At 39.6% G+C, this 63,155-nt stretch overlaps 1 protein-coding gene and 1 long non-coding RNA gene across 2 annotated transcripts; both read right to left on the bottom strand.

Annotated features, from left to right (window-relative positions):
• Positions 1–5,737: 5,737 nt before the first annotated feature.
• On the bottom strand, positions 5,738–37,838 carry LOC133530322 (uncharacterized). The gene is made up of 2 exons (XR_009801295.1): positions 37,109–37,838; positions 5,738–5,957 (listed from the first exon to the last, which is right to left on the bottom strand). It is a non-coding gene; the product is annotated as an uncharacterized LOC133530322 (long non-coding RNA).
• On the bottom strand, positions 15,321–19,334 carry LOC133530393 (uncharacterized). The gene is made up of 3 exons (XM_061868305.1): positions 16,082–19,334; positions 15,418–15,628; positions 15,321–15,332 (listed from the first exon to the last, which is right to left on the bottom strand). Exons 1-3 carry the CDS (start codon positions 16,984–16,986, stop codon positions 15,321–15,323), a joined length of 1,128 nt encoding a protein of 375 aa, XP_061724289.1. The 5' UTR covers positions 16,987–19,334.
• Positions 37,839–63,155: the final 25,317 nt, after the last annotated feature.

Genomic DNA, 63,155 nt, shown 5'->3' on the forward strand with positions numbered 1-63,155 from the left:
TTCAAAAGTTAGAGGGGGGGGACACATTTTTTTTTCTTTCGGGGCGATTATCTCCGATTATATTCACTTTAACAAAAAATGTTTCTTGAAAACCCCTATTAGTTTTGAAAGACCTTTCCAACAATACCTGACACTCTAGGGTTGAAGCGAAAAAAAAAATTCACCCCCACTTTACGTGTAGGGGAGGTACCCTAAAAAAAATTAAATTTTTAGATTTTATTGTACGACTTTGTCGGCTTTATTGATTTATATATCCATGCCAAATTTCAGCTTTCTAGCACTAACGACCACGGAGCAAAGCCTCGGACAGACAGACAGACAGACAGACAGACGGACATGGCGAAACTATAAGGGTTCCGTTTTATGCCATTTGGCTACGGAACCCTAAAAACGAAATAGGATAGAAATATAAAAATGAGCCTTGAAAACCTAACTGCTTGGCAAAGAGAACAAGTTGCCAAACGTGAACTATGCATCATTGAAGAGTTTCGTTCTGTTCATCATCAGCAGTTCCACTTCATCAAATGTCACTTCTACAAATGTAAATACTTGATTTGTTAATGAAAATACTAAGATCACTATATATATATGCCTTTAACATTTGAGGAGTTCCCTCGAGTCCTCATGGACCCCATCGTCAGAATTCGAACTTGACAAAAAATTGTCTTGAAAATCTAATTTGCTTAACAAACACAACGAAGAGAACAAGTTGCCAAACGTGAACTATGCATCATTGAAGAGTTCCATTCTGATCATCATCAGCAGTTCCACTTCATCACTTGTCACTTTTTTAAATGTAATTGCTTGATTTGTCAAAGAAAATACAAAAATCACTATATGTGTGCCTTTCATATTTGAAGAGTTCTCTCGATTCCTCATGGACCCCATCGTCAGAACTCGAACTTGACATAAAATTGTTTTGAAAATTTCATTTACTTAACAAACACAACGAAGAGGAGAAATCGCCAAACGTGTACTATGCGTCGTTGAAGAGTTCCACTCTGATCATTATCAGCAGTTCCACTTCATCAAATGTCACTTTTTAGGGTTCCGTAGTCAACTAGGAACCCTTATAGTTTCGCCATGTCCGTCTGTCTGTCTGTCTGTCTGTCTGTCCGAGGCTTTGCTCCGTGGTCGTTAGTGCTAGAAAGCTGAAATTTGGCATGGATATATAAATCAATAAAGCCGACAAAGTCGTACAATAAAATCTAAAAATTTTTTTTTTAGGGTACCTCCCCTACACGTAAAGTGGGGGTGAATTTTTTTTTTTTTGCTTTAACCCTAGAATGTGGCGTATCGTTGGAAAGGTCTTTCAAAATGAATAGGGGTTTTCAAGAAACATTTTTTGATAAAGTGAATATATTCGGAGATAATCGCTCCGAAAGAAAAAAAAATGTGTCCCCCCCCCTCTAACTTTTGAACCATGGGTCCAAAAAATATGAAAAAAATCGTGGAAGTAGAGCTTAACAAATACATTAAATGAAAACTATAGCGGACATGATCAGTTTAGGTGTTTTTGAGTTATCGCAAAAAAAAAATCCCTTCATAGTAAAAAGACTTACTTTAATTATAGTTACTGATTATGCAAATTTGCCTATTTGTTTAACTCGGGTGAAAGGTACCGTTTCATCCCTTGATTAACAATTTACTATACTTTAAGCTCCAGTTTAGCTTATTGTGACGGAAGAGTAACTACGGAACCCTACACTGAGCGGGGCCCGACATGCTCTTGGCCGGTTTTTTTAAATGTAAATGCTTGATTTGTTACAGAAAATATAAAAATCACTATATGTATGCCTTTCACATTTGAAGAGTTCCCTCGATTCCTCATGGATCGCATCATCAGAACTTATTTTTGACAAAAACGGGACCAATCTGTATATATATTAATTCAAACAAAAAAATAATTTTCGAAATCGGTTCAGAAATGACGGAGTTATGGAGTAACAAACATTAAAAAAAAAAACACAACCGAATTGATGACCTCCTCTTTTGAAATCTTGAAGTCGTTTAAAAATAAAAGAAAACATTGAAAAAAAAAACAAAAACTAATGACTTAATCAACTTACATTGACAGATAAGCCAGGTATGCAAGTTATGAAGTTATGGGTTACAAACATATTTAAAACTAATTAGAATAAATTTATCACTGAATTTTCATACATACATACATATACTAAATAAACACATTACCCTCGTTTGCGTTGTCTGTCGGCTAAATAACTATCTCTCACCATTCAATTGTTGAAGTTAAGACCTACTTCTACGGATAGATGGCACTATGGGTTTAAATTAGTTACGTAATAATATGCATATATTATACAATTTTTAAATACCATCAATGAGACATATTATTCATAATATAATTTTAGTTATTTTACTTATTCAAATTTGACTTTTACCACTAAAATCAATAGCAAAATTGATTAAGTGACAATGAATATATTAAATAAGATTAAAAAATATATATCTCGGCTAAACGTGAAGAATGACGAGTCCTTATGAGAAACAAAATAAGTATCTGTCTGCTCACAATCAACGAGTAAAATTAGAATTCATCATAAAATATTGATATTTAAAACGTGTACTACTGCTACTAATACTACGTGTTATACTGGTACTTCTACTACTTTTCTTCGTCAATAGATGGCGTTAGAGGTATATATTTGATCTAAATGTAACTTGAACTTTGCTTCATATTGAAAACTATCGAAAACGTAGCAGCTATATTTTTCTTGAATGTTCCATAATTTTGCGGAATCCTTCTAGAATCTACCCTTTTGCTACTTATTGAACTGAAAGGGCCAATATACCTAAATGTGTATAAGCCGAATTGCAAGATTTATCGATTTTAATGGTTTTATAGTTTCGATATTAATAAGAATAAGCTTATCACTGAATGTATACACATACATATACTGATAAACACATTTCCCATTGGCGTCGCTTGTCGGGTAAATAATCTCTTTCAGCATTTAATTGTTGCAGTTTTCTGCTAGTTCTACGGATAGATGGCGCTACGGGTTCAAACTGGTTACATGCATATTAATAATTTTTAAAATGTTATTTTTTTCAGTTTTGTTATATGGGTAAATGTTAGCAATGAGATATTTATTATACGAGTAATTTTAGTCATGTCCGTCTGTCTGTCCGATTATGTCACAGCCACTTTTTCCGAAACTATAAGAGCTATACTGTTCAAACTTGGTATGTAGATGTATTATATAAACCGCATTAAGATTTTTACACAAAAATTGAAAAAATAACAATAAATTTTGGGAGTTCCCCATACTTAGAACTGAAACTCAAAAAAACTTTTTTCATCAAACCCATACGTGTGGGGTATCCATGGATAGGTCTTGATAAATGATATTGAGGTTTCTAACATCATTTTTTTAAACTGAATAGTTTGCGTGAGAGACACTTCCAAAGTGGTAAAATGTGTGTCCCCCCCCCCCCCCTGTAACTTCTAAAATAAGAGAATGATAAACCTAAAAAAAATATATGATATACATTACCATGCAAACTTCCACCGAAAATTGGTTTGAACGAGAACTAGTAAGTATTTTTTTTTAATACGTCTTAAATGGTACGGAACCGTTCATGGGCGAGTCCGACTCGCACTTGGCTGCTTTTATTACTTTTTTTTTCTTTCGGAGCGATTATCTCCGAATATCTTCACTTTATCAAAAAATGCTTGTTGAAGACCCCTATTAGTTTTGGAAGACCTTTCCAATGATATGCCACACTGTAGGGTTAAAGCAAAAAAAAATAGATTTTATTGTACGACTTTGTCGGCTTTATTGATTTGTATGCCGAATTTCAGCTTTCTAGCACTAACGACCACGGACCAAAGCCTCGGACAGACGGACATGGCAAAACTATAAGGGTTCCTAGTTGACCACTGAACCCTAAAAAGACGTTTTAACATTTCTAACAACATAGCAAAACAACCAACGTAATTTGGCCGGGTTAGACGTGTGCGCCGCGCCGGCGCGCCGCCGCCGCCGGGCTTTTTTGGCACGCCGCCTCCGCCGATTAATGATCGGCGTGAAATCGGCGTGACCTTGAGTGTTGTTAATTAGCTATTCCAAGTTGGTATTTGGATTACAATATGTTTTTTTGTATTATGTATGTTACACTTGTCAATTATACATCGATTATTAATTAATGCCAGCTGCACAAACTATTTGACACACCGATTAAAGTAACTGAGTAATCCTCAGTATTCAGCGTCAAGAAAGATGAGGGAGCGATATATGAAGTAGGATTTTATACTGTTGTATTGCGAATTCACATTCCGAAGCGCTGGTGGCCTAGCGGTAAGAGCGTGCGGCTTGCAATCCGGAGGTCGCGGGTTCAAACCCCGGCTCATACCAATGAGTTTTTCGGAACTTATGTACGAAATATCATTTGATATTTACCAGTCGCTTTTCGGTGAAGGAAAACATCGTGAGGAAACCGGACTAATCCCAACAAGGCCTAGTTTACCCTCCGGGTTGGAAGGTCAGATGGCAGTCGCTTTCTTAAAAACTAGTGCCTACGCCAAATCTTGGGATTAGTTGTCAAGCGGACCCCAGGCTCCCATGAGCAGTGGCAAATGCCGGGACAACGTGAGGAAGAAGGGAATTGAGAATTCACATTGCCTCACAATTTATACGAAGGCAGAATGCTCCGTCATTAAATGACTTACAATAAATTACAACAAAACAAAGGGCTCTTGTACCATGGGACCTCAAGGTGGAACAGAAAAGGAAAATTAACTGCCTAATGTTGCGAACTTGCGACCATCATCCTTGATTATTTGCTTGCGTCTTAAACGGTAGTGGAGTCCAGCAAAAATCTGAGTACATTGATGCGCGAACACTCTCGAGACCTTGGGTTTCCTAAAAATGTCGTGTGTCAAAAATGTCGAGAAATAGAAAGAGAGACGACTGTAGATTCACTGTTTATCTGACGTACCGCGTAAACGCTTGCCCTACGGAAATGTGGAATGGGTGAAAAAACATTTTCATGTCACTCGTTGCTATGGTTACAGTCACCTGGGTCACTGGGGTTTTCAATTAACAACATCTTTTGTAGTCGTTATAAGCCCTTTCCCTAATGAGCCATCTAACAAGAATCATAATATGACTTTCTTGTAACAAACTGTGCCAGTATTGTCGCCTGCCTGTTTGAATAACAACAAGAAATACATAAATGGCAGCTTTTTTAGCTTTTTTTATAGCTCTAAATATAAAATACTAGTACATTACTATAGAGGCCGGGAAACGTAGGGTTGCAGGCCAAGTAGATATATACGGCTGAAGCCGGATAGAGATACGCGGCCGGCAACCCCGTTTCTCGCCAAGATATGTATAGTGCTTTTCTCAAACTTGCAATTAAAACAAAAAATTATAGTCAATTTGTTTTGTGGCGACCTACTCGGCTCGCCACTCTACCAGCGGTGTACAATAACCTTACGCGCGTAAGTCCACGCGCCAGCGCGATGCGCCAACGTCGTTGCTTAGCAACGAATATGCACAACAAATCACCGTACCAAGCTAACTGAAGCTAGTTGATGGTTGGATGCCAAGACGTTGTGTCACAATTTGACCTTAAAAACAAAAGAAGGTTGCTTTGCTTGCTTTTGGTGGGATTTCACTTCTTTTTGTAGAAACGTGGGCTTATTGATTTATTTTACTAGATTTTCTTATTTGACACAGTTTTTTTCTTTTTAGAAGTAGTTTTTTTATTATTATTTTGGTTTCTAATCAGGGTCACCAGGTACTCCAGATCTTCGATTATCCTAGTTTTTATAGTTTTCCCTTTATGTGGCCATTAAATCCTAACTCTGTACCAAATTTCAGCTCTCTGAGTTTATGGGAAGCACTAGTTCTATTTTGATGATCATGAGTGAGTGAGTGAGTGTCATAAAAGCGAAACTTTGCTTTCGCTTAACTTCGGAACTAAATGACCTACAGACTTGAAATTTTGGATTTTAAGTATGTGATTATAGCTTACTGGATGACGAATTGGAATTTCTGCGTTCTGGTTTTATCCAGAGGTTCTCAAATAGGGGCCTGAAAATGCGGCGAAATGGTTCCAGTAAAGCATGGTACGGCAGTGTTTGGTTCGCGCTTGACTTGGCGGGGGCACTGCCGTGCCCCCAGATTAATTGCATTAAAATAGTTATTTTTACAACACTAGCATGCTCTCTTTATTGTTCAAAAACTGGTGAGAAAGTTGCATTTTATACACTTGTGGTGCAAATCAAATGCAAATTTTGAGTTATGTCCTTATGTTGGCTGGTAGAATTGACTTTTTAGGGTTCCGTAGCCAAATGGCAAAAAACGGAACCCTTATAGATTCGTCATGTCCGTCTGTCTGTCCGATTCTGTCACAGCCACTTTTTTCCGAAACTATAAGAGCTATACTGTTCAAACTTAGTAAGTGGATGTATTCTATGAACCGCATTAAGATGTTCACACAAAAATAGAAAAAAAAACAATAAATTTTGGGGGTTCCCCATACTTAGAACTGAAACTTAAAAAATCTTTTTTCATCAAACCCATACGTGTGGGGTATTTATGGATAGGTCTTTAAAAATGATATTGAGGTTTCTAATATCATTTTTTTCTAAAATGTATAGTTTGCGCGAGAGACACTTCCAAAGTGGTAAAATGTTGAACAAGATCTAATAAGATTTTTTTTTAATACATCTTAAATTGTACGGAACCCTTCATGCGCGAGTCCGACTCGCACTTGGCCGCTTTTTAATGATGATTTGAATGATAAATACCTATATTAAATAACAGACTTCTGAATTGATTTGCTTTGATATAGTTTGATAATTTACAGTTAGTATTTTCTTTGTTGGTGTGGTGAAAAAAGTTGTTTCACCTTGTGCCTTGAACCCTCGCAACACTCAAGATTCCATTTTTCGAACCACTCGCTGCACTCGTGGTTCAGTTTAATAATCTTTTGCTGGCACGGGTATCAATATTAGCACGAGAGGTTAAACAACAAATTAGCCCCTTGTATGACAAACCATAAGTAGTAAGTTTTTCAAATCAAAACATGCCTACATAATCTTATACCTTTAAACGAGCAATTCTTGTATATATATATATATATATATGTATATATGTTTCCGGGATCTCGGAAACGGCTCTAACGATTTTGCAGAAATTTGGTACATGGGGGTTTTTGGGGGTAAACAATCAATCTAGATTAGTCTTATGTTTGGGAAAACGCGTGTTTTCGAGTTTTCATGCGTTTTTCTTTCTACGCAGAATATGGTCGCTAATTTCGTGTTGTCGGCCACTGTCCGTATGGACCAGCGGGTTAAGACGCGGACTGCTAAGCGAGTGTTACGGGTTCGAATCTCGCCCGGCGACTAACTTTTTTTGTTATATGATCAAGCTTTATATAATTTTTTTATTTTTATTGTTTTAGACAATATTTAAAATAGTAAAAAAATGTAGATAAGATTATCACCTATACACCACCATATTACAATAAATAGTTATAACCGAGCAATGCTCGGTCGCCCAGGTACTACAGTGTTATAATACTTATAATAACAAAATAAGTACTGCACGTAACAAAACAAAAGGCAAAGAAAGAGACCCATTAACGTTTAGGTCAAACTGAGCAACTCTTACTATGGGACCAACCCCGAAGTCACGAAAAAAAATTGACTCTCCCATAGGAAATTTCAACATCAGACCAGCAAAATGTATGAAACAGCCAAATTATTTTCGTGATCTCAGGTTTTGTCCCATAGTAAAAGTTGCTCACTATGACCAAAACATTATTGGGTGTATTTTTTTGCCTTCCGTTCTGTTACATACTGTATACTGCAATTAGGTTTATTTTATGTCACGAGATGGCGCTAGAGGTAGATTTAGAACCATCATGATTCATTTTGAAAACTATCCAAAACGCCAGTACGCGGCTATGTTTGATTGAATGTACGATAATATGGACGTGTCGTTCTAGAATCTACCTCCATCACCATCTATTGACATAATATTGAGCTTAAAATAACAATACAATGGTGTAAAAATCGAGTTGCCAGATTTGTAAAGTTTTAATTGTTTTACAAGTGTGATATGACAGCATAACTTTAAAATATAGAATAGTTCATATTGTTGCAACAAAAAATTAAATTTAGTTCTTAAAAGCATACACAATATAGTGTAAACGGATATATATTGCAATTAGGTTTTTTTTCTCTCACAAGATGGCGCTAGGAGTAGAGTTAGGTGGCTAGTCAATGTCAAAATGAACTGAATTGCATCCGAAACGGAAATACCGCAGGCGACAGTTCCTTCCACAGTTTAGCTGTGCCAGGCAGCAAGCTTCTGGAGAAACGAACAGTTGCTTTCTTAAGAAAACGAAGTGTTGGGAGCCTACGCCCGGACCCGGACCGTTCTAACGTGAGTCATTCTGTATTCGATGTAGCTGAAACTTCACATAGGTATATATGTGAGTTAAGTGACAATGCAATATTATGGTACCATCTGATGATGGACACAGGAGGTGGACATAGGAATTCCGCGACAAAACATTTTTTTTTGACGACCGGTCTGGCCTCGTGGGTATGAAGCCGATGGTCCCGGGTTCAAATCCTGGTAAGGGCATTTATTCGTGTGATGAGCATGGATATTTGTTCCTGAGTCATGGGTGTTTTCTATGTATTTAAGTATTTATAAATATTTATATATTATATATATCGTTGTCTAAGTACCCTCAACACAAGCCTTATTGAGCTTACTGTGGGAGTTAGTCAATTTGTGTAATAATGTTCTATAATATTTATTTATTTATTTATTTTTATTTATTTATTTATTTATTTTGAACCTGAGTTGGGCTATACCTCCAAGTATTCTATGATTCTTCTAGGCTACAATTAGTGCAATAGGTTAGGAAACTGTACCCCTAGTGTAAATAAATTCGATTTTGAAACGTGACGTACGCGTTTGCGTTTAGTCTCATTTTGTATTGGATTTAGAAAGAGCGCGCCAAGCGGGACGTTTTGGAAACTCAAAATCCTATACAAAATGAAACTTTACGCAAACGCGTTCGTCACGTTATGATGTCAATAAAATTTACATTTACACTAGGGGTACTGATCGAAGTAAGTTAGGTGATATGCCGTAGACGTCCGTACTGTTTTTTAGGGTTCCGTAGCCAAATGGCAAAAAACGGAACCCTTATAGATTCGTCATGTCCGTCTGTCTGTCCGATTCTGTCACAGCCACTTTTTTCCGAAACTATAAGAGCTGTACTGTTCAAACTTAGTAAGTGGATGTATTCTATGAACCGCATTAAGATTTTCACACAAAAATAGAAAAAAAACAATAAATTTTGGGGGTTCCCCATACTTAGAACTGAAACTCAAAAAATCTTTTTTCATCAAACCCATACGTGTGGGGTATCTATGGATAGGTCTTCAAAAATGATATTTAGGTTCCTAGGTAATATCATTTTTTTCTAAACTGAATAGTTTGCGCGAGAGACACTTCCAAAGTGGTAAAATGTGTGTCCAAAGTGGTAAAATGTTGAACAAGATCTAGTAAGAAGATTTTTTTATAATACGTCTTAAATTGTACGGAACCCTTCATGCGCGAGTCCGACTCGCACTTGGCCGCTTTTTTTCTCTTTATTAGGGTAAACAAACAGCCACTACAATAATAATTACTATATTGTTTACAATATGTGTGGCCCACAGCGATTACCACTAATTAATATAAATAATATTAATTCAGAGCGAAAGCTAAACACCGACAGTCTTAAGGACTCTTGGTGTCAACAAAAACATAGAATGGTTGGTTATGTATTTGGTAGGTACATGAAATACAGTACAAGAAACTAGAAGAAGTACTTAGTTTATAGGGTGTGTTAAAACATCAATAATACGGTTTTTATAAACATTTAAACTACAACCAAAAATATCTACGTGATTAAATTTTTTATTGTAAGTGCTGACAAGTCTGCGCAGAGGAGCGCGCTCACCAGCGTGCGTGCGGCAGCGGCCGGTGACGAACAGTTGGTGCGGGCGCGCCTCTCGCTGTCTACTGCGGCTGGGTACTCTATAACTAAGTTTATTGTTAAGAGCAATACAGTCAAACTGATTATTACAAATGCCGTGTAATACTAATGCTTCAAGTAATGAGCGCCTAGAGCTAAGATCTAACATACAATATTTCTTTAATAACTCTGGACAAGATAATCTACTGCGATGACAACGAAAATACATTGTATTAAGAAATTTTTTCTGAACGGTCTCGAGGGCCTCGTTATATTTATTGTAATAAGGGTTCCAAACAGATACATTATGTTCTAGTTGAGAGCGAATTAGTGATTTGAATAGGTGCAGATATGTGCTCGGATGACGAAATTCGGTACTGGAGCGCATCACAAAACCATACATCTTGAACGTTTACACAGGCGTTTTATCTTTTAAATGCAAACGTAACTCGGACTTAAATGTCCCTAACCCGTCTGCAAAAACCTCCGGGAACTCATCTATCAAGGATCTCGCCATTGAGTCGTCATCTGCAATATTATGACAATCGAATAACAATTTTGACTTTCCGATCCATGTTTGACCCATCAATGGCGGTCCCCCGTTTTTAATTACATGCAGTTTAAGTGTTTCCATATTATAGCCACAATTATAACCTATTGGTCGAATGGGGTGACCAATATATGAACGAAATATTAACTGTTGATTTTGAATCGGTAATCGGCCAAAATTCTACTTCCCGTGTCTACTTCAAAGTTACATGTCAAGTTTGCCACTTTTAGACACGTGAAACGGGTCGTCACACTCATTGCTCGCTACTAAATTATAGAAAGGACAATCGTTGCTGGCATCGCTATCGCTGTCTACGGGGTCTTTAAAATGTAACTGATCTCTTGTCTTTCCACTCCCACTACCGACTGCACTTTTAACTTTGCACATTACCTTTAAGTGACCCTTTAGTCCACAACTGTCACACGAATAATGCTTGAATCGACACCTGCCATCGACGTACCTCGCCTTGCTGCAGTGGCCGCCGACGCGTTGCTTGGTTTTGGCGCGCGCGGCGGCAGCGCCGGCGCCCTGGCCCGAGCTGAACCGATGGACCTCATATCTTCATTAAACAGCCCCGACACGAACTGATCACGAAGGCAAACCTCAAAGCAGCCGCTAAAATTGCACGGTTTTGCTAAACATTTTAATGCTTGAAGGTAGTCTCGAACACTTTCACCTTGCCGCTGTGTTCTCTGTCGAAACAAATGGCTTTCCGCTATCTCGGACCTTAGAGGCTCGAGGTGTTTTTTTACAAATCTTACGAGCTCTTCAAATGTTCTAGTTTCGGGGTTAACCGGTGCACACAGGTGCACATTAACTCGTAACATTCTGGTCCGACAACCGTCACTAACGTGGCTACTTTCAAGGTGTTAGGCAGTGTCTTACCTGAGCGCATAACTCGCGAACGCGAAGCGGCGCGGCGCGGTACGGGTGAATTAAATCCTTTGATTGAGTTTGATACCTACGGAAGTGTCCTACGTGGGCGATTTCCGAATGCCGTTGGGCCGCCGCGCCGCGCCGCGTCGCATTCGCGAGTCATCGTCCACGTTAGCCGCTGCGTTAGAAATTGAATTAACTTGTATATACTGTTCAACACGTCTCACATATGCGTCCCAATTACCGCTAGTGATATTAAAACACTCAATATGTCCAAAAGGCATATTTACCAGTAGCGGCGCGTGAAAATTCTGGCTAGGTAACTCGGAACAAAAAAAAATCTAATTTATCATTAGGTATGTACTTTTTTTCATGATAAAAGTGAAGCGTGCGCTAGGTGTATCCTTGGGCGCAACATTTTGCAGTTAATGAATAATCACCTTTGCCATACTATTATACACCAAAACATACAAAATTTCACGGGCTTAGTAACTGCACAAAAATTTGTTCACAAAACTAAATAAAATCACATAAAAATATTTAAAACTCTAATAATAACAACAAGCCTTGGTATCAACCGCGACGGGAGTGTTATCATAACATAATTCCATTTTCACCCACGATTTCTAAAACCTATTAATACTACAAACCTACAAACAGTACTTTCTTTGAAGAAACGTTCGTTATCAAATAATTAAACTTGAGATGAGACTACATAAGATACTTGGATTTTGTATTAAAATTTATCTTTTTTTAAAAGGTTTTTACAAAAATTGGTATTAATGATAGTAAAATACAATAAAATTTTACCCATATTCAATTCAATGTTTTTGTATGGCAATATTAAGCATACGCGCGGCAAACGCACCCGATTCAAAATTGTGAAACATTACACTCCAATATAAATTCAAATGAAGAAGCATGGTAATATAACTGAAGTTATCGCGGCCGTGTACAGAGGGCCTACCACGTACCACGAAGTTCGCAAATAGCGAGCATCTTTCTCTGTCACCCTAATTACGCTATTGGAGTAAAAGAGAAAGTTGCCCGCAATTTGCGTACTGCGGTATTCGCGGTAGGCCCCTCAGTACTCGCGGACTTTATGAATATGTGCGTGCATTTTTCCAATATAAACCTTATACTCATACGTTTAAGGTTTTTATTCAAATGAATAACTCGATACAAGACCGAGTTCCTTTTGTTAGATATGCCTTCTGGCCAGGGTAGGGGCTGATGAGGAGGCACCAAGGAAACACGTCCGTTCAACATAGAATGTATTCGAGAACGAAGAATTAAGCCTACCCACATTCAGTCGGCGCCTGATTACTAAATCTACCCACATATGTCACACCCCCCCACTTAGCCTATAGATACACTTATGCATTAGGTTAATAAGAATAAAATCATAATACTAATTGAAGTCGAACCCGTATCTTTTAACGGGTTTCCTAGTGCGGATCGGTCTGGGGCCCTCCCCGGAGGCCGGCAATGTAGGGGGCGCGGCCGGTGCACCCGGCAACGGTAAACCACTCACGACCCTTAACTCAGAATTGCTTGTTACCGGTTCTGGCACCCCTCCCGTCGTCGTATCAGTAGAAAATTCGTTTGGTGGTTATACCGAAATCGGAGAGTTTGGTACGGACACATCAATCGTGCTTGACCATTTATTTTTAAGCTGATCGATATGTCGTTTGATGGGTGGACCATTTTCCCTACCAACTATATAGTTGCGAGATCCTACTTTTTGTTCAATTTTCCCTCCTATCCATCTTTCCCCTCCTGTGTAATTACGTGCCCACACTTCCTCCCCGATATCCAACTGTCTAGACGTACCTCCCGCATACTCGACCTGTTTACGTTGACTCTGAATAACTTTATCTTCTACTTGCCTTCTACATTTCAATAGATCTAGACGAGACCTTAATGTCCTACGCTGTAAAAGAACCGCTGGTGACGTCCCGGTTGTACTGTGGTCTACATTTCGGTACGACAATAAATATGACTGTAACGCTGCGTCTACATCGACGCCATCGCGCAGAGCTTTCCGAACTACTCGCTTGCACAGTTTAACTGCCCCCTCTGCGGCCCCATTCGAGGAAGGATGGTATACCGGCGCAAATGTTATCTTAATACCATTAAAAGTCATAAAACGCTCATACTCTTTACTAGAAAACGGAGGCCCATTATCCGATACTATCTCTTTCGGTAGTCCAAAACGCGCAAATGTTTCCCGTAATACGCGAATTACGTCAGCGGCCGTAGTTTTATTCATTTTAAAGACTTCAATCCATTTCGAGGTTGAATCAATTAACACCAAAAATGAGGCACCTTGAATAGGGCCCATGAAATCGACATGTAACCGTGACCAAACCTCTGACTCGTATGGCCAGGGTTGAGGTACCGCCCTAGCCGGAGCCGTACTCTCTGCTGTACACGCGGTACACGCTTTACAGACGCTTTCAATTGCCGCACCGATGCCCGGCCACCACACAATGCTTCGTGCGATACTCTTCATCTTAACTATCCCCATGTGTCCGCTGTGCACCTCTTTCAACAAAGAATCCTGCAATTTCTTTGGAATGACTAATCTATAACCCCATACTATACACCCTGCATCGATATATAACTCGTTACGTCGTGAAAAATAAGGTTTAATCTGCTCATCGGTACAAAATGTTGGCCAGCCGGATTGTATAAACAACATTACTTTCCTAAGAACGTCGTCCTTACTAACTTCTTGACACAAAGTCTTCCTTGTAATTGGCATGAAATTTTGAACAAAATTCAAATAAGTGATTTCGCGTATATTATTTTTACCGTTTTCCTGTTCGGAACGTAATCCTACTGGTAACCGAGATAGCGCGTCCGCCGCGTTTTTCTCGCTACGCACGTATTCGATGTCATAATCATAACCCGCGAGGATAACCGCCCAACGCTGCATCCTACTCGCTGCCATTACCGGTATGCCGGACTTATCGCCAAAAATTGAGACTAAAGGTTTATGGTCAGTTCTTAATGTGAATTTTCTACCATAGAGATATTGATGGAATTTTTTAATACCATATATTATTGACAAAGCTTCGCGTTCAATCTGGGAGTACGCCTTTTCCGCCGAATTCAATACCCGTGATGCATACGCAATTGGCCGCTCGCCCTCTGGCGTCAAATGGGAAATGACCGCCCCCACCCCCACACTGCTAGCATCCGTGGTAAGAACCAGATCCAAATGTGGCGAGTAATGAGCTAAGATGGTACTAGAAATTAACATTTTGTTTGATTTTGTTGAACGCTGACCTACAATGTTCGTCCCATACAAAATTAACATTTTTTTGTAAAAGCCTGTATAGTGGTGCCAAAATAGTGCTCACGTTAGGTACAAATTTGGCGTAATACATAATGAGACCCAAAAATGAGCGACGCTCCGACACATTACTTGGTTCTCCTACTTCTTTAATGGCCTTAATTTTCTCAGGACACGTGTGCACACCCTTTTTGCTAATGACAAAACCCAAATACGTTACCGACGGTGCAAAAAAGGTGCATTTCTCTTTTTTTACCTTTAACCCATACTTCCGCAACCTCTCAAATACCTCCGTGAGAGTTTCTAAATGCGCCCGATCGTCAGAACCAGTTATAATAATGTCGTCCAAGAAAACCCCTACCGTTGGTAAGTCCGCAAACAACTGCTCTAGCTTCCTTTGAAATATGCCAGGACTAGAAGCTAAGCCATAAATTAAGCGATTGTACATAAACAAGCCTTTGTGGGTATTTATTACGGTGTATTGTTTTGAATCGTCTAATTCGAATTGCGCGTACGCTTGCGATAAGTCAATTTTCGAAAATTTATCCCCCTTATGCAATTTTGTCAACAAATCATCTACTCGAGGTACTGGAAAATGATCCACTTGCAAACATTTATTCAGTGTCAATTTGAAATCCCCACACAAACGAATAGTCCCATCTTTTTTCATTACCGGTACGACGGGAGTGGCCCAGTCCGAGGTGGGCACGGGCGTGATGATGCCGTCGCGCACTAGCTGATCCAGCGCACGCTCCACCGGCTCGCGCAGCGCGTACGGCAGCGGGCGCGCGCGCAGGAACACCGCCCGCGCCCTCTCGCGCAGCGCGAACCCGACCTTGCCGCCCGTGAACCGCCCCAAACCGTCTTCAAAAACTTCTTTAAACCTGGAACTGAACACATTTTCATCAAAGTTTTGACTAATATTTTCCCTTTCCAATTTGTTACATGGCACGGAAGTGGGCAAAGTTACCCCGAGTTCATGAATCCATTGTCGACCTAACAAACTTGTCATGCCCCTTTTAATTACATACAGATCTAATTGTTTGTTTACTTTGCCATATTGTACACTCACGCATAATTTACCTACGGGTATTACCCTTTCCCCGGTGTAATATCGCATTGAGACATCACTCGGATTTAATTTAAAATTCCCTAAAGTTTTTAAGTAACAATCATAACTAATGCAAGAAATACAGCTACCCGTATCAATTTCCATATCTATGTATCTCTTGTTAACTTTCATTGATAATACATATGGCGGATAAGCACTAAAGTCCTTTAAAGCCATTGAATAGTTATAGGTAACTACCTCGTCACTTCCCTCGCTGTCGTCATACGCCACCTGCCCATCCGCGTCTCCGTCATACAACGCGAACAGCTGTTCCTCGCGTAGTCTCGGGCACATCCTCTTCAGATGTCCATCTCGGTTGCACACCCGACACACGTAAGCCTTAAACTTGCACGTGTTGGAGTCATGACTGCCGCCGCACACCTTGCAGCCAGCTGCGCCGCCGTGCGCGCCGCGCTCGCGGCCGGCGCCCGCGACGCCCGGCCCGCGCCGTCCGCCCCGGCCGCTCGCGCCGCGCCCGGCGCCCGCCCAACCTCGCGTAGCCCCCGTGACCTTCCGTCCCCCGGCGGCTTCTCCGTGACCGTAGCTCCCCCGCCCCCGGCTCGATGCCACCTGGTAGACACCCGTACTTCCTCCATGGTTGTCTACTCGCTTCTCCATAACCGCCGATTCCGTCTCGGCCGAATCTATCGTTACGGCTAATTTAAAAGCTTTCTCGAACGTGATTCCCTCCTCTGCGAATAGCCGCTGTCGCATAACATCCTTCGATAGACCGCAAACAAATTGGTCCCTTAAATTTTCTTGCAATGAGTCCGCGCCAAAATTGCAAGTCATTGACATTTTCTTCAAGGCTGCGACATACTCAGCTATGCTCTCATCACTCGCTTGACGTCGTTGTCGAAATTTGAACCTTTCTGCTAATACACTCGGTTTAGGTTGCAAGTGCGATTTCATAATGGCCTTCAACTGATCAAAAGTCTTTGTTGCCGGGCGCGCCGGCGTACACAAATTAACCATAAGTTCATACGCGTCACTGCCTATCACAGTAATTAAAGTAGCCACTTTAACCGTGTCACTCACTGAATTCGCTATAAAATACTGTTCTAAACGCTCCACGAATAAGTCCCAACAATCTTTGTTCATATCGAACGGGGCTATCTTTCCGACTGCCATTGTAACTGTTTATTAACACGATTAACTAAACCACAACACTAAAAAGTTCGACACGTAGATCACAGTCCCGTCGCCACTGTTAGATATGCCTTCTGGCCAGGGTAGGGGCTGATGAGGAGGCACCAAGGAAACACGTCCGTTCAACATAGAATGTATTCGAGAACGAAGAATTAAGCCTACCCACATTCAGTCGGCGCCTGATTACTAAATCTACCCACATATGTCACACCTTTGAAGCTCATTCGCGCGCACTCTCTATAACAAAATTTATGAGCGTGTGCGTGAGTTTTCGTATCTGTGTAGGGGCGCATGAATGAATAGTCAAGCTGAGCTTCTCTTCGCGCGCTCGCTATGATTAGTTGAAATTTAGTCAATAGTGAAGCTTTAGTAAATCGTGTTAACAAGGTAATGTATTACGTAGTGTTTTCATTATGGATATAATATTTTTAATTTTAATGATGATTTATAAGTTTGGTTTATGTAGCAATAAATTTTAGGCAAGCCGGTGGGAATCGAGTTGTATGGAGCCGCCGCCCCTGATATTTACATCGAAAAATCACGCACGCGGCGATTTAAATTTAATATACTCGTTTGCCACTGTTAGGTAGATAGGCGCGTCAATGAAACAAGACGATCCGGTATAGACTGACGTGTAATGCACAGATAGTAAACAAACATATATATATATATATATATATATAACGATTACGTAACTGCTTCCCCATGCCACGCATGATTTCTACACTTCGTACAGCGCCCTCATAGCTCTTCCCTTTGCACATCCGCAACTTAGACTACACTCTGCGAAATGCCTCCTGTAATAGCCTCCGCTCACGCTTGCATGGAACTGGTCACTAAAATCTTACCAAGAAACGGTGACAGTGGCCGAGTACCTTTTTTGGAAGACGCGTTTTACCTATGAGTGGAAGGCTAGGCGCCCAAATGACGCAAAATGACCCTCTGATGAAGAGAATTAGAAATGAAAATAGTATTTTCCTGTACTGGCGCGGATCGATCGAACAACATGCGATAAAAAAATAATTGAATCCACAACAGATTATACCGTTTCTATATCCTCGCAAAACAGAAAGCTAGATCGCCAGTTTCGATCGTGGTTAGTTCAGCGGCGGACAAGCATTGAGCTTTGAATATATACCGATAGCAGCGTCACCTACCGGGTCCAATTGATTCTTCAAAATATCCATGTATAATAAAACCTTCCCTAGAATGTAACAACCAATTTTCTGAAAACCGCATCAAAATAGGTTCAGCTAAACGCGATATAATAGCGAACAAAGATAGATACATAAAAACATACGGGTCAAACTGAGAGCCTCCTTGGTTTTGAAGGCGGTTAATAAAATATAAATAATTGATTATTTAACCCTTTACTGCATACCGTCAGAAATTTGTCACACTTGATATTTCCGGCTACCACACTTTATTAACGCCATCTCTGTGTGCCGTTTTATATCTTTTTATTTATTAGCTAGAGAAGTGCTTCACACAACAGGGTAGTTGTGGCATACTGGATCTTTCGTGATACTACAAATAATGTGAGTAGAAAACCGGTTGCGGTGATTTAGTGACAGAGCACGGCGGAGGTATTTCGGCTCGCGATTTTATTCCATCAAATCAAAGTTTTGGTGAAGTTGCTATTGTTATGTGTAGTTAAATGAATCCTCAACAAGGAAGTCTACGTAAGTAAACACATTTGTATTACAATTATTTATTTGTATAACTTTGTGACATATTCGGAACACTGTGCATTAATGGCTTTTTTAACTAAGACAAATGTGGCACATCATGCAGTTTGGTTATTTAATACTTGTATTTATATTTCGAATTTATGATGCATTTGAAGTAGATTAGGGTTTCATAGTTATAAATAATATTGCATCGATTGAAATATAGATAGATAGATAGAATACTCTTTATTGGCACACCTCAGTAAAAATATACAAGAAAAATAAACCATTGATTAAATTTAGAGGCAGACAACAGGCGGTCTTATCGCTAAAAAGCGATCTCTTCCAGACAACCTTTGGGTAGCGGAAATAGAGAAGTTAATCGAAAAAGTAGGTGTTGCCAAACCGTTATGGAGCCTAGATTCACACACACAATTACAGTGAATAAACATACACATATAAGGAATACAAATAGACATACATAAACATACATATAAATATATTTAAAATTAACCGAAACATAGCTAAATATGACAGCAGCATGTCAGCCACAGAGTAAAAATAACTATGTACTATATAAACATTAAGGGAGAGATAAATAATGTTCTTCACAGCAAGAGATTGAGCGCATCTAATGCCAACGGGTAAGGAGTTCCAGAGTCGGACAGCTTGAAAAGTAAATGAAGTGTTGTAAAATTTTGTAGAAGAAGATGGGACGGAGAGAAGCAGGCTGCGCGACAGCCTCAGAATTTAGATAGTTAAAACGCTCCTTAAGATAGCGGGGAGTTGCTGGAAGGAAAAGAATAGAATATAGGAGAGACAGAATATGAAAGTTACGACGAAAACGAATAGGCAACCACTTGAGCTGTGAGCGGAAAAGAGAAACATGGTCATACTTGCGTAACCCAAATATGAACCGGATGCAGATATTTTGGATGCGCTCAAGTTTATTAAGTTGCTCCTCCGTTAGATCAGGATATGAAACGTCAGCGTAGTCCAAAATGGGGAGAAGGAGGGTTTGGGCAAGCGCAATTTTGGTCGGTATTGGTAAAAGATTTCGTAGCCTTTTAAGAGAGCTCACTGCTGCAAACATTCTCCTGCTTACTTCGCCAACTTGAGGCACCCATGATAGGGTACTACCTATCCATGAGAAGTCCCAAATTCTTTACTTGCTTCGAATACGGGATCAGAACGCCATCAAAATAAATTGGAGATAGTGTATTGAAGTCTATCTTCGATAATAATTTTGGACTTCCGAAAATAATACTCTGCGTTTTTGAAGGATTTACTTTGAGGCCAAAAGCAACACTCCAGTCCAAGATTTTCACTAAATCATTATTTATGGTGTTAATGACAGTCTGAAGATCATCAGTTTTACCCTGTGAGTAAATTTGAAGGTCGTCGGCATACAGGTGATAATGCGAAGAAAGATTGAAGGTTATGGAATTTATGAAAATTGAAAATAATAAGAGGGACAACACGCTGCCTTGCGGTACGCCGGCCAGCGTGTTGCACCAAGAAGAGCAGAGATCGTTCACCTTAATGCATTGCCGACGACCAATTAAGTAACTGCGAATCCAGCCAATTGCTGCAGGAGATATGTTAAGGGACCGCAGCATACCGCGCCTGCCCAACCGATGGCTGCGTTCGAATTCCGCAACAGAAAAGTCAGCCTGCAACTGGCTAACAGCAAGCTTCGCTGTGTCTACGCCATGAACCAGCAGCATCTTCCGGCGTGCGCGTGTCTCCATGTGGTCCACCTGACGCGTTAGAAGTTCGACATGCTTCTGGAGAGTCTGGAGGGACTTCATCACAAAGTCCTTAAACGCAATGAAGCTCGCTGACACGGAGGCAACTGTAGGGTTTGTCGGATCTGCATTTTCGAGGCTTCTTTGGAAAGCGGACATTTGGTTTTGGAACATATTGGTCAATTCTGAGATAGAATTTTTTATTGAAGCTGCTTGTGACATTTGTGCTATTATGTGAAAGTGAAATGCAGGAGTTCAGTGTAACTTTTTAGAAATTACTTAGGATAATGCTGGTAGGTGAAAAGCGTTACTATCGCATAAATTTAATATATATAACAAGTCCAGGAAGTAAATATTTCTAATTTAGAAGATTAAATATTGAGCACAAGATGTTACTTGGTTTTATTCACCTACCCACTATCACCACCACCTACCCAGTCAGAAACCACCCAGAAATATATACATACAACGAAGTAGCTGAAGATGGTTTTAACCATTGGCGAGAATGGATGTCAGATCGCCAATGATGCAAGTTAGCGGGCTGCATACAAAAAACCCATGTCATGTGCCAAAAGGTGTCTAAACAAAAATCGTAATTGCTTCAAGGAATTTAATTTTAGCAATAAATGTTTGCAAAAAGTATTATACTATATCAACTAAAAAAGGATTTATTTATTTTGGTTAAAAGTGTTGATTAAATATGCGCAGCTGTACTGCATATTGTTCCAAATTTGGCAACTACAAAACTCTACACTGCAGTGCAGTTGTTCCAGATTTGTACGTAATTGTTTTCTCCAAAATATAGTAATTAAAAACAATTAAAATTTTATTTTTTATTTTTCCTATGCTATATTACTTGTTTAGAATGACATATATTTTTACAAGGTGATTATTAATACCATGCGGTAAAGAAATAAAATACTAAATTATTTCTCCGTTTCCGCTTGCACGGGCGAAATGTAAAATGATGAAGTAAGCTGTATCGAGCGATCTCGCTAATAGGGGAAGCGCGCGGGAGGGGGGGCAATCATCACACAGTATTGAAACACTGCGCGCGCCGCGCGAGGGTTGTTGCAATTGTTATTTGTGCGACACTGCGCGCGCCGCGCGAGGTTTGCTATTGTTACTCGTGTTGTGCATGGCGCATTGTTTGTTCTCACGCCGCGAAATATTCGTTCTGTTATAGTAATTTACGTAAGTAAAATCTGGCTTAAGATACTTTTGTGTACCGTGTGTTGAAAGTGTGATAACATCTAACACTGTTATTATACAATATGCAGTTAGCTTGGCCCATCTTCAATTTATATTTGCACTTTATTCCTCGTATACACGTTGCAAACGTGACAGACAGGAAATGTTAAGCAGCACTTCGTCTGCACAAAGCTTCTTTAATAACAGCACGCGTCATAAAACTCTATGTAAATTTCACCCGAGGCCCGGTACCATGATACATGTGATTCTGTAGCGAGTCAACGGGTCAGGTGATGAACTTCTAACCCAGAGGGCCACATCAAACGGCGGCGTGGCTATGGGCATGGCGCACCCAGGTTATATCTCGAGCTTGGATTTCCTTTGTACTGTATATACTCTGTAATATATCATCATGCACCTGGTGCTCTATGTTCGCCTACCGCTCTATTATATCATTGCGATTGCAGAGAATGAATAGGTGTACGTGATTGTTCAAGAACTGTACAACAAGGAAATCCTATTTTTATTTTATCATTTACATTGTGAAGAGGTACTCTTATTTGTGGTATAAAATGCTACCTGAAATACTTACTCATTAAATTCATTTGATACACATTGGCGACAATTGTATGCTCATGGCATGAAACAAAGAGCAAAACTGTTGAGTTACTGCAAACTGATGTAATAAATTGGCAAAATGAACAGAACGAGACAAAAGTTTACACAGTAAACAAAAACAAGATATAAAAGATGTTAATGAAATTCATAAATATAATTCAGTGAAGTTTGTGTTTACCTTCTGATGGCTGGCTTGCGATAGTAAAAGCTTGGTGATGCAAAAGGTGAGTTATTATTACAAGACTTTGTTTTGTAACATATTGATAAAACGATTTCAGTAATGTCGCAGAAATATTAAAACGCGAGACGAAAGAGTTTACCCAGTAAACAAATGGATGGACACTACGTTAAAAACGTCTTAAGTATTGATTGCTGTTTGTAAGAAGGAGCGAGGAAGACTGCAGAGTTAAAGCGAAATCATACTAACAACTAACTGAATCTGGCAAGACATAATAAATAATTAAAGTTTTTTTTCCTTCGGGTTTTTTTTCTTTTAAATAATATATATACGAGAACCGGTGCGTAAGTGGAACGTATGCATGTTTTGTATTTTTTGTTATTTAACCGATTTAATTAATTGGCAGAAAGAACACAACGAGACAAAAGTTGTTTACACAGTAAACAAACTTACTAAATGTTAATGAAATGTCAAGTATAATTTCGCTTTAACTCTGCAGTCCTCCTCCCTCCTTCTTACAAACAGCAATCGATACTTTAAGACGTTTTTAACGTAGTGTCCATCCATTTGATTACTGGGTAAACTCTTTCGTCTCGCGTTTTAATATTTCTGCGACATTACTGAAATCGTTTTATCAGTATGTTACAAAACCAAGTCTTGTAATAACTCACCTTTTGCATCACCAGGCTTTTACTATCGCAAGCCAGCCATCGGAAGGTAAACAAACTTCACTGAATTATATTTATGACATTTCATTAACATCTTGTATATCTTGTTTTTGTTTACTGTGTAAACTTTTGTCTCGTTCTGTTCATTTTGCCAACTTATTACATCATAATCATTACATCATATAATTGTCGTCAATGTGTGTCAAATGAATTTCATGAGTATTTCAGGTAGCATTTTATACCACAAATAAGAGTACATCTTCACAATGTAAAAGATAAAATAAAAATATGATTTCCTTGTTGTACGGTTCTTGAACAATCACCTACACTTATTCATTATCTGCAATCGCAATGATATAATAGAGCGGTAGGCGAACATAGAGCACCAGGTGCATGATGATATATTACAGAGTATATAACAGTACAAAGGAAATCCAAGCTCGAGATATAACCTGGGTGCGCCATGCCCATAGCCACGCCCCTCGATAACTTGCATAATCCAAAGAAAGCTGGTTTGACGTGGCCCTCTGGGTTAGAAGTTCACCTGACCCGTTGACTCACTCTACAGAATCACATCTACGATGATACCGTGCCTCGGGTGACATTTACATTATTGAGTCATGACGCTTGCTGTTATTAAAACAGTGAACGCTTCTTCGTCTCTGCACAAAGTGCTGCTTATCATTTCCTGTCTGTCACGTGTGCAACGTGTATGTACGAGGAACAAAGTGCAAATAGAAATTGAAGATGGGCCAAGCTAACTGCATATTGTACTAGATTCTTTATGCTAAGTATACATGTTTTTGTTTTCGTTGTACTATGCTGCATCCTTGCAATTAAAGACATGCATGATGTTCTTACTTGATCACTATACATACTCGTATATCTAATTGATATTACATGATGTATGAAACTGCATTAATCATTGTACATTTTATATAATTCAAGAAAGATTAATGCTATGTATCAAATAAGGGTAGGTTAAGATTACGCGCCTACCTACGGCAGAACAATAAATCAGTCTTGAATATACTCGCGTGCTGTGTTATTTGACTCCCATATATTAATTCCCAGTACATAACATTGGCTAATGAGGATGTCGAAAACACTACCTTTTAACATTAGAGAATTTAATTTACGTCCGGGAAAGTGGAATACATACATTAGTCAGTTAACGGCATGGTTTGATATAACCAACGTAAAATCGGACGCTCGGGCGCAGTACCTTATCGCGGTGGTCGGGACTGAAACTGGATTTAATAATAGATTTGTGCTATCCATCGGAGCGGGATAAATTGAGTTATGACGATATAGTGTCAAAAGTGCGCGAACATTTATCACCGAAACGATCCGAGTTGGCAGAGCGTATGAAATTTCGGGCATGTAAGCAAACGACTGACCAGTCAATTAATGAGTACGTGGCGCAACTCAAGCAGAGCTTGCTCAAAAATGCAATTTCTCCGGTTCTGCGTACTTAGAAGAGAACCTACGTGATCACTGGCATACGGATTGAGAAGTGATGCGATACGTTTCAAGCTGTTAACTGAGGATAAATTAACATTCAGCCGCGCAGTGGAAATAGCGACGTCGTTAGAGATCGTCGAGGATCGAGACTCGAAAGCGAGCGGACCCAGCAGTGGCGCTGGGAGGGCGACATCGGCGTCGATGTCGACGCGAGAAGAGGACGTGCACGCGGTGCGCGCGGCGGCGGCGGCGCGCGCGCGCCCCCGCGTCGCAGGCAGCCGGCGGCGGCGCCGCGCGCGCGCTGTCCGCGGTGCTTGGGCACGCACCATCCGAGGAGCTGCTCATTCATGAACACGGAGTGCTACGTGTGTGGCAAGAAGGGACATATTGCGAAAGCGTGTAAAAACCGGAAACATCATAGCGTCAACGTGTGTACGGAGTCTAGGGACACGAGCGACGACGGCGGGTCGGAGGACGCCGATGACGAGTACGACGTGCCGTTGTACTCTATAGACGACAACACCGGCGGTGATCAACCATGGTGGCGCACTGTGACGGTGAACGGAGTCAAGGTGCGCATGCAGCTGGACTGTAATGCTGCGATAAGCGCTATGTCTAGCAGTTATTTTAATCAGCTGTTTAAAAATGTTAATTTGTTACCTCCTAAGACAAATTTAAAAATGTACGCGGGACAACCGTTACACCGAAGGGCATTATGTTGTGTGAAGTTACGTATGGCAATAAAAAGAAATCAAATTTAAAGTTAGTCGTAGTAGATTCAGACGACAGCCCGCCCATTATCGGACGTCGGTGGATGACGGCGTTAGGTATACAATGCAGTCCTGAGGCTCCCGAGACGATATATAGTATTAATAACGCTCGTGAGGGTGTAGTGACACAGCTGGCTCGAGAGTTCCCGCAGGTGTTCGCGCAGGGAACTGGCAAGTTCACAGGTAAGCCCATACAACTAAAAGTGGCCAGTGTCGCGCGGCCCGTGTTCTGCAAGCCGCGGGCCGTGCCGCACGCGCCGCGCGCCGCCGTGCTGGAGCGCCTGCAGGCGGACGGGGTCATCTCGCCGGTGGAGACTAGCGAGTGGGGGACGCCCGTCGTGCCCGTTATCAAACAATCAGGTGAGGTAAGACTGTGCGGGGATTTTAAAGTAACACTAAACCCGGTATTAGAGGATGACAAAAACCCGATACCTCGTATCGATGAAATATTCTCTAATTTGCAAGAAGGACAACTTTTCAGCAAAATAGATTTGAGTCATGCTTATCAGCAATTACCGCTTACAGAAGAATCTAAACAGCTGTGCGTAATCGTGACTCGTAAGGGTAACTTTTGTTACAATAGATTACCGTTCGGTATTAACTGTAATATGAGTAAATTTCAGCGCGTCCTGGATAGCCTATTCAAGAATATGAACCTTATTGCAGTGTATTGCGATGATATTTTGGTCACGGGAGTTAACGACGATGATCATTACAAACGCCTGATATCGGTATTCAAAATATTGTCTGAGGCAGGATTAAGAGTTGCACAAAATAAATGCATTTTTTTCCAAAAATCGGTGACAGACGAGCAAAATAGATGCCGTTCAGGCAGCCCCAGTACCAGACACCGTATCGCGTTTAAAGGCATTCTTAGGCTTGGTCAATTATTATGCCAAATTCATACCTAATATAAGTACCGTTTTACACCCGCTTTACGAGCTACTAAAAAAACATAACAAGTTTTTGTGGTCTCGGGAATGCAACGAAGCATTCATGAAAATGAAACAAATGTTAGCCGCAAAACCGATGTTAATGCATTATAAACCTGATGCACCTCTATGGCTCTATTGTGACGCATCTCCGTATGGGTTGGGGGCGGCGCTGGTGCAGCGGGGCGAAGAGGGTGATCTGCCAGTGGCGCACGCCTCGCGGGCGCTCAACCGCCCGAACGAAATTATGCACAAATATGTCGTGAGGGTCTTGCAATCATTTTTGGCGTTCAAAAATTTCATCACTACCTTTTTGGTAGACGGTTTACCTTAGTTACGGACTGTAAACCGTTAGCGCACATTTTAAGCCAGCATAAAAGTATACCGCAAATGGTAGCGGGACGATTGCAGCGGTGGGCGGTAATTTTAAGCGGGTACGACTATGAGATAGCTTGCGTTAAATCGGAACAAAACTGTTTAGCAGATAATTTGTCACGCCTGCCGTTAGACATTATAAAAGACGAAAAAAAAAGTAGGGAATTATGCGAATTTTTGAATTTTATCGATGACGGTATATCGATTAATCATCGCGATATTGCAAAAGGCCCGGACACCGAAAGGATTGACAGATTAACAGCTCTTTCTTGATTCGGTGGGTGGTGGTGCATGGCCGTTCTTAGTTGGTGGAGCGATTTGTCTGGTTAATTCCGGTAACGAACGAGACTCTAGCCTGCTAAATAGGCGTCGTCATTTAGGTGCGCGCGGCCGTTCGCGGTCGCGCAACTCACTGGCGACGTATTAAAATTCTTCTTAGAGGGACCGACGGTTTCGAGCCGCATGAGATTGAGCAATAACAGGTCTGTGATGCCCTTAGATGTCCTGGGCCGCACGCGCTCTACACTGAAGGAATCAGCATGTTCTCCTTGGCCTAGAGGCCCGGGCAACCTGTTGAAACTCCTTCGTGCTGGGGATTGGGGTTTGCAATTATCCCCCATAAACGAGGAATTCCCAGTAAGCGCGAGTCATAAGCTCGCGTTGATTACGTCCCTGCCCTTTGTACACACCGCCCGTCGCTACTACCGATTGAATGATTTAGTGAGGTCTTCGGACCGACACGCGGTGGCTTCACGGCCGTAGGCGTTGCTGGGAAGTTGACCAAACTTGATCATTTAGAGGAAGTAATAGTCGTAACAAGGTTTCCGTAGGGGAACCTGCGGAAGGATCATTAACGTGTATACATGTTGGTATGGTATATATACATACAAACATGTATAACAAAAATAATCCGTTAACATGAAACAATTATATATATGTGTCCAGTTTACGTCACACACACACAGGAGAGATCTATTATTTCGATCTCGCGTCGCGTATTTAAAATGTTTGAGATTATTAACGTCTACTATTTTGTGGAGGAGAGAGTTGCGCTTCGACCGGCATAAAAATCCGCGCCGTTACAGCTTATCCTCTCCTCCTCCGTATTATATAGACGGATTATAGTCTTTGAACTCTCGCGAACATCAACTGTGGTGTTGTACGCAGACCGGACATATATATATATGTATATATACGTCAACATGCGGTAATCGTTTATTACTTTTTTCGTAATGATTTATTTTATTTATTTAAAAATTTTGATGTCGTAACATTGTTGTTACCACTAACGTGTGGTGTAATAATAAACTATTACCCTGGACGGTGGATCACTTGGCTCGCGGGTCGGTATTTGGCCTCATGCGGAGCCCATATTGCTGCGTTGCCCTCTAATTTGCTTCTTACCAGGGCATTGTACAACGCCGCGCCGACACGGCTTTCACGTCCGAGAAGCCCACTGCTCGGCGCAGCACAAAACCCAGAATTTTGAACGCCTTTTTACACACACTGACAATATGGTCTCTGAAACAAGCTGCTATGTGTACTCCCAAGTCTCTCACGGAATCCACTCTTTTTAGCTGAGCTCCTGCTACGCTCCATGGTACCTGTGGTTGAAAGGTGTTTTGGATCGGGTGAATGTAATAGTAACGCATTTATCCACATTAAATTGTAGTTTGTTTTTCTGGCTTCACTCCACTACTCTGTCTATGTCTCGCTTGAGGCGCTCACAGTCTCCCTCATTCTTTATAGCCAAGAGCAACTTGAGGTCATCATCGAATAACAAATATTTAGACTCATTGACCACTTCTGGTAGATCATTTATCAAAATAAACTCCAGCGTTTTTTTTTTTAATAAAGCTTAAATCTATCATTACAGGTATAGCCTAATGCGATAGATAAGCGACAAACCAATAATCAGAGTTATTGACTATATAATTATAAACTTAACCTAATATTATCATTGCAGCCTTTGTGAGATCATTCAGAGAGCACGTAAATATGTCCAACTTCAACGCAAGTTTATTGATAGTGCGAATGGCCCTCGTTAGCAGTTTTGTGCGAGCAAGGGGTACGGCCAGCAGCGGCGGGCGGCGGCGACGCCACACGTGCCGGTCCGGTACGTACAGCGCCAGGGCGTGCAGGACCCCGGGGTTACACAACTCGCCTCTCATCACCCTAACTACATATGAAGCGAGGGCAAGTTCCCGCCTCACCTCTAGCTTGCTATACATATCTACCTGTTATGATATCATATCTCATCATTTAGATACTCTTCGTCCGTGCAGATGGACTCATATGTGTGATAAAACTCTTTGACCTCGCGGGGTAAGCTTCTAAAAATACTTAGTTGCGTCACTTGCGTCATTTTAACAGCGAACTAACAATAGTCTTAAGTGCCATGGACCCTACGGGCGCTTAAAAGATTTAAGCCAGTTTCCGCCATTTTGAATATTTTCTAATACACAAGACGACAAATTTTTACAAGACTGCCAAAGGGAGGAGGGTAATGTTTTTCGAGTGTATGTATGTAGGTATGTATGTATGTATGTTTCTTTGTGGCCTCCTGTAGCCTAAACAGCTTGATGGATTTTGATGTATGAGGTATCGTTAGATACGTCTTGATCACGGGAGTGTCATAAGATGTGTTTTGGGGGTTACTTAAAAGATATAAGTAAAAAAAAAAATTATCATAAAAAAAACCGAGTTTTTTGACGAAAATAAAACGGTCGGGTTTTTTTTTTAATAATTTATCGAACTATCGTACCTGCTCACAAGAATTTTATAGAATCGATTGAGAAATGCGACCTGCAGAGAACAATCATTTGCAAGTGTTCGTATAGTTGTTGCGTTGGCTATTTTTTTTTTAAATTGAATTGAAATCATTTTATTTCGAGTAAAAAACCCATATAATGTTAGTACATACAACAATTATTATTTATCTATCTATATAGGTATCTAAGTTAGTGTACAATATAAACAAAACAATAAATACTTAAAACTAATTAATATAATCTATATTTCGATGATGCGTTGGGTCGTTGGGTTCATGCAGTTGGTTCAAACGCCTCATCAGTGGGCAGTCTACTCTGACGAAAAATGCGTTTAGAAGACTGTTGGTGCTACCCTTCAGATCCGGAAAATCTACGTAGTTTTGAGCAATTTTCATAATATAAGTGCCTCTCTGTCGCACTTGTAAATTCGTACGTAAGTGTGACAGGGACGCAATACGTCGAACGTGGTTCGCGATAGGCACTCTGTAACTTCTAAAGAAGGATCGCATTATTTGCGTTACGTGCTGCGGATTAATCGCACCGACAGACACTGTCGATGCGATGCATCCACGACGTTTTTAAAACATTTGCACAACACATAACTTACATTTTAATGTTGTGACTAGCAAAGCCATAAATTCAACGAGTGGTCCTGGCAAGGTCGCCATGAAATACGAGGCGTTAGGGGTAGTAATTGATACTCAGGAGCTCGGTTCAATACTAACTGCTTTATTCAAGATATATAGGGTTTATATAGTAGTCATCTACGTGTACTGACATTTAGCAAATGCATAAATAATTATTATTTAAGTCCTTCAATTAGGTCGTAACCTTTGCATATGTTGAACTCTACGTCATGCCTACAGTACAGGCTGCTAGGTATATGGAATACTGGTCAATAAGCGTAGTATGCAAATGGTAATGGCCAAATTTTCATTTTCTTAAAAAAAAAAATACCGATTTACTCAGATCATTGATCCATATCCTTATTAGTATGAACTTAAAAGCTACGTTAATTACTAAAGGAAATGATAATTTTTAAGAAAAAAAAACCGACTTCAATGAGGGAGACCGGTGAAAAAACGATTATTGTTAATTTTAGATTTCATAAAATGAAATTAAAAAGACAGTATCCTACGCCTAATTATGTAGAAAAGGAGGTAATATGTATTTTTTTGCCACTGCACCCACCTTGACACATTTCAGATTTGCCCTATGGTTAACTGGTAAGATACCCGCAATAGGGTATTCGACTGTATTTAAGATAAATTATTTCACACCATGCATGAAATAAAGCACCAGATAATTATTAAAAAAACCGGCCAAGAGCATGTCGGGCCACGCTCAGTGTAGGGTTCCGTAGTTACTCTTCCGTCACAATAAGCTAAACTAAAGAGCGTACTCCCATCTCAAAGGCCGGCAACGCACTTACAACCCCTCTGGTGTTGCAGGTGTCCATGGGCGGCGGTAATCGCTTACCATCAGGTGATCCGTCTGCTCGTTTGCCTCCTCTACCATAAAAAAAAAAACTGGAGCTTAAAGTATAGTAAATTGTTAACCAAGGGATGAAACGGTACCTTTCACCCGAGTTACACAAATAGGCAAATTTGCATAATCAGTACCTAATTAAAGTAAGTCTTTTTACTATGAAGGGAAAACTTTTTGCGATAACTCAAAAACAGCTAAACTGATCATATCCGCTATAGTTTTCATTTACTGTCTTTCTTAAGCTCTACTTCCACGATTTTTTTCATATTTTTTGGACCTATGGTTCAAAAGTTAGAGGGGGGGGGACACATTTTTTTTTTCTTTCGGAGCGATTATCTCCGAATATATTCACTTTAACAAAAATTGTTTCTTGAAAACCCCTATTAGTTTTGAAAGACCTTTCCAACAATACCCGACACTCTAGGGTTGAAGCGAAAAAAAAAATTCACCCCCACTTTACGTGTAGGGGAGGTACCCTAAAAAAAATTAAATTTTTAGATTTTATTGTACGACTTTGTCGGCTTTATTGATTTATATATCCATGCCAAATTTCAGCTTTCTAGCACTAACGACCACGGAGCAAAGCCTCGGACAGACAGACAGACAGATAGACAGACGGACATGGCGAAACTATAAGGGTTCCGTTTTATGCCATTTGGCTACGGAACCCTAAAAACGAAATAGGATAGAAATATAAAAATGAGCCTTGAAAACCTAACTGCTTGGCAAAGAGAACAAGTTGCCAAACGTGAACTATGCATCATTGAAGAGTTTCGTTCTGTTCATCATCAGCAGTTCCACTTCATCAAATGTCACTTCTACAAATGTAAATACTTGATTTGTTAATGAAAATACTAAGATCACTATATATATATGCCTTTAACATTTGAGGAGTTCCCTCGAGTCCTCATGGACCCCATCGTCAGAATTCGAACTTGACAAAAAATTGTCTTGAAAATCTAATTTGCTTAACAAACACAACGAAGAGAACAAGTTGCCAAACGTGAACTATGCATCATTGAAGAGTTCCATTCTGATCATCATCAGCAGTTCCACTTCATCAATTGTCACTTTTTTAAATGTAATTGCTTGATTTGTCAAAGAAAATACAAAAATCACTATATGTGTGCCTTTCATATTTGAAGAGTTCTCTCGATTCCTCATGGACCCCATCGTCAGAACTCGAACTTGACATAAAATTGTTTTGATAATTTCATTTACTTAACAAACACAACGAAGAGGAGAAATCGCCAAACGTGTACTATGCGTCGTTGAAGAGTTCCACTCTAATCATCATCAGCAGTTCCACTTCATCAAATGTCACTTTTTAGGGTTCCGTAGTCAACTAGGAACCCTTATAGTTTCGCCATGTCCGTCTGTCTGTCTGTCTGTCTGTCTGTCCGAGGCTTTGCTCCGTGGTCGTTAGTGCTAGAAAGCTGATATTTGGCACGGATATATAAATCAATGAAGCCGACAAAGTCGTACAATAAAATCTAAAAAAATTTTTTTTTTAGGGTACCTCCCCTACACGTAAAGTGGGGGTGAATTTTTTTTTTTGCTTTAACCCTAGAATGTGGGGTATCGTTGGAAAGGTCTTTCAAAATGAATAGGGGTTTTCAAGAAACATTTTTTGATAAAGTGAATATATTCGGAGATAATCGCGCCGAAAGAAAAAAAAAAGTGTCCCCCCCCCCTCTAACTTTTGAACCATAGGTCCAAAAAATATGAAAAAAATCGTGGAAGTAGAGCTTAACAAAGACATTAAATGAAAACTATAGCGGACATGATCAGTTTAGGTGTTTTTGAGTTATCGCAAAAAAAAAAAAATCCTTCATAGTAAAAAGACTTACTTTAATTAGGTACTGATTATGCAAATTTGCCTATTTGTTTAACTCGGGTGAAAGGTACCGTTTCATCCCTTGATTAACAATTTACTATACTTTAAGCTCCAGTTTAGCTTATTGTGACGGAAGAGTAACTACGGAACCCTACACTGAGCGTGGCCCGACATGCTCTTGGCCGGTTTTTTTAAATGTAAATGCTTGATTTGTTACATAAAATACAAAAATCACTATATGTATGCCTTTCACATTTGAAGAGTTCCCTCGATTCCTCATGGATCGCATCATCAGAACTGATTTTTGACAAAAACGGGACCAATTTGTATATATATCAATTCAAACAAAAAAATAATTTTCGAAATCGGTTCAGAAATGACGGAGTTATGGAGTAACAAACATTTAAAAAAAACATACAACCGAATTGATAACCTCCTCTTTTGAAATCTTGAAGTCGTTTAAAAATAAAAGAAAACATTGAAAAAAAAAAACAAAAACTAATGACTTAATCAACTTACATTGACAGATAAGCCAGGTATGCAAGTTATGAAGTTATGGGTTACAAACATATTTAAAACTAATTAGAATAAATTTATCACTGAATTTTCATACATACATACATATACTAAATAAACACATTACCCTCGTTTGCGTTGTCTGTCGGCTAAATAACTATCTCTCACCATTCAATTGTTGAAGTTAAGACCTACTTCTACGGATAGATGGCACTATGGGTTTAAATTAGTTACGTAATAATATGCATATATTATACAATTTTTAAATACCATCAATGAGACATTATTCATAATATAATTTTAGTTATTTTACTTATTCAAACTTGACTTTTACCACTAAAATCAATAGCAAAATTGATTAAGTGACAATGAATATATTAAATAAGATTAAAAAATATATATCTCGGCTAAACGTGAAGAATGACGAGTCCTTATGAGAAACAAAATGTGTAGGTAAGTATCTGTCTGCTCACAATCAACGAGTAAAATTAGAATTCATCATAAAATATTGATATTTAAAACGTGTACTACTGCTACTACTACTACGTGTTATACTGGTACTACTACTACTTTTCTTCGTCAATAGATGGCGTTAGAGGTATATATTTGATCTAAATGTAACTTGAACTTTGCTTCATATTGAAAACTAGCGAAAACGTAGCAGCTATATTTTTCTTGAATGTTCCATAATTTTGCGGAATCCTTCTAGAATCTACCCTTTTGCTACTTATTGAACTGAAAGGGCCAATATAAATGTGTAAAAGCCGAATTGCAAGATTTATCGATTTTAATGGTTTTATAGTTTCGATATTAATAAGAATAAGCTTATCACTGAATGTATACACATACATATACTGATAAACACATTTCCCATTGGCGTCGCTTGTCGGGTAAATAATCTCTTTCAGCATTTAATCGTTGCAGTTTTCTGCTAGTTGTACGGATAGATGGCGCTACGGGTTCAAACTGGTTACATGCATATTAATAATTTTTAAAATGTTATTTTTTTCAGTTTTGTTATATGGGTAAATGTTAGCAATGAGATATTTATTATACGAGTAATTTTAGTCATGTCCGTGTGTCTGTCCGATTATGTCACAGCCACTTTTTTCCGAAACTATAAGAGCTATACTGTTCAAACTTGGTATGTAGATGTATTATATAAACCGCATTAAGATTTTTACACAAAAATTGAAAAAATAACAATAAATTTTGGGAGTTCCCCATACTTAGAACTGAAACTCAAAAAAACTTTTTTCATCAAACCCATACGTGTGGGGTATCCATGGATAGGTCTTGATAAATGATATTGAGGTTTCTAACATCATTTTTCTAAACTGAATAGTTTGCGTGAGAGACACTTCCAAAGTGGTAAAATGTGTGTCCCCCCCCCCCTGTAACTTCTAAAATAAGAGAATGATAAACCTAAAAAAATATATGATATACATTACCATGCAAACTTCCACCGAAAATTGGTTTGAACGAGAACTAGTATTTTTTTTTAATACGTCTTAAATGGTACGGAACCGTTCATGGGCGAGTCCGACTCGCACTTGGCCGCTTTTATTACTTTTTTTTTCTTTCGGAGCGATTATCTCCGAATATCTTCACTTTATCAAAAAATGCTTGTTGAAGACCCCTATTAGTTTTGGAAGACCTTTCCAATGATATGCCACACTGTAGGGTTAAAGCAAAAAAAAAATAGATTTTATTGTACGACTTTGTCGGCTTTATTGATTTGTATGCCAAATTTCAGCTTTCTAGCACTAACGACCACGGACCAAAGCCTCGGACAGACGGACATGGCAAAACTATAAGGGTTCCTAGTTGACCACTGAACATTAAAAAGACGTTTTAACATTTCTAACAACATAGCAAAACAACCAACGTAATTTGGCCGGGTTAGACGTGTGCGCCGCGCCGGCGCGCCGCCGCCGCCGGGCTTTTTTGGCACGCCGCCTCCGCCGATTAATGATCGGCGTGAAATCGGCGTGACCTTGAGTGTTGTTAATTAGCTATTCCAAGTTGGTATTTGGATTACAATATGTTTTTTTGTATTATGTATGTTACACTTGTCAAATATACATCGATTATTAATTAATGCCAGCTGCACAAACTATTTGACACACCGATTAAAGTAACTGAGTAATCCTCAGTATTCAGCGTCAAGAAAGATGAGGGAGCGATATATGAAGTAGGATTTTATACTGTTGTATTGAGAATTCACATTCCGAAGCGCTGGTGGCCTAGCGGTAAGAGCGTGCGGCTTGCAATCCGGAGGTCGCGGGTTCAAACCCCGGCTCATACCAATGAGTTTTTCGGAACTTATGTACGAAATATCATTTGATATTTACCAGTCGCTTTTCGGTGAAGGAAAACATCGTGAGGAAACCGGACTAATCCCAACAAGGCCTAGTTTACCCTCCGGGTTGGAAGGTCAGATGGCAGTCGCTTTCTTAAAAACTAGTGCCTACGCCAAATCTTGGGATTAGTTGTCAAGCGGACCCCAGGCTCCCATGAACAGTGGCAAATGCCGGGACAACGTGAGGAAGAAGGGAATTGAGAATTCACATTGCCTCACAATTTATACGAAGGCAGAATGCTCCGTCATTAAAAGACTTACAATAAATTACAACAAAACAAAGGGCTCTTGCACCATGGGACCTCAAGGTGGAACAGAAAAGGAAAATTAACTGCCTAATGTTGCGACCATCATCCTTGATTATTTGCTTGCGTCTTAAACGGTAGTGGAGTCCAGCAAAAATCTGAGTACATTGATGCGCGAACACTCTCGAGACCTTGGGTTTCCTAAAAATGTCGTGTGTCAAAAATGTCGAGAAATAGAAAGAGAGACGACTGTAGATTCACTGTCTATCTGACGTACCGCGTAAACGCTTGCCCTACGGAAATGTGGAATGGGTGAAAAAACATTTTCTTGTCACTCGTTGCTATGGTTACAGTCACCTGGGTCACTGGGGTTTTCAATTAACAACATCTTTTGTAGTAGTTATAAGCCCTTTCCCTAATGTGCCATCCAACAAGAATCATAATATGACTTTCTTGTAACAAACTGTGCCAGTATTGTCGCCTGCCTGTTTGAATAACAACAAGAAATACATAAATGGCAGCTTTTTTAGCTTTTTTTATAGCTCTAAATATAAAATACTAGTACATTACTATAGAGGCCGGGAAACGTAGGGTTGCAGGCCAAGTAGATATATACGGCTGAAGCCGGATAGAGATACGCGGCCGGCAACCCCGTTTCTCGCCAAGATATGTATAGTGCTTTTCTCAAACTTGCAATTAAAACAAAAAATTATAGTCAATTTGTTTTGTGGCGACCTACTCGGCTCGCCACTCTACCAGCGGTGTACAATAACCTAACGCGCGTAAGTCCACGCGCCAGCGCGATGCGCCACCGTCGTTGCTTAGCAACGAATATGCACAACAAATCACCGTACCAAGCTAACTGAAGCTAGTTGATGGTTGGATGCCAAGACGTTGTGTCACAATTTGACCTTAAAAACAAAAGAAGGTTGCTTTGCTTGTTTTTGGTGGGATTTCACTTCTTTTTGTAGAAACGTGGGCTTATTGATTTATTTTACTAGATTTTCTTATTTGACACAGTTTTTTTCTTTTTAGTTGTAGTTTTTTTATTATTATTTTGTTTTCTAATCAGGGTCACCAGGTACTCCAGATCTTTGATTATCCTAGTTTTTATAGTTTTCCCTTTATGTGGCCATTAAATCCTAACTCTGTACCAAATTTCAGCTCTCTGAGTTTATGGGAAGCACTAGTTCTATTTTGATGATCATGAGTGAGTGACTGAGTGTCATAAAAGCGAAACTTTGCTTCGCTTAACTTCGGAACTAAATGACCTCCAGACTTGAAATTTTGGATTTTAAGTATGTGATTATAGCTTACTGGATGACGAAAATTTCTGCGTTTTGGTTTTATCCAGAGGTTCTCAAATAGGGGCCTGAAAATGCGGCGAAATGGTTCCAGTAAAGCATGGTACGGCAGTGTTTGCTTCGCGCTCGACTTGGCGGGGGCACTGCCGTGCCCCCAGATTAATTGCATTAAAATAGTTATTTTTACAATACTAGCGTGCTCTCTTTATTGTTCAAAAACTGGTGAGAAAGTTGCATTTTATCCACTTGTGGTGCAAATCAAATTCAAATTTCGAGTTGTGTCCTTATGTTGGCTGGTAGAATTGACTTTTTTAATGATGATTTGAATGATAAATACCTATATTAAATAACAGAATTCTGAATTGATTTGCTTTGATATAGTTTGATAATTTACAGTTAGTATTTTCTTTGTTGGTGTGGTGAAAAAAGTTGTTTCACCTTGTGCCTTGAACCCTCGCAACACTCAAGATTCCATTTTTCGAACCATTCGCTGCACTAGTGGTTCAGTTTAATAATCTTTTGCTGGCACGGGTATCAATATTAGCACGAGAGGTTAAACAACAAATTAGCCCCTTGTATGACAAACCATAAGTAGTAAGTTTTTCAAATCAAAACATGCCTACATAATCTTATACCTTTAAACGAGCAATTCTTGTATATATATATATATATATATATATATATATATATATATATATATATAAACCCCCATGTACCAAATTTCTGCAAAATCGTTAGAGCCGTTTCCGAGATCCCGGAAATATATATACATATATATATTTCCGGGATCTCGGAAACGGCTCTAACGATTTTGCAGAAATTTGGTACATGGGGGTTTTTGGGGGTAAACAATCAATCTAGATTAGTCTTATGTTTGGGAAAACGCGTGTTTTCGAGTTTTCATGCGTTTTTCTTTCGACGCAGAATATGGTCGCTAATTTCGTGTTGTCGGCCACTGTCCGTCTGGACCAACGGGTTAAGACGCGGACTGCTAAACGAGTGTTACGGGTTCGAATCTCGCCCGGTGACTAACTTTTTTTTATATATGTTCAAGCTTATATATAATTTTATAATTTTTATTGTTTTAGACAATATTTAAAATAGTAAAAAAATGTAGATAAGATTATCACCTATACACCACCATATTACAATAAATAGTTATAACCGAGCAATGCTCGGTCGCCCAGGTACTACAGTGTTATAATAACAAAATAAGTACTGCACGTAACAAAACAAAAGGCAAAGAAAGAGACCCATTAACGTTTAGGTCAAACTGAGCAACACTTACTATGAGACCAACCCCGAAGTCACGAAAAAAAATTGACTCTCCCATAGGAAATTTCAACATCAGACCAGCAAAATGTATGAAACAGCCAAATTATTTTCGTGATTTCAGGTTTTGTCCCATAGTAAAAGTTGCTCACTATGACCAAAACATTATTGGGTGTATTTTTTTGCCTTCCGTTCTGTTACATACTGTATACTGCAATTAGGTTTATTTTATGTCACGAGATGGCGCTAGAGGTAGATTTAGAACCATCATGATTCATTTTGAAAACTATCCAAAACGCCAGTACGCGGCTATGTTTGATTGAATGTACGATAATATGGACGTGTCGTTCTAGAATCTACCTCCATCACCATCTATTGACATAATATTGAGCTTAAAATAACAATACAATGGTGTAAAAATCGAGTTGCCAGATTTGTAAAGTTTTAATTGTTTTACAAGTGTGATATGACAGCATAACTTTAAAATATAGAATAGTTCATATTGTTGCAACAAAAAATTAAATTTAGTTCTTAAAAGCATACACAATATAGTGTAAACGGATATATATTGCAATTAGGTTTTTTTCTCTCACAAGATGGCGCTAGGAGTAGAGTTAGGTGGCTAGTCAATGTCAAAATGAACTGAATTGCATCCGAAACGGAAATACCGCAGGCGACAGTTCCTTCCACAGTTTAGCTGTGCCAGGCAGCAAGCTTCTGGAGAAACGAACAGTTGCTTTCTTAAGAAAACGAAGTGTTGGGAGCCTACGCCCGGACCCGGACCGTTCTAACGTGAGTCATTCTGTATTCGATGTAGCTGAAACTTCACATAGGTATATATGTGAGTTAAGTGACAATGCAATATTATGGTACCATCTGATGATGGACACAGGAGGTGGACATAGGAATTCCGCGACAAAACATTTTTTTTTGACGACCGGTCTGGCCTCGTGGGTATGAAGCCGATGGTCCCGGGTTCAAATCCTGGTAAGGGCATTTATTCGTGTGATGAGCATGGATATTTGTTCCTGAGTCATGGGTGTTTTCTATGTATTTAAGTATTTATAAATATTTATATATTATATATATCGTTGTCTAAGTACCCTCAACACAAGCCTTATTGAGCTTACTGTGGGAGTTAGTCAATTTGTGTAATAATGTTCTATAATATTTATTTATTTATTTATTTTTATTTATTTATTTATTTTGAACCTGAGTTGGGCTATACCTCCAAGTATTCTATGATTCTTCTAGGCTACAATTAGTGCAATAGGTTAGGAAACTGTACCCCTAGTGTAAATAAATTCGATTTTGAAACGTGACGTACGCGTTTGCGTTTAGTCTCATTTTGTATTGGATTTAGAAAGAGCGCGCCAAGCGGGACGTTTTGGAAACTCAAAATCCTATACAAAATGAAACTTTACGCAAACGCGTTCGTCACGTTATGATGTCAATAAAATTTACATTTACACTAGGGATACTGATCGAAGTAAGTTAGGTGATATGCCGTAGACGTCCGTACTGTTTTTTAGGGTTCCGTAGCCAAATGGCAAAAAACGGAACCCTTATAGATTCGTCATGTCCGTCTGTCTGTCCGATTCTGTCACAGCCACTTTTTTCCGAAACTATAAGAGCTGTACTGTTCAAACTTAGTAAGTGGATGTATTCTATGAACCGCATTAAGATTTTCACACAAAAATAGAAAAAAAACAATAAATTTTGGGGGTTCCCCATACTTAGAACTGAAACTCAAAAAATCTTTTTTCATCAAACCCATACGTGTGGGGTATCTATGGATAGGTCTTCAAAAATGATATTTAGGTTCCTAGGTAATATCATTTTTTTCTAAACTGAATAGTTTGCGCGAGAGACACTTCCAAAGTGGTAAAATGTGTGTCCAAAGTGGTAAAATGTTGAACAAGATCTAGTAAGAAGATTTTTTATAATACGTCTTAAATTGTACGGAACCCTTCATGCGCGAGTCCGACTCGCACTTGGCCGCTTTTTTTCTCTTTATTAGGGTAAACAAACAGCCACTACAATAATAATTACTATATTGTTTACAATATGTGTGGCCCACAGCGATTACCACTAATTAATATAAATAATATTAATTCAGAGCGAAAGCTAAACACCGACAGTCTTAAGGACTCTTGGTGTCAACAACAACATAGAATGGTTGGTTATGTATTTGGTAGGTACATGAAATACAGTACAAGAAACTAGAAGAAGTACTTAGTTTATAGGGTGTGTTAAAACATCAATAATACGTTTTTTATAAACATTTAAACTACAACCAAAAATATCTACGTGATTAAATTTTTTATTGTAAGTGCTGACAAGTCTGCGCAGAGGAGCGCGCTCACCAGCGTGCGTGCGGCAGCGGCCGGTGACGAACAGTTGGTGCGGGCGCGCCTCTCGCTGTCTACTGCGGCTGGGTACTCTATAACTAAGTTTATTGTTAAGAGCAATACAGTCAAACTGATTATTACAAATGCCGTGTAATACTAATGCTTCAAGTAATGAGCGCCTAGAGCTAAGATCTAACATACAATATTTCTTTAATAACTCTGGATAAGATAATCTACTGCGATGACAACGAAAATACATTGTATTAAGATTTTTTTTCTGAACGGTCTCGAGGGCCTCGTTATATTTATTGTAATAAGGGTTCCAAACAGATACATTATGTTCTAGTTGAGAGCGAATTAGTGATTTGAATAGGTGCAGATATGTGCTCGGATGACGAAATTCGGTACTGGAGCGTATCACAAAACCATACATCTTGAACGTTTACACAGGCTTTTTATCTTTTAAATGCAAACGTAACTCGGACTTAAATGTCCCTAACCCGTCTGCAAAAACCTCCGGGAACTCATCTATCAAGGATCTCGCCATTGAGTCGTCATCTGCAATATTATGACAATCGAATAACAATTTTAACTTTCCGATCCATGTTTGACCCATCAATGGCGGTCCCCCGTTTTTAATTACATGCAGTTTAAGTGTTTCCATATTATAGCCACAATTATAACCTATTGGTCGAATGGGGTGACCAATATATGAACGAAATATTAACTGTTGATTTTGAATCGGTAATCGGCCAAAATTCTACTTCCCGTGTCTACTTCAAAGTTACATGTCAAGTTTGCCACTTTTAGACACGTGAAACGGGTCGTCACACTCATTGCTCGCTACTAAATTATAGAATGGACAATCGTTGCTGGCATCGCTATCGCTGTCTACGGGGTCGTTAAAATGTAACTGATCTCTTGTCTTTCCACTGCACTTTTAACTTTGCACATTACCTTTAAGTGACCCTTTAGTCCACAACTGTCACACGAATAATGCTTGAATCGACACCTGCCGTCGACGTACCTCGCCTTGCTGCAGTGGCCACCGACGCGTTGCTTGGTTTTGGCGCGCGCGGCGGCAGCGCCGGCGCCCTGGCCCGAGCTGAACCGATGGACCTCATATCTTCATTAAACAGCCCCGACACGAACTGATCACGAAGGCAAACCTCAAAGCAGCCGCTAAAATTGCACGGATTTGCTAAACATTTTAATGCTTGAAGGTGCTTGAAGGAAGGTGAAAGTCTCGAACACTTTCACCTTGCCGCTGTGTTCTCTATCGAAACAAATGCCTTTCCGCTATCTCGGACCTTAGAGGCTCGAGGTGTTTTTTTACAAATCTTACGAGCTCTTCAAATGTTCTAGTTTCGGGGTTAACCGGTGCACACAGGTGCACATTAACTCGTAACATTCTGGTCCGACAACCGTCACTAACGTGGCTACTTTCAAGGTGTTAGGCAGTGTCTTACCTGAGCGCATAACTCGCGAACGCGAAGCGGCGCGGCGCGGTACGGGCGAATTAAATCCTTTGATAAGTTTGATACCTACGGAAGTGTCCTACGTGGGCGATTTCCGAATGCCGTTGGGCCGCCGCGCCGCGCCGCGTCGCATTCGCGAGTCATCGTCCACGTTAGCCGCTGCGTTAGAAATTGAATTAACTTGTATATACTGTTCAACACGTCTCACATATGCGTCCCAATTACCGCTAGTGATATTAAAACACTCAATATGTCCAAAAGGCATATTTACATCGAAAAATCACGCACGCGTCGATCAAAATTTAATATACTCGTTTGCCACTGTTAGCTAGATAGGCGCGTCAATGAAAGAAGACGATCCGGTATAGACTGACGTGTAATGCACAGATAGTAAACACATGTATACAGGGTGATTCATGAGACGTGAGCAGGACTAAGCCTACACAATCAGTAAATGTTAATGAACCGTTCATCATCATATTTAAGTAAAACAATCTCGCTTTATTTCTGTTATTTAACTTTTTGGGAAGGACAAATTTGATAATCTACAATCATGGACACCCTACAACACTTAATTAAGAAAGTTAAAACCTCTTTAACCGTTATGACAGCAGTTTGATTATGAAGAGAACAAAATGTCACACTTGAGTGAGATACGATTTTTCAAAAGTAACCAGACTCCGATGACATTCAATTTGTCACTTGTTATGGATAAAACAAAGAGGGTGACCATACATGGCGTAAATAAATTAAATCATTTTTTTTTTAACAGTAAAAAATAAAAGAACATTATCTCACAAATACTGGTAGGAAACAGTTGCTTATAACTTACTGAATGCTCAAGCTTGATCCTGCTCACGTCTCCTGAATCACCCTGTATATATATATAACGATTACGTAACTGCTTCCCCATGCCACGCATGATTTCTACACTTCGTACAGCGCCCTCATAGCTCTTCCCGTTGCACATCCGCAACTTAGACTACACTCTGCGAAATGCCTCCTGTAATAGCCTCCGCTCACGCTTGCATGGAACTGTTCACTAAAATCTTACCAAGAAACGGTGACAGTGGCCGAGTACCTTTTTTGGAAGACGCGTTTTACCTATGAGTGGAAGGCTAGGCGCCCAAATGGCGCAAAATGACCCTCTGATGAAGAGAATTAGAAATGAAAATAATATTTTCCTGTACTGGCGCGGATCGATCGAACGACATGCGATAAAAAAATAATTGAATCCACAACAGATTAAGTATACCGTTTCTATATCCTCGCAAAACAGAAAGCTAGATCGCCAGTTTCGATCGTGGTTAGTTCAGCGGCGGACAAGCATTGAGCTTTGAATATATACCGATAACAGAGTCACCTACCGGGTCCAATTGATTCTTCAAATTATCCATGTATAATAAAACCTTCCCTAGAATGTAACAACCAATTTTCTGAAAACCGCATCAAAATAGGTTCAGCTAAACGCGATATAATAGCGAACAAAGATAGATACATAAAAATACGGGTCAAACTGAGAGCCTCCTTGGTTTTGAAGGCGGTTAATAAAATATAAATAATTGATTATTTAACCCTTTACTGCATACCGTCAGAAATTTGTCACACTTGATATTTCCGGCTACCACACTTTATTAACGCCATCTCTGTGTGCCGTTTTATATCTTTATCTTTTAATTAGCTAGAGAAGTGCTTCACACAACAGGGTAGTTGTGGCATACTGGATCTTGCGTGATACTACAAATAATGTGAGTAGAAAACCGGTTGCGGTGATTTAGTGACAGAGCACGGCGGAGGTATTTCGGCTCGCGATTTTATTCCATCAAATCAAAGTTTTGGTGAAGTTGCTATTGTTATGTGTAGTTAAATGAATCCTCAACAAGGAAGTCTACGTAAGTAAACACATTTGTATTACAATTATTTATTTGTATAACTTTGTGACATATTCGGAACACTGTGCATTAATGGCTTTTTTAACTAAGACAAATGTGGCACATCATGCAGTTTGGTTATTTAATACTTATATTTATATTTCGAATTTATGATGCATTTGAAGTAGATTAGGGTTTCATAGTTATAAATAATATTGCATCGATTGAAATATAGATGGATAGATAGAATACTCTTTATTGGCACACCTCAGTAAAAATATACAAGAAAAATAAACCATTGATTAAATTTAGAGAGACAACTCTTCCAGACAACCTTTGGGTAGCGGAAATAGAGAAGTTAATCGAAAAAGTAGGTGTTGCCAAACCGTTATGGAGCCTAGATTCACACACACAATTACAGTGAATAAACATACACATATAAGGAATACAAATAGACATACATAAACATACATATAAATATATATAAAATTAACCGAAACATAGCTAAATATGACAGCAGCATGTCAGCCACAGAGTAAAAATAACTATGTACTATATAAACATTAAGGGAGAGATAAATAATGTTCTTCACAGCAAGAGATTGAGCGCATCTAATGCCAACGGGTAAGGAGTTCCAGAGTCGGACAGCTTGAAAAGTAAATGAAGTGTTGTAAAATTTTGTAGAAGAAGATGGGACGGAGAGAAGCAGGCTGCGCGACAGCCTCAGAATTTAGATAGTTAAAACGCTCCTTAAGATAGCGGGGAGTTGCTGGAAGGAAAAGAATAGAATATAGGAGAGACAGAATATGAAAGTTACGACGAAAACGAATAGGCAACCACTTGAGCTGTGAGCGGAAAAGAGAAACATGGTCATACTTGCGTAACCCAAATATGAACCGGATGCAGATATTTTGGATGCGCTCAAGTTTATTAAGTTGCTCCTCCGTTAGATCAGGATATGAAACGTCAGCGTAGTCCAAAATGGGGAGAAGGAGGGTTTGGGCAAGCTCAATTTTGGTCGGTATTGGTAAAAGATTTCGTAGCCTTTTAAGAGAGCTCACTGCTGCAAACATTCTCCTGCTTACTTCGCCAACTTGAGGCACCCATGATAGGGTACTATCCATGAGAAGTCCCAAATTCTTTACTTGCTTCGAATACGGGATCAGAACGCCATCAAAATAAATTGGAGATAGTGTATTGAAGTCTATCTTCGATAATAATTTTGGACTTCCGAAAATAATACTCTGCGTTTTTGAAGGATTTACTTTGAGGCCAAAAGCAACACTCCAGTCCAAGATTTTCACTAAATCATTATTTATGGTGTTAATGACAGTCTGAAGATCATCAGTTTTACCCTGTGAGTAAATTTGAAGGTCGTCGGCATACAGGTGATAATGCGAAGAAAGATTGAAGGTTATGGAATTTATGAAAATTGAAAATAATAAGGGGGACAACACGCTGCCTTGCGGTACGCCGGCCAGCGTGTTGCACCAAGAAGAGCAGAGATCGTTCACCTTAATGCATTGCCGACGACCAATTAAGTAACTGCGAATCCAGCCAATTGCCGCAGGAGATATGTTAAGGGACCGCAGCATACCGCGCCTGCCCAACCGATGGCTGCGTTCGAATTCCGCAACAGAAAAGTCAGCCTGCAACTGGCTAACAGCAAGCTTCGCTGTGTCTACGCCATGAACCAGCAGCATCTTCCGGCGTGCGCGTGCCTCCATGTGGTCCACCTGACGCGTTAGAAGTTCGACATGCTTCTGGAGAGTCTGGAGGGACTTCATCACAAAGTCCTTAAACGCAATGAAGCTCGCTGACACGGAGGCAACTGTAGGGTTGGTCGGATCTGCATTTTCGAGGCTTCTTTGGAAAGCGGACATTTGGTTTTGGAACATATTGGTCAATTCTGAGATAGAATTTTTTATTGAAGCTGCTTGTGACATTTGTGCTATTATGTGAAAGTGAAATGCAGGAGTTCAGTGTAACTTTTTAGAAATTACTTAGGATAATGCTGGTAGGTGAAAAGCGTTACTATTGCATAAATTTAATATATATAACAAGTCCAGGAAGTAAATATTTCTAATTTAGAAGATTAAATATTGAGCACAAGATGTTACTTGGTTTTATTCACCTACCCACTATCACCACCACCTACCCAGTCAGAAACCACCCAGAAATATATACATACAACGAAGTAGCTGAAGATGGTTTTAACCATTGGCCAGAATGGATGTCAGATCGCCAATGATGCAAGTTAGCGGGCTGTATACAAAAAACCCATGTCATGCGCCAAAAGGTGTCTAAACAAAGATCGTAATTGCTTCAAGGAATTTAATTTTAGCAATAAATGTTTGCAAAAAGTATTATACTATATCAACTAAAAAAGGATTTATTTATTTTGGTTAAAAGTGTTGATTAAATATGCGCAGCTGTACTGCATATTGTTCCAAATTTGGCAACTACAAAACTCTACACTGCAGTGCAGTTGTTCCAGATTTGTACGTAATTGTTTTCTCCAAAATATAGTAATTAAAAACAATTATAATTTTATTTTTTATTTTTCCTAGGCTATATTACTTGTTTAGAATGACATATATTTTTACAAGGTGATTATTAATACCATGCGGTAAAGAAATAAAATACTAAATTATTTCTCCGTTTCCGCTTGCTCGGGCGAAATGTAAAATGATAAAGTAAGCTATATCGAGCGATCTCGCTAATCGGCGAAGCGCGCGGGAGGGGGGGGCACATCATCACACAGTATTGAGACACTGCGCGCGCCGCGCGAGGGTTGTTGCAATTGTTATTTGTGCGAGACACTGCGCGCGCCGCGCGAGGTTTGCTATTGTTACTCGTGTTGTGCATGGCGCATTGTTTGTTCTCACGCCGCGAAATATTCGTTCTGTTATAGTAATTTACGTGAGTAAAATCTGGCTAATAAAGATACTTTTGTGTACCGTGTGTTGAAAGTGTGATAACATCAAACACTGTTATTATACAATATGCAGTTAGCTTGGCCCATCTTCAATTTATATTTGCACTTTATTCCTCGTATACACGTTGCAAACGTGACAGACAGGAAATGTTAAGCAGCACTTTGTGCAGACGAAGACGCGCGTTCACCGTTTTAATAACAGCAAGCGTCATAAAACTCTATGTAAATTTCACCCGAGGCCCGGTATCATGATACATGTGATTCTGTAGCGAGTCAACGGGTCAGGTGATGAACTTCTAACCCAGAGGGCCACATCAAACGGCGGCGTGGCTATGGGCATGGCGCACCCAGGTTATATCTCGAGCTTGGATTCTCCTTGTACTGTATATACCCCGTAAAGTATCATCATGCACCTCGTGCTCTCTTTACAATGTTCGCCTACCGCGCTCGATTATATCATTGCGATTGCAGAGAATGAATAGGTGTACGTGATTGTTCAAGAACCGTACAACAAGGAAATCCTATTTTTATTTTATCATTTACATTGTGAAGAGGTACTCTTATTTGTGGTATAAAATGCTACCTGAAATACTTACTCATTAAATTCATTTGATACACATTGGCGACAATTATATGCTCATGGCATGAAACAAAGAGCAAAACTGTTGAGTTACTGCAAACTGATGTAATAAATTGGCAAAATTAACAGAACGAGACAAAAGTTTACACAGTAAACAAAAACAAGATATAAAAGATGTTAATGAAATTCATAAATATAATTCAGTGAAGTTTGTGTTTACCTTCTGATGGCTGGCTTGCGATAGTAAAAGCTTGGTGATGCAAAAGGTGAGTTATTACAAGACTTGGTTTTGTAACATATTGATAAAACGATTTCAGTAATGTCGCAGAAATATTAAAACGCGAGACGAAAGAGTTTACCCAGTAAACAAATGGATGGACACTACGTTAAAAACGTCTTAAAGTATTGATTGCTGTTTGTAAGAAGGAGCGAGGAAAAGACAGCAGAGTTAAAGCTTTTGTTCATTTTGCCAACTTATTACATCATAATCATTACATCATATAATTGTCGTCAATGTGTGTCAAATGAATTTCATGAGTATTTCAGGTAGCATTTTATACCACAAATAAGAGTACATCTTCACAATGTAAAAGATAAAATAAAAATATGACTTCCTTGTTGTACGGTTCTTGAACAATCACCTACACTTATTCATTATCTGCAATCGCGCAATGATATAATAGAGCGGTAGGCGAACATAGAGCACCAGGTGCATGATGATATATTACAGAGTATATACAGTACAAAGGAAATCCAAGCTCGAGATATAACCTGGGTGCGCCATGCCCATAGCCACGCCCCTCTATAACTTGCATAATCCAAAGAAAGCTGGTTTGACGTGGCCCTCTGGGTTAGAAGTTCACCTGACCCGTTGACTCACTCTACAGAATCACATCTACGATGATATCGTGCCTCGGGTGACATTTACATTATTGAGTCATGACGCTTGCTGTTATTAAAACAGTGAACGCTTCTTCGTCTCTGCACAAAGTGCTGCTTATCATTTCCTGTCTGTCACGTGTGCAACGTGTATGTACGAGGAACAAAGTGCAAATAGAAATTGAAGATGGGCCAAGCTAACTGCATATTGTACTAGATTATTTATGCTAAGTATACATGTTTTTGTTTTCGTTCTACTATGCTGCATCCTTGCAATTAAAGACATGCATGATGTTCTTACTTGATCACTATACATACTCGTATATCTAATTGATATTACATGATGTATGAAACTGCATTAATCATTGTACATTTTATATAATTCAAGAAAGATTAATGCGATATATCAAATAAGGGTAGGTTAAGATTACGCGCCTACCTACGGCAGAACAATAAATCAGTCTTGAATATACTCGCGTGCTGTGTTATTTGACTCCCATATATTAATTCCCAGTACATAACATTGGCTAACGAGGATGTCGAAAACACTACCTTTTAACATTAGAGAATTTAATTTACGTCCGGGAAAGTGGAATACATACATTAGTCAGTTAACGGCATGGTTTGATATAACCAACGTAAAACCGGACGCTCGGGCGCAGTACTTTATCGCGGTGGTCGGGACTGAAACTTTGGATTGAATAATAGATTTGTGCTATCCATCGGAGCCGGATAAAGGTGACAAAAGTGCGCGAACATTTATCACCGAAACGATCTGAGCTGGCAGAGCGTATGATATTTCGGGCATGTAAGCAAACGACTGACCAGTCAATTAATGAGTACGTGGCGCAACTCTAGCAGCTTGCTCAAAAATGCAATTTATCCGGTTCTACGTACTTAGAAGAGAACCTACGTGATCAGCTGGCATACGGATTGAGAAGTGATGCGATACGTTTCAAGCTGTTAACTGAGGATAAATTAACATTCAGCCGCGCAGTGGAAATAGCGACGTCGTTAGAGGCGGCGGATCGAGACTCGAAAGCGAGCGGACCCAGCAGTGGCGCTGGGAGCGCGACATCGGCGCCGATGTCGACGCGAGAAGAGGACGTGCACGCGGTGCGCGTTGGCGGCGGCGGCGGCGCGCGCGCGCCCCCGCGTCGCAGGCAGCCGGCGGCGGCGCCGCGCGCGCGCTGTCCGCGGTGCTTGGGCACGCACCATCCGAGGAGCTGCTCATTCATGAACACGGAGTGCTACGTGTGTGGCAAGAAGGGACATATTGCGAAAGCGTGTAAAAACCGGAAACATCATAGCGTCAACGTGTGTACGGAGTCTAGGGACACGAGCGACGACGGCGGGTCGGAGGACGCCGATGACGAGTACGACGTGCCGTTGTACTCTATAGACGACAACACCGGCAGTGATCAACCATGGTGGCGCACTGTGACGGTGAACGGAGTCAAGGTGCGCATGCAGCTGGACTGTGGTGCTGCGATAAGCGCTGTCTAGCAGTTATTTTAATCAGCTGTTTAAAAATGTTAATTTGCTACCTCCTAAGACAAATTTAAAAATGTACGCGGGACAAAAAGTTACACCGAAGGGCATTATGTCGTGGAAAGTTTACGTATGGCAATAAAAAGAAATCAAATTTAAAGTTAGTCGTAGTAGACTCAGACGACAGCCCGCCCATTATCGGACGTCGGTGGATGACGGCGTTAGATATACAATGCAGTCCTGAGGCTCCCGAGACGATATATAGTATTAATAACGCTCGTGAGGGTGTAGTGACACAGCTGGCTCGAGAGTTCCCGCAGGTGTTCGCGCAGGGAACTGGCAAGTTCACAGGTAAGCCCATACAACTAAAAGTGGCCAGTGACGCGCGCCCCTGTTCTGCAAGCCGCGGGCCGTGCCGCACGCGCTGCGCGCCGCAGTGGAGGCCGAGCTGGAGCGCCTGCAGGCGGACGGGGTCATCTCGCCGGTGGAGACTAGCGAGTGGGGGACGCCCGTCGTGCCCGTTATCAAACAATCAGGTGAGGTAAGACTATGCGGGGATTTTAAAGTAACACTAAACCCGGTATTAGAGGATGACAAATACCCGATACCTCGTATCGATGAAATATTCTCTAATTTGCAAGGAGGACAACTTTTCAGCAAAATAGTTTTGAGTCATGCTTATCAGCAATTACCGCTTACAGAAGAATCTAAACAGCTGTGCGTAATCGTGACTCATAAGGGTAACTTTTGTTACAATAGATTACCGTTCGGTATTAAGTGTAATATGAGTAAGTTTCAGCGCGTCCTGGATAGCCTATTCAAGAATATGAACCTTATTGCAGTGTATTGCGATGATATTTTGGTCACGGGAGTTAACGACGATGATCATTACAAACGCCTGATATCGGTATTCAAAATATTGTCTGAGGCAGGATTAAGAGTTGCACAAAATAAATGCATTTTTTTTCCAAAAATCGGTGACAGACGAGCAAAATAGATGCCGTTCAGGCAGCCCCAGTACCAGACACCGTATCGCGTTTAAAGGCATTCTTAGGCTTGGTCAATTATTATGCCAAATTCATACGTAATATAAGTACCGTTTTACACCCGCTTTACGAGCTACTAAAAAAACATAAATTTTTGTGGTCTCGGGAATGCAACGAAGCATTCATGAAAATGAAACAAATGTTAGCCGCAAAACCGATGTTAATGCATTATAAACCTGATGCACCTCTATGGCTCTATTGTGACGCATCTCCGTATGGGATGGGGGCGGCGCTGGTGCAGCGGGGCGAAGGGGGTGATCTGCCAGTGGCGCACGCCTCGCGGGCGCTCAACCGCCCGAACGAAATTATGCACAAATATGTCGTGAGGGTCTTGCAATCATTTTTGGCGTTCAAAAATTTCATCACTACCTTTTTGGTAGACGGTTTACCTTAGTTACGGACTGTAAACCGTTAGCGCACATTTTAAGCCAGCATAAAAGTATACCGCAAATGGTAGCGGGACGATTGCAGCGGTGGGCGGTAATTTTAAGCGGGTACGACTATGAGATAGCTTGCGTTAAATCGGAACAAAACTGTTTAGCAGATAATTTGTCACGCCTGCCGTTAGACATTATAAAAGACGAAAAAAAAAGTAGGGAATCATGCGAATTTTTGAATTTTATCGATGACGGTATATCGATTAATCATCGCGATATTGCAAAAGGCCCGGACACCGGAAGGATTGACAGATTAACAGCTCTTTCTTGATTCAGTGGGTGGTGGTGCATGGCCGTTCTTAGTTGGTGGAGCGATTTGTCTGGTTAATTCCGGTAACGAACGAGACTCTCTGGCGACGTATTAAAATTCTTCTTAGAGGGACCGACGGTTTCGAGCCGCATGAGATTGAGCAATAACAGGTCTGTGATGCCCTTAGATGTCCTGGGCCGCACGCGCGCTACACTGAAGGAATCAGCATGTTCTCCTTGGCCTAGAGGCCCGGGCAACCCGTTGAAACTCCTTCGTGCTGGGGATTGGGGTTTGCAATTATCCCCCATAAACGAGGAATTCCCAGTAAGCGCGAGTCATAAGCTCGCGTTGATTACGTCCCTGCCCTTTGTACACACCGCCCGTCGCTACTACCGATTGAATGATTTAGTGAGGTCTTCGGACCGACACGCGGTGGCTTCACGGCCGTCGGCGTTGCTGGGAAGTTGACCAAACTTGATCATTTAGAGGAAGTAATAGTCGTAACAAGGTTTCCGTAGGGGAACCTGCGGAAGGATCATTAACGTGTATACATGTTGGTATGGTATATATACATACAAACATGTATAACAAAAATAATCCGTTAACATGAAACAATTATATATATGTGTCTAGTTTACGTCACACACACACAGGAGAGATCTATTATTTCGATCTCGCGTCGCGTATTTAAAATGTTTGAGATTATTAACGTCTACTATTTTGTGGAGGAGAGAGTTGCGCTTCGACCGGCATAAAAATCCGCGCCGTTACAGCTTATCCTCTCCTCCTCCGTATTATATAGACGGATTATAGTCTTTGAACTCTCGCGAACATCAACTGTGGTGTTGTACGCAGACCGGACATATATATATGTATATATACGTCAACATGCGGTAATCGTTTATTACTTTTTTCGTAATGATTTATTTTATTTATTTAAAAATTTTGATGTCGTAACATTGTTGTTACCACTAACGTGTGGTGTAATAATAAACTATTACCCTGGACGGTGGATCACTTGGCTCGCGGGTCGGTATTTGGCCTCATGCGGAGCCCATATTGCTGCGTTGCCCTCTAATTTGCTTCTTACCAGGGCATTGTACAACGCCGCGCCGACACGGCTTTCACGTCCGAGAAGCCCACTGCTCGGCGCAGCACAAAACCCAGAATTTTGAACGCCTTTTTACACACACTGACAATATGGTCTCTGAAACAAGCTGCTATGTGTACTCCCAAGTCTCTCACGGAATCCACTCTTTTTAGCTGAGCTCCTGCTACGCTCCATGGTACCTGTGGTTGAAAGGTGTTTTGGATCGGGTGAATGTAATGGTAACGCATTTATCCACATTAAATTGTAGTTTGTTTTTCTGGCTTCACTCCACTACTCTGTCTTTGTCTCGCTTGAGGCGCTCACAGTCTCCCTCATTCTTTATAGCCAAGAGCAACTTGAGGTCATCATCGAATAACAAATATTTAGACTCATTGACCACTTCTGGTAGATCATTTATCAAAATAAACTCCAGCGTTTTTTTTTTTTAATAAAGCTTAAATCTATCATTACAGGTATAGCCTAATGCGATAGATAAGCGACAAACCAATAATCAGAGTTATTGACTATATAATTATAAACTTAACCTAATATTATCATTGCAGCCTTTGTGAGATCATTCAGAGAGCACGTAAATATGTCCAACTTCAACGCAAGTTTATTGATAGTGCGAATGGCCCTCGTTAGCAGTTTTGTGCGAGCAAGGGGTACGGCCAGCAGCGGCGGGCGGCGGCGACGCCACACGTGCCGGTCCGGTACGTACAGCGCCAGGGCGTGCAGGACCCCGGGGTTACACAACTCGCCTCTCATCACCCTAACTACATATGAAGCGAGGGCAAGTTCCCGCCTCACCTCTAGCTTGCTATACATATCTACCTGTTATGATATCATATCTCATCATTTAGATACTCTTCGTCCGTGCAGATGGACTCATATGTGTGATAAAACTCTTTGACCTCGCGGGGTAAGCTTCTAAAAATACTTAGTTGCGTCACTTGCGTCATTTTAACAGCGAACTAACAATAGTCTTAAGTGCCATGGACCCTACGGGCGCTTAAAAGATTTAAGCCAGTTTCCGCCATTTTGAATATTTTCTAATACACAAGACGACAAATTTTTACAAGACTGCCAAAGGGAGGAGGGTAATGTTTTTCGAGTGTATGTATGTAGGTATGTATGTATGTATGTTTCTTTGTGGCCTCCTGTAGCCTAAACAGCTTGATGGATTTTGATGTATGAGGTATCGTTAGATACGTCTTGATCACGGGAGTGTCATAAGATGTGTTTTGGGGGTTACTTAAAAGATATAAGTAAAAAAAATAATTATCATAAAAAAAACCGAGTTTTTTGACGAAAATAAAACGGTCGGGTTATTTTTTTAATAATTTATCGAACTATCGTACCTGCTCACAAGAATTTTATAGAATCGATTGAGAAATGCGACCTGCAGAGAACAATCATTTGCAAGTGTTCGTATAGTTGTTGCGTTGGCTATTTTTTTTTTAAATTGAATTGAAATCATTTTATTTCGAGTAAAAAACCCATATAATGTTAGTACATACAACAATTATTATTTATCTATCTATATAGGTATCTAAGTTAGTGTACAATATAAACAAAACAATAAATACTTAAAACTAATTAATATAATCTATTTCGATGATGCGTTGGGTCGTTGGGTTCATGCAGTTGGTTCAAACGCCTCATCAGTGGGCAGTCTACTCTGACGAAAAATGCGTTTAGAAGACTGTTGGTGCTACCCTTCAGATCAGGAAAATCTACGTAGTTTTGAGCAATTTTCATAATATAAGTGCCTCTCTGTCGCACTTGTAAATTCGTACGTAAGTGTGACAGGGACGCAACACGTCGAACGTGGTTCGCGAGAGGCACTCTGTAACTTCTAAAGAAGGATCGCAATATTTGCATTACGTGCTGCGGATTAATCGCACCGACAGACACTGTCGATGCGATGCATCCACGACGTTTTTAAAACATTTGCACAACACATAACTTACATTTTAATGTTGTGACTAGCAAAGCCATAAATTCAACGAGTGGTCCTGGCAAGGTCGCCATGAAATACGAGGCGTTAGGGGTAGTAATTGATACTCAGGAGCTCGGTTCAATATTAACTGCTTTATTCAAGATATAAAGGGTTTATATAGTAGTCATCTACGTGTACTGACATTTAGCAAATGCATAAATAATTATTATTTAAGTCCTTCAATTAGGTCGTAACCTTTGCATACGTTGAACTCTACGTCATGCCTACAGTACAGGCTGCTAGGTATATGGAATACTGGTCAATAAGCGTAGCATGCAAATGGTAATGGCCAAATTTTCATTATCTTAAAAAAAAAAACCGATTTACTCAGATCATTGATCCATATCTTTATTAGTATGAACTTAAAAGCTACGTTAATTACTTAAGGAAATGATAATTTTTAAGAAAAAAAACCGACTTCAATGAGGGAGACCGGTGAAAAAACGATTATTGTTAATTTTAGATTTCATAAAATGAAATTAAAAAGACAGCATCCTACGCCTAATTATGTAGAAAAGGAGGTAATATGTTTTTTTTTGCCACTGCACCCACCTTGACACATTTCAGATTTGCCCTATGGTTGACTGGTAAGATACCCACAATAGGGTATTCGACTGTATTTAAGATAAATTATTTCACACCATGCATGAAATAAAGCACCAGATAACTATTAAAAAAACCGGCCAAGAGCATGTCGGGCCACGCTCAGTGTAGGGTTCCGTAGTTACTCTTCCGTCACAATAAGCTAAACTAAAGAGCGTACTCCCATCTCAAAGGCCGGCAACGCACTTACAACCCCTCTGGTGTTGCAGGTGTCCATGGGCGGCGGTAATCGCTTACCATCAGGTGATCCGTCTGCTCGTTTGCCTCCTCTACCATAAAAAAAAAAAAAAAAACTGGTGCTTAAAGTATAGTAAATTGTTAACCAAGGGATGAAACGGTACCTTTCACCCGAGTTACACAAATAGGCAAATTTGCATAATCAGTACCTAACAGTGGCGGATCGTTCAAAGAACTCGATTCCCACCGGCTTGCCTAATTTCAGACCGTTGAGTACTTTCACGATCGGATCATGAAGAAAAGGAAAGTAAAATTAGCTCCGGGTTCCCTTCGAATATTTGTGACGCCGCCACTGGTACCTAATTAAAGTAAGTCTTTTTACTATGAAGGGAAAACTTTTTGCGATAACTCAAAAACAGCTAAACTGATCATATCCGCTATAGTTTTCATTTACTGTCTTTCTTAAGTTCTACTTCCACGATTTTTTTCATATTTTTTGGAAAGGTCTTTCAAAATGAATAGGGGTTTTCAAGAAACATTTTTTGATAAAGTGAATATATTCGGAGATAATCGCTCCGAAAGAAAAAAAAAAGTGTCCCCCCCCCCTCTAACTTTTGAACCATAGGTCCAAAAAATATGAAAAAAATCGTGGAAGTAGAGCTTAACAAAGACATTAAATGAAAACTATAGCGGACATGATCAGTTTAGGTGTTTTTGAGTTATCGCAAAAAAAAAAAATCCTTCATAGTAAAAAGACTTACTTTAATTAGGTACTGATTATGCAAATTTGCCTATTTGTTTAACTCGGGTGAAAGGTACCGTTTCATCCCTTGATTAACAATTTACTATACTTTAAGCTCCAGTTTAGCTTATTGTGACGGAAGAGTAACTACGGAACCCTACACTGAGCGTGGCCCGACATGCTCTTGGCCGGTTTTTTTAAATGTAAATGCTTGATTTGTTACATAAAATACAAAAATCACTATATGTATGCCTTTCACATTTGAAGAGTTCCCTCGATTCCTCATGGATCGCATCATCAGAACTGATTTTTGACAAAAACGGGACCAATTTGTATATATATCAATTCAAACAAAAAAATAATTTTCGAAATCGGTTCAGAAATGACGGAGTTATGGAGTAACAAACATTTAAAAAAAACATACAACCGAATTGATAACCTCCTCTTTTGAAATCTTGAAGTCGTTTAAAAATAAAAGAAAACATTGAAAAAAAAAACAAAAACTAATGACTTAATCAACTTACATTGACAGATAAGCCAGGTATGCAAGTTATGAAGTTATGGGTTACAAACATATTTAAAACTAATTAGAATAAATTTATCACTGAATTTTCATACATACATACATATACTAAATAAACACATTACCCTCGTTTGCGTTGTCTGTCGGCTAAATAACTATCTCTCACCATTCAATTGTTGAAGTTAAGACCTACTTCTACGGATAGATGGCACTATGGGTTTAAATTAGTTACGTAATAATATGCATATATTATACAATTTTTAAATACCATCAATGAGACATTATTCATAATATAATTTTAGTTATTTTACTTATTCAAACTTGACTTTTACCACTAAAATCAATAGCAAAATTGATTAAGTGACAATGAATATATTAAATAAGATTAAAAAATATATATCTCGGCTAAACGTGAAGAATGACGAGTCCTTATGAGAAACAAAATGTGTAGGTAAGTATCTGCCTGCTCACAATCAACGAGTAAAATTAGAATTCATCACAAAATATTGATATTTAAAACGTGTACTACTGCTACTACTACTACGTGTTATACTGGTACTACTACTACTTTTCTTCGTCAATAGATGGCGTTAGAGGTATATATTTGATCTAAATGTAACTTGAACTTTGCTTCATATTGAAAACTATCGAAAACGTAGCAGCTATATTTTTCTTGAATGTTCCATAATTTTGCGGAATCCTTCTAGAATCTACCCTTTTGCTACTTATTGAACTGAAAGGGCCAATATAAATGTGTAAAAGCCGAATTGCAAGATTTATCGATTTTAATGGTTTTATAGTTTCGATATTAATAAGAATAAGCTTATCACTGAATGTATACACATACATATACTGATAAACACATTTCCCATTGGCGTCGCTTGTCGGGTAAATAATCTCTTTCAGCATTTAATTGTTGCAGTTTTCTGCTAGTTCTACGGATAGATGGCGCTACGGGTTCAAACTGGTTACATGCATATTAATAATTTTTAAAATGTTATTTTTTTCGGTTTTGTTATATGGGTAAATGTTAGCAATGAGATATTTATTATACGAGTAATTTTAGTCATGTCCGTCTGTCTGTCCGATTATGTCACAGCCACTTTTTTCCGAAACTATAAGAGCTATACTGTTCAAACTTGGTATGTAGATGTATTATATAAACCGCATTAAGATTTTTACACAAAAATTGAAAAAATAACAATAAATTTTGGGAGTTCCCCATACTTAGAACTGAAACTCAAAAAAAACTTTTTTCATCAAACCCATACGTGTGGGGTATCCATGGATAGGTCTTGATAAATGATATTGAGGTTTCTAACATCATTTTTTTAAACTGAATAGTTTGCGTGAGAGACACTTCCAAAGTGGTAAAATGTGTGTCCCCCCCCCCCCCCTGTAACTTCTAAAATAAGAGAATGATAAACCTAAAAAAAATATATGATATACATTACCATGCAAACTTCCACCGAAAATTGGTTTGAACGAGAACTAGTAAGTATTTTTTTTAATACGTCTTAAATGCTACGGAACCGTTCATGGGCGAGTCCGACTCGCCCATGGCCGCTTTTATTACTTTTTTTTTCTTTCGGAGCGATTATCTCCGAATATCTTCACTTTATCAAAAAATGCTTGTTGAAGACCCCTATTAGTTTTGGAAGGCCTTTCCAATGATATGCCACACTGTAGGGTTAAAGCAAAAAAAAAAATAGATTTTATTGTACGACTTTGTCGGCTTTATTGATTTGTATGCCAAATTTCAGCTTTCTAGCACTAACGACCACGGACCAAAGCCTCGGACAGACGGACATGGCAAAACTATAAGGGTTCCTAGTTGACAACTGAACCCTAAAAAGACGTTTTAACATTTCTAACAACATAGCAAAACAACCAACGTAATTTGGCCGGGTTAGACGTGTGCGCCGCGCCGGCGCGCCGCCGCCGCCGGGCTTTTTTGGCACGCCGCCTCCGCCGATTAATGATCGGCGTGAAATCGGCGTGACCTTGAGTGTTGTTAATTAGCTATTCCAAGTTGGTATTTGGATTACAATATGTTTTTTTGTATTATGTATGTTACACTTGTCAAATATACATCGATTATTAATTAATGCCAGCTGCACAAACTATTTGACACACCGATTAAAGTGACTGAGTAATCCTCAGTATTCAGCGTCAAGAAAGATGAGGGAGCGATATATGAAGTAGGATTTTATACTGTTGTATTGAGAATTCACATTCCGAAGCGCTGGTGGCCTAGCGGTAAGAGCGTGCGGCTTGCAATCCGGAGGTCGCGGGTTCAAACCCCGGCTCATACCAATGAGTTTTTCGGAACTTATGTACGAAATATCATTTGATATTTACCAGTCGCTTTTCGGTGAAGGAAAACATCGTGAGGAAACCGGACTAATCCCAACAAGGCCTAGTTTACCCTCCGGGTTGGAAGGTCAGATGGCAGTCGCTTTCTTAAAAACTAGTGCCTACGCCAAATCTTGGGATTAGTTGTCAAGCGGACCCCATGAGCAGTGGCAAATGCCGGGACAACGTGAGGAAGAAGGGAATTGAGAATTCACATTGCCTCACAATTTATACGAAGGCAGAATGCTCCGTCATTAAAAGACTTACAATAAATTACAACAAAACAAAGGGCTCTTGTACCATGGGACCTCAAGGTGGAACAGAAAAAGTAAATTAACTGCCTAATGTTGCGACCATCGTCCTTGATTATTTGCTTGCGTCTTAAACGGTAGTGGAGTCCAGCAAAAATCTGAGTACATTGATGCGGGAACACTCTCGAGACCTTGGGTTTCCTAAAAATGTCGTGTGTCAAAAATGTCGAGAAATAGAAAGAGAGACGACTGTAGATTCACTGTCTATCTGACGTACCGCGTAAACGCTTGCCCTACGGAAATGTGCAATGGGTGAAAAAACATTTTCTTGTCACTCGTTGCTATGGTTACAGTCACCTGGGTCACTGGGGTTTTCAATTAACAACATCTTTTGTAGTAGTTATAAGCCCTTTCCCTAATGAGCCATCTAACAAGAATCATAATATGATTTTCTTGTAACAAACTGTGCCAGTATTGTCGCCTGCCTGTTTGAATAACAACAAGAAATACATAAATGGCAGCTTTTTTAGCTTTTTTTATAGCTCTAAATATAAAATACTAGTACATTACTATAGAGGCCGGGAAACGTAGGGTTGCAGGCCAAGTAGATATATACGGCTGAAGCCGGATAGAGATACGCGGCCGGCAACCCCGTTTCTCGCCAAGATATGTATAGTGCTTTTCTCAAACTTGCAATTAAAACAAAAAATTATAGTCAATTTGTTTTGTGGCGACCTACTCGGCTCGCCACTCTACCAGCGGTGTACAATAACCTAACGCGCGTAAGTCCACGCGCCAGCGCGATGCGCCACCGTCGTTGCTTAGCAACGAATATGCACAACAAATCACCGTACCAAGCTAACTGAAGCTAGTTGATGGTTGGATGCCAAGACGTTGTGTCACAATTTGACCTTAAAAACAAAAGAAGGTTGCTTTGCTTGTTTTTGGTGGGATTTCACTTCTTTTTGTAGAAACGTGGGCTTATTGATTTATTTTACTAGATTTTCTTATTTGACACAGTTTTTTTCTTTTTAGTTGTAGTTTTTTTATTATTATTTTGTTTTCTAATCAGGGTCACCAGGTACTCCAGATCTTCGATTATCCTAGTTTTTATAGTTTTCCCTTTATGTGGCCATTAAATCCTAACTCTGTACCAAATTTCAGCTCTCTGAGTTTATGGGAAGCACTAGTTCTATTTTGATGATCATGAGTGAGTGAGTGAGTGTCATAAAAGCGAAACTTTGCTTCGCTTAACTTCGGAACTAAATGACCTACAGACTTGAAATTTTGGATTTTAAGTATGTGATTATAGCTTACTGGATGACGAAAATTTCTGCGTTTTGGTTTTATCCAGAGGTTCTCAAATAGGGGCCTGAAAATGCGGCGAAATGGTTCCAGTAAAGCATGGTACGGCAGTGTTTGCTTCGCGCTCGACTTGGCGGGGGCACTGCCGTGCCCCCAGATTAATTGCATTAAAATAGTTATTTTTACAACACTAGCGTGCTCTCTTTATTGTTCAAAAACTGGTGAGAAAGTTGCATTTTATCCACTTGTGGTGCAAATCAAATTCAAATTTCGAGTTGTGTCCTTATGTTGGCTGGTAGAATTGACTTTTTTAATGATGATTTGAATGATAAATACCTATATTAAATAACAGAATTCTGAATTGATTTGCTTTGATATAGTTTGATAATTTACAGTTAGTATTTTCTTTGTTGGTGTGGTGAAAAAAGTTGTTTCACCTTGTGCCTTGAACCCTCGCAACACTCAAGATTCCATTTTTCGAACCATTCGCTGCACTCGTGGTTCAGTTTAATAATCTTTTGCTGGCACGGGTATCAATATTAGCACGAGAGGTTAAACAACAAATTAGCCCCTTGTATGACAAACCATAAGTAGTAAGTTTTTCAAATCAAAACATGCCTACATAATCTTATACCTTTAAACGAGCAATTCTTGTATATATATTTCCAGGATCTCGGAAACGGCTCTAACGATTTTGCAGAAATTTGGTACATGGGGGTTTTTGGGGGTAAACAATCAATCTAGATTAGTCTTATGTTTGGGAAAACGCGTGTTTTCGAGTTTTCATGCGTTTTTCTTTCGACGCAGAATATGGTCGCTAATTTCGTGTTGTCGGCCACTGTCCGTCTGGACCAACGGGTTAAGACGCGGACTGCTAAACGAGTGTTACGGGTTCGAATCTCGCCCGGTGACTAACTTTTTTTTTTATATGTTCAAGCTTATATATAATTTTTTAATTTTTATTGTTTTAGACAATATTTAAAATAGTAAAAAAATGTAGATAAGATTATCACCTATACACCACCATATTACAATAAATAGTTATAACCGAGCAATGCTCGGTCGCCCAGGTACTACAGTGTTATAATAACAAAATAAGTACTGCACGTAACAAAACAAAAGGCAAAGAAAGAGACCCATTAACGTTTAGGTCAAACTGAGCAACTCTTACTATGGGACCAACCCCGAGGTCACGAAAAAAAATTGACTCTCCCATAGGAAATTTCAACATCAGACCAGCAAAATGTATGAAACAGCCAAATTATTTTCGTGATTTCAGGTTTTGTCCCATAGTAAAAGTTGCTCACTATGACCAAAACATTATTGGGTGTATTTTTTTGCCTTCCGTTCTGTTACATACTGTATACTGCAATTAGGTTTATTTTATGTCACGAGATGGCGCTAGAGGTAGATTTAGAACCATCATGATTCATTTTGAAAACTATCCAAAACGCCAGTACGCGGCTATGTTTGATTGAATGTACGATAATATGGACGTGTCGTTCTAGAATCTACCTCCATCACCATCTATTGACATAATATTGAGCTTAAAATAACAATACAATGGTGTTAAAATCGAGTTGCCAGATTTATAAAGTTTTAATTGTTTTACAAGTGTGATATGACAGCATAACTTTAAAATATAGAATAGTTCATATTGTTGCAACAAAAAATTAAATTTAGTTCTTAAAAGCATACACAATATAGTGTAAACGGATATATATTGCAATTAGGTTTTTTTTTCTCTCACAAGATGGCGCTAGGAGTAGAGTTAGGTGGCTAGTCAATGTCAAAATGAACTCAATTGCATCCGAAACGGAAATACCGCAGGCGACAGTTCCTTCCACAGTTTAGCTGTGCCAGGCAGCAAGCTTCTGGAGAAACGAACAGTTGCTGAGTCATGGGTGTTTTCTATGTATTTAAGTATTTATAAATATTTATATATTATATATATCGTTGTCTAAGTACCCTCAACACAAGCCTTATTGAGCTTACTGTGGGAGTTAGTCAATTTGTGTAATAATGTCCTATAATATTTATTTATTTATTTATTTTTATTTATTTATTTATTTTGAACCTGAGTTGGGCTATACCTCCAAGTATTCTATGATTCTTCTAGGCTACAATTAGTGCAATAGGTTAGGAAACTGTACCCCTAGTGTAAATAAATTCGATTTTGAAACGTGACGTACGCGTTTGCGTTTAGTCTCATTTTGTATTGGATTTAGAAAGAGCGCGCCAAGCGGGACGTTTTGGAAACTCAAAATCCTATACAAAATGAAACTTAACGCAAACGCGTTCGTCACGTTATGATGTCGATAAAATTTACACTAGGGGTACTGATCGAAGTAAGTTAGGTGATATGCCGTAGAC

This window comes from Cydia pomonella, chromosome 22 (assembly GCF_033807575.1).
Source record: "Cydia pomonella isolate Wapato2018A chromosome 22, ilCydPomo1, whole genome shotgun sequence".
NCBI lineage: Eukaryota > Metazoa > Arthropoda > Insecta > Lepidoptera > Tortricidae > Cydia > Cydia pomonella.

Excerpts from the sequence above, each read along its gene's own strand:
- LOC133530393 (XM_061868305.1), bottom strand. The coding sequence starts at position 16,986 with ATGGCAGTCGGAAAGATAGCCCCGTTCGATATGAACAAAGATTGTTGG. Across the intron at positions 15,629-16,081 it reads GACGCGGATGGGCAGGTGGC|GTTTAAAGAAGTTTTTGAAG; the intron begins GTATGACGACAG and ends GTTCAGTTCCAG.